This window comes from Triticum urartu, chromosome 2, assembly GCF_003073215.2.
Source record: "Triticum urartu cultivar G1812 chromosome 2, Tu2.1, whole genome shotgun sequence".
Lineage (NCBI taxonomy): Eukaryota > Viridiplantae > Streptophyta > Magnoliopsida > Poales > Poaceae > Triticum > Triticum urartu.
The window spans coordinates 14,570,475-14,642,285 of record NC_053023.1 but is presented as its reverse complement, the minus strand read 5'-3'; the positions used below and the strand labels follow the sequence as shown (position 1 = coordinate 14,642,285).

The 71,811-nt window shown below is 47.3% G+C and overlaps 4 protein-coding genes across 5 annotated transcripts; 2 read left to right on the top strand and 2 right to left on the bottom strand.

Annotated features, from left to right (window-relative positions):
- Nucleotides 1-13,279: 13,279 nt before the first annotated feature.
- On the top strand, nt 13,280-17,456 carry LOC125535157. Its single transcript, XM_048698203.1, has 2 exons — nt 13,280-13,919; nt 15,928-17,456. The coding sequence occupies exons 1-2, from the start codon at nt 13,393-13,395 to the stop codon at nt 16,979-16,981; spliced, it is 1,581 nt and encodes a 526-aa protein (XP_048554160.1). The 5' UTR covers nt 13,280-13,392; the 3' UTR covers nt 16,982-17,456.
- Nucleotides 17,457-26,687: 9,231 nt separating this feature from the next.
- Nucleotides 26,688-28,790, top strand: LOC125535156. The gene is made up of 2 exons (XM_048698202.1): nt 26,688-28,023; nt 28,516-28,790. Exons 1-2 carry the CDS (start codon nt 27,191-27,193, stop codon nt 28,655-28,657), a joined length of 975 nt encoding a protein of 324 aa, XP_048554159.1. The 5' UTR covers nt 26,688-27,190; the 3' UTR covers nt 28,658-28,790.
- A 1,725-nt stretch (nt 28,791-30,515) lies between these two features.
- On the bottom strand, nt 30,516-34,768 carry LOC125535155 (putative disease resistance protein RGA1). Of its 2 annotated transcripts, none has more exons than XM_048698201.1 (2): nt 31,074-34,768; nt 30,516-30,969 (listed from the first exon to the last, which is right to left on the bottom strand). In XM_048698201.1, the coding sequence occupies exon 1, from the start codon at nt 34,523-34,525 to the stop codon at nt 31,184-31,186; it is 3,342 nt and encodes a 1,113-aa protein (XP_048554158.1). In that variant the 5' UTR covers nt 34,526-34,768; the 3' UTR covers nt 30,516-30,969; nt 31,074-31,183. The 2 variants fall into 2 exon arrangements, with proteins under 2 accessions (XP_048554158.1, XP_048554157.1); XM_048698200.1 differs by having other exon boundaries at nt 31,051-34,767.
- A 17,231-nt stretch (nt 34,769-51,999) lies between these two features.
- Nucleotides 52,000-56,265, bottom strand: LOC125535153. Its single transcript, XM_048698199.1, has 2 exons — nt 55,060-56,265; nt 52,000-53,368 (listed from the first exon to the last, which is right to left on the bottom strand). Exons 1-2 carry the CDS (start codon nt 55,584-55,586, stop codon nt 52,294-52,296), a joined length of 1,602 nt encoding a protein of 533 aa, XP_048554156.1. The 5' UTR covers nt 55,587-56,265; the 3' UTR covers nt 52,000-52,293.
- Between the last annotated feature and the right edge of the window lie 15,546 nt (nt 56,266-71,811).

The following is a 71,811-nucleotide window of genomic DNA, read 5'->3' as shown; positions in this document are numbered from 1 at the left end:
TGTTGGGTTGGCGTATTTCGAGATTAGGATTTTTCACTCCGATTGTCGGAGAGGTATCTCAGGGCCCTCTCGGTAATGCACATCACATAAGCCTTGCAAGCATTACAACTAATATGTTAGTTGTGAGATGATGTATTACGGAATGAGTAAATAGACTTGCCGGTAACGAGATTGAACTAGGTATTGGATACCGACGATCGAATCTCAGGCAAGTAACATATCGATGACAAAGGGAACAACGTATGTTGTTATGCGGTCTGACCGATAAAGATCTTCGTAGAATATGTAGGAGCCAATATGGGCATCCAGGTCCCGCTATTGGTTATTGACCGGAGACATGTCTCGGTCATGTCTACATTGTTCTCGAACCGTAGGGTCCGCACGCTTAATGTTACGATGACAGTTATTATGAGTTTATGCATTTTGATGTACCGAAGTTAGTTCGGAGTCCCGGATGTGATCACGAACATGACGAGGAGTCTCGAAATGGTCGAGACATAAAGATTGATATATTGGAAGCCTATGTTTGGATATCGGAAGTGTTCCGGGTGAAATCGGGATTTTACCGGAGTACCGGGAGGTTACCGGAACCCCCCGGGAACTATATGGGCCTTAGTGGGCTTTAGTGGAAAGGAGAAAGGGGCAGCCCAAGGTGTCTGCGCGCCTCCACCCTCCCCTAGTCCTATTAGGACTAGGAGAGGTGGCCGGCCCCCCTCTCTCTCTTTCCCCCCTTGAGGATTCCTATTCCAACTAGGATTGGGGGGGGGGGGAATCCTACTCCCAGAGGGAGTAGGACTCCTCCTGGCGCGCCCCAAGGCTGGCCGCACCTCTCCCCCCTTGCTCCTTTATATACAGGGGCAGGGGGCACCTCTAGACACACAAGTTGATCCTTGAGATCGTTCCTTAGCCGTGTGCGGTGCCCCCTGCCACCATATTCCACCTCGATCATATTGTAGCGGTGCTTAGGCGAAGCCCTGCGACAGTAGGAACATCAAGATCGTCACCACGCCGTCGTGCTGACGGAACTCTTCCCCGACGCTTTGCTGGATCGGAGCCCGGGGATCGTCATCGAGCTGTACGTGTGCTAAGAACTCGGAGGTGCCGGAGTAACGGTGCTTGGATCGGTCGGATCGGGAAGAAGACGTACGACTACTTCCTCTACGTTGTGTCAACGCTTCCGTTGTGATCTACAAGGGTACGTAGATCATACTCTCCCCTCTCGTTGCTATGCATCACCATGATCTTGCGTGTGCGTAGGAAAATTTTGAAATTACTACGTTCCCCAACACATGACACCATGATCTCCATCATCTTGATCTATATCAATGTGTTGTCATGTGGTCGTCTCGCCAACAATTGCTCTTGCAACTATTGCTATCGCATAGCGATAAAGTAAAGCAATTATTTGGCGCTTGCATCTTATGCAATAAAGAGACAACCATAAGGCTTCTGCTAGTTGCCGATAACTTCAACAAAACATGATCATCTTATACATCAACTTATATCTCATCACGTCTTGACCATATCACATCACAACATGCCCTGCAAAAACAAGTTAGACGTCCTCTACTTTGTTGTTGCAAGTTTTACGTGGCTGCTACGGGCTTAAGCAAGAACCAATCTTACCTACGCATCAAAAACCACAACGATAGTTTTTCAAGTTGGTGCTATTTTAACCTTCGCAAGGACCGAGCGTAGCCACACTCGGTTCAACTAAAGTTGGAGAAACTGACACCCGCCAGCCACCTGTGTGCAAAGCACGTCGGTAGAACCAGTCTCGCGTAAGCGTACGCGTAATGTCGGTCCGGGCTGCTTCATACAACAATACCGCCGAACCAAAGTATGACATGCTGGTAAGCAGTATGACTTATATCGCCCACAACTCACTTGTGTTCTACTCGTGCACAATATCAACACATAAAACCTAGGCTCGGATGCCACTGTTGGGGAACGTGGTAATTTCAAAAATTTCCTACGCACACGCAAGATCATGGTGATGCATAGCAACGAGAGGGGAGAGTGTGATCTACGTACCCTCGTAGACCGACAGCGGAAGCGTTATGACAACGCGGTTGATGTAGTCGTACGTCTTCACGGCCCTATCGATCAAGCACCGAAACTATGGCACCTCCGAGTTCTAGCACACGTTCAGCTCGATGACGATCCCCGAACTTCGATCCAACAAAGTGTCGGGGAAGAGTTTCGTCAGCACAACGGCGTGGTGACGATCTTGATGTTCAACTATCGCAGGGCTTCACCTAAGCACCACTACAATATTATCGAGGAGTATGGTGGAAGGGGGCACCGCACACGGCTAAGAAAATGATCACGAGGATCAACTTGTGTGTCTAGAGGTGCCCCCCTGCCCCCGTATATAAAGGAGCAAGGGGGAGGAGGCCGGCCCTAGGAGGGGCGTGCCAGGGAGTAGGATTCCTACTCCTAGTTGGAGTAGGTTTCCTCCTTTCCTAGTCCAACTAGGAGAAGGGGGGAAAGGGGGGAAGAGTGGAATAAAGGGAGAGAGGGACCGCGCCCCAAACCCCTTGTCCAATTCGGACTGGGCTTGGGAGGGGCACGCGCCACCTCCTGGTCCTTCCCACTAAGGCCCATTGCTTCTTCCTCGTATTCCCGTAACTCCCCGGTACCTCCGAAAATACCCGAATCACTCGGAACCTTTCCGATGTCCGAATATAGTCATCCAATATATCGATCTTTACGTCTCGACCATTTCGAGACTCCTCGTCATGTCCCCGATCTCATCCGGTACTCCGAACTCCTTCGGTACATCAAAACTCATAAACTCATAATATAACTGTCATCGAAACCTTAAGCGTGCGGACCCTACGGGTTCGAGAACAATGTAGACATGACCGAGACATGTATCCGGTCAATAACCAATAGCGGAACCTGGATGCTCATATTGGCTCCCACATATTCTACGAAGATCTTTATCGGTCAGACCGCATAACAACATATGTTGTTCCCTTTGTCATCGGTATGTTACTTGCCCGAGATTCGATCGTCGGTATCTCAATACCTAGTTCAATCTCGTTACCGGCAAGTCTCTTTACTCATTTCGTAATACATCATCTCGCAACTAACTCTTTAGTTGCAATGCTTGCAAGGCTTATGTGATGTGCATTACCGAGAGGGCCCAGAGATACCTCTCTGACAATCGGAGTGACAAATCCTAATCTCGAAATACACCAACCCAACACGTACCTTTGGAGAGATCTGTAGAGCTCCTTTATAATCACCCAGTTACGTTGTGACGTTTGGTAGCACACAAAGTGTTCCTCCGGCAAACGGGAGTTGCATAATCTCATAGTCATAGGAACATGTATAAGTCATGAAGAAAGCAATAGCAACATACTAAACGATCGAGTGCTAAGCTAACGGAATGGGTCAAGTCAATCACATCATTCTTCTAATGATGTGATCCCGTTAATCAAATAACAACTCTTTTGTTCATGGTTAGGAAACATAACCATCTTCGATTAACGAGCTAGTCAAGTAGAGGCATACTAGTGACACTCTGTTTGTCTATGTACTCACACATGTATTATGTTTCCGGTTAATACAATTCTACCATGAATAATAAACATTTATCATGATATAAGGAAATAAATAATAACTTTATTATTGCCTCTAGAGCATATTTCCTTCATAACAGACCTAAATTAGGCCCAACACTCTCAAGGGACTTTAACGGGCCTATAGGCAGTTTGGGCTAGAATGTATCCACGAAGAGTACGGGCCGTTAAGAGGCCGAAAGTAACTATGAACCATAATTAGGCCGAGGTGCAACTCGGGCCTTTAAATGGCCGAAAGTGAAACCAGACCGAAAGAGGCTCATATATAGACAGGGCCGCTGACAGGCCGAAACTAGTATCGGGCCGAACTGTTAAACGGGTAATTAAGAGGACGAAGAGCAAATCAGGCCGCCAATGGGCCCAATGGCACAATAGCTGTTAAAAGGGTCATATCTGTTATGGGTCGTAATTTGGCCCAAGAAATAAAAGTCTGTTAACATGCCGAATCAGGGGTGGACCGTAATTTGGCCCAAACTATTGCAGGCTGTTAACGGGCCGGATCTGACATGGGCCGTAAGCTGGTCCCAGAATATTGCAGTCATGTAACAGCCCGTATCTAATGCGGGCTATAATTTGGTCCAGAAAATGTTAGGCTGTTAACGGGCCGGCCCATTAGATCTGACGAAATCTTGTGAGCCTTTTCCTGGGCCGGCTTTTAGACCTATATGGGCCTCTATTGGGCTGTCCAACGTGTCAACGTTTCATTGGCGATTCTTGTCAAATGGACGGTTGACATCTGTCCCAATGCTCAGTCGACACGTGGTTCGTCGGCGAATGAGAATTTTACATGTGGAAAATCGCCATTGGTCGGGGCTGTTAACGGGTTATCGGATCCAAACCGGAACCCGATAGCTTAATGGCGACCCGGTACGGTGGATGCCACGTGTCGGTCATGTCACAACCCTAGAATTTGCTTGTAGCTAATTACCTGAGTGAGCATCATGCATCATGTCTAAATCTGAAAGTTGAATTGAGGTTAGTTGAAACCCTTAGAAATCACTTCAGAAATAACCAACATTAAAATATTTTCAAAGAAGTCCAAGAAAATGTTCCTCTTAGTCTTTGAAAATATTGGCAAGAGGTAAAACTTAAAACAATATTTTTGGAATCTCAGAGATATTTATTTTGGGCCTTTGGATTAAATCAATAACTATTTGCATTAGATATATATTTGTTAATTAATTAATATATGTCCAACAATTCTGATCTTTCGTGAAGGGCTTTGGAATAATCCAACTAGTCCCTACAAGAATTATCAGAAGCAACAAAAATGATTTAGTGTCTAAAACTAAATCAAAACAAATTACACAAAATGCAAAACAAAAGAGAGGGAGAGAGAGAGAGAATTACCTGGCCTCACGTGTGAAGCCCACCAGAGCCCACCTGCGCGGCCCGCTACTGTACCGGCCCAGCCCACCTCCACCTCCCCTGTCGTCTTCCTCCCCAGGCCAGTAGGCAGGGCGTGTGGCCGCCGTGCACGCACACGCGCGCGCCACCTCCACCATGCTCGCCTGCCCCCTCTTCGCCCTGGACGCCTCCCGCGATGCCATGCACTTCCCCTCGACCCCCTGCATCTCTTCCCTCTCTCCCAGGACCCCTTTCCCCTCCTCTGCTCTCTTCCCGATGGAGCTCGTCGACACCGCTCGCCGTTGCCGTGGCCACCGAGCCCCCCTCGCCTAGCTAGTATGCCCAGAAGCTCCTCCACTTTGCGCTACGCCTCTCCACAGAAGGAAGCCAGCCAGAGCGCCCCGTAACGCCGCCATCGCCGTCATCCCCTTCTTCGGCCGCCGAAGATCTGCCTCGCCGTTCCGGCGTCGTCCGGCCTCCTACGACCCCTCTGAGACGCGGCTGCAACCTCTGTGAGCTCCGCTGTCGTTTGCCCCTCCTCCCCATGCCTCTCGATCACCGTAGCCGCCGTTTCGACTGAAGCCAAAGCTCACCGCCGCCCAGCCATGTTGCCGCCGTGGCCACCGTCACCTAGAGCCGCAACTGAGCGCGCCACCGTGCTCAGCACGTTCCCAGGAGTCGACCGCGACCGCTCGCGGCTCCTGTCGTTCCCTGCAACGTCGATTCGCTCGACTCCCGAACACCGGCCGCCGCGCTTGTCGCCGCTGCCATCGCTTTGCTCCACCTCCAGCCGCCTTGATGCCACCACCCGACGCCCCTCGTCGCGCTGCACCCGTAGAGCCCAGCCGCGCACGCTCTCGTCGCCGGAATCGCCCGAACAAGGAGCGCCGCCGCGTCCTGCTTAGCGCCGGTGACTAATCGCCGGTTAGGTGATGTGGCAGGCTCATTAGCACTAATCCCCGCCAGCTGGACCAGCCCTAGACACTGACAACGGGCCCCAAAGGGGGTCAAACTGCAAATCAACGCGGGATTAACCCTAGTCTCACTGACTGGTGGGTCCCGCTGGTCAGTTTTGACCCTGGCTGGCCCGTTGACTCGTTGACGCAGTGCTGCCGTCATGCTGACGCAATTAATCTTTTCCTGGGTTTAAATAATTCAGGAAATAGCAAAACTTCTAAAAATCATAGGATTTAAACCGTAACTCCAAATGAAATAATTTATATATGAAAAGTTATTAGAAAAATCCAAAGAATCTGAATATGGTATTTTCATGCATGTTTGAACAAGTTAACCTCACTAAATAGGGCAATTCATGATTATGGAATAAATGGTAATTGGTTTTGGCGTTGGAATTTGCTATAGGTTTGAATTCCACTTCAATGAATATGACTAACTGTTGCACTAGATCAATTCAGTACCTTAATATGACATATCATTCATATGTATGTGCATTGCATTGATTGCGGTTCCTTTTGTGTTTGCCGGCGGTTGTTCCCCCTGAGTAGACGTGGTTCCGACGATGAGATCGATGACACCGATGAAGAGCTATATTATCTTCAGAAGTGCCAGGCAAGCAAAACCCCCTTGTTCATTCCGATACAATCCCACTCTCTCGCTCCTGCTCTCTTTTACTGCATTAGGACAACAGCGATTCAACTGTTACATGCTGCGGTAGTTGACCCCTTTCCTCTGCATGACCTGTCATTGCCACAGTAAATAGATGAAACCCACTAGCATGAGTAGGAGTTGTTTGAGCCCTGATGTGCCTACTCATTCATGCTTGTTTTTCATGCCTGCTACTGCTTAGAGTTGAGTCAGGTCCGATTCATCAGGGATGAATTGGAATGTGGTGAACATGTCCTACTGTGTGTGAGCTAAGTGTGTGAACACGATTTGGTAAAGGTAGCGGTGAGAGGCCATGTAGGAGTACATGGTGGGTTGTCTCATTGCAGCCGTCCTCAGGAACTAAGTTCTGTGTTTGTGATCCATGAACAGTTACTGCCACACATTGGGCTTCGGGCGCTCCAAGCTCTCTTGACTTATTAATCAACTCGATCTCTGTCCAGGAGTTGCAACTAGTTTCTGGTGTTTGTAGGTAGTGTTAGTAGTCTACCAAGTGTCACCCGGTACAGGTGGGCTTGGGACAGACTAGGCACAGTGGCCCGGTGTACCAAGTGGCACCCGGATGGTGGGCTTGGGAGCCCTGTACACATCGTTTGGGGCCATGAGCGACACCCCGACCGGATCTCCTTGCGGATGGAACCCGAATAGGCGATAAACCTGGACGAGAGACTTGTGTGATTAGTCAGGTCGTGGCCGACTCCCTCACCAGGCTTCCGCTTGAAGGTTGCCGAGATACACGACGTGTACATGGTGGTAAGTGGCGAGAGCATGTGTGAAGAAGTACACCCCTGCAGGGTTATCATTATCTATTCGAATAGCCGGATTCCTCGGATATGGAAACTTGGACCCCTTGTACAATTCATAGACAAGTGAAAGTGGATACTCTAAAATGCGCCAGATAAGCGTGAGTGCTATGGATGGCCTTCTCATAGGGAGATGGGAGCGGATCCATAGTGGTGTATTGATATGGTGAATATGTGGACTCGTGTGCGCCACCCCAAAAGATTTACTCGCAGTCGTGGTATAGGATAGCCACTGAGTCAAAGCTAGCTTGCTGCAGTCAAACTCCACCACCCCTTTATTGATACCGATGCATATGTAGCTAGTTCTGATGTAAGTCTTGCTGGGTACATTTGTACTCACGTTTGCTTATTTTATGTTTTTGCAGAGAGACTTCAGTCTTGCTAGTAGTTCCGCGTGGACTTCGATGTTTAGCTTGTTACCTCAGCTACGATCTTGTACCCTTGGGAGGGTCTTGTAGATAGTCAGGCTCCTCAACCTTCTTCATTTTTAGTTGTCTGTACTCAGACAAGTTAAGCTTCCGTATGTGCTTTGACTTGTATGCTCTGCATGTTGGGTCATGAGACTCATTTTTGTAATATCTCGCTCCTCGAAGCCTAATGAATAAATACTTGAGTCGTAGAGTTATGTTGTGATGCCATGTTGTATTTACACATATCGAGCATATTGTGTGTATGATTGAAATGCTTGGTATGTGTGGGATCCGACAACCTAGTTGTTTATCCTTGGTAGTCTCTCTTATGGGAAAATGTAGTCTTGTGCTTCCATGAGCCATAGTAGTCCGCTACAGCCCGGTTCATCGGAGTCCTGCTAACCCAGCACTACTGCTCTGGAGCACTTGACTGGCCAGCATGTGATTCACTTCGTTCATGTGTCTGTCCCTTCGGGGAAATGTCACGCTGTGACATCCGGAGTCCTGCCTAGCCTGCTACAGCCCGGGTTCCCGGAGTCCTGTTAGCCCAGTGCTACAGCCCGGACTCACACGCTGCTGACCGACATGCTTGATGTTGATTCATGTATGCCTGTCCCCGTAAGTTAGTGCCACTTTGGGTTCACGACTAGTCATGTCGGCCTGGGTTCTCTGTCATATGGATGCTAGTGGCACTATCATATATGTGAGCCAAAAGGCGTAAACGGTCCCGTGCCATGGTAAGGCGACACCCGTGGGAATACCGTGCGTGAGGCCGCAAAGTGATATGAGGTGTTACAGGCTAGATCGGTGTGACTTAGAATCGGGGTCCTGACAGGTCACCCTTGACGAAAGCACTTCTATGACGTGCGATTTATCGTCATGAAAGTGGACACTTCCGTGATGATAATTTTGGTAATGTCATGGAACACTTCTACAACAGCACAAGTATGACTCTCTTGATTCTGTCATTAAATCGTCATGGATGTACATGCATGACAGAAAACGTGACCTACTGTGACAAACACATATCATCACGAAAGTGTATTTTTTTGAGCAACCTCTTCGGGAGGTATTGCAGCTTGGAGAATGAACAAGGCGGAATGATTGAATTGATTGTCCACTTCTTCTCTTGGACTGAAGTTGTTGGGAGCATGCGGGTAGAAGCCTTACTCAATGGTTCTCCAAAGATGTGTTGAGTTGTGATTCAAATGAGACTTGATACGAAAAAACCAATTAGAAAATGAATAAACACAAGCTTAGAAGAAGGACCAAAGTGGTTGGTATGAGTTGAGGGGACCGGTCCTCCATAGACCCGAGGAGGGGCAACCGCGGCATGGGTGCCCGATCCGTTATTTCCTTGAAGCGTAGTAGGCTTATCACTATTAGCCGCCTCCTTGCCGGAGTTGGCATCCGACTCCGAGGTAGTGGGTTTAACCATTTGCATTGGATCAGTAGAGAGTTTGAGGCCCTCAAGAAATTCTTTAAACAAGGACTTGACCTCAGTCATCATGGATGATTTAAGTGAAATCACATTATCTAATGTGAAAATTTCTTACGATAAAAGAATAAGGCGAACGGACTAAATGAGAGGCGTTGGTGGCAGCACCAGAGCAAAAGACGACCAACCATATGAGTACAAGCGATCGTATGAGGTGTTAGGAGGACCGCCTCGTCGACTATTTCCACCCCGTGGAATCGGATCGTGGATCAGACGCACACAGACACCAGAAACTCACCCCGAAGGAGGAACCCTAACCTCCGGAGAGAGCCGAAGGTGGAACTTGGCAAGGAGGAGATCATCGTCTTCACCACCATTCACAAGGAGGGCTTCAACATCATCACCACTGTCATCAGCATCATCCGCATCCTTCTTATTGTAACGCATCAAGAACTCTAGTGGATCAACTTGAGTGTCACATGTGTAATCCATTCATGTTCACCATTAGCACTTGTATGATGCTTGTTGCCTTCATGTGTGAGTAGTTCTCCTAGTCGAACCATAGTGTCTAATAGATCGTTTGATAATAGGACTTAATATTCTCTTTGCATGTTTATTTTAATGGTCTTCTTAATGTTAAGTGAAATTGTCCATCCAATGTATGCCAATTTTGGATGGAAGATTACTACTACTGGCGGACCGGCTAGTTGTGGAAGTAGGTGCGTGATAGGCCCTATCTCCCTTCGTCCTGGACCATTACAACAGGGGGTAAAACCGAGACCACTTTAGGCTGCATTCACAGAACCTTTTTCCTCTTAATCACCGTTTGGTAACCGGAGTGGGGAAGAATGATGATGTATGTGATATGGGGCTGCTGCGTGTATGCACATATCTGTATCGGCTCTGTCCATAAATAGAAATATGTAAAGTGGCTTAGGAATCCGATGTAGCATTGTGCTTAGGCACCGCTATAGATGCACACTAGTGAGGAATCCGGACTCCCTTGGAACGCCTTAATCTTATTGGTTTCAACTCTCTTTTGTGCAACCTTTATTATTTACTTTTTCTTGCAATATTTACTTTTACGCTTGCTACACCATTACCTTTATATCACCATCTCTTTGGATAACTCACAACTTACATGCATATTCTTTAAACTTTTAAAGAGACAAAAGATTTATTCATGTGCTTCTTGTGGGATCAATACTCTTACTTTGAAAAGGCTACAACTAAACTGTGTGCACTTTCAGGACATCACCGACCGCTCCACCCGCGACTGCTGGCGGTACCGCCCCATCAGGCGGAATTGGTGGACGTCTACAGGGAGTTCGACGAGGCGGCGGATGAGGTGTGGGGCAAGAGCGACGAGGAGGAGGACATCGCCAGCTCCGCCTCGGTCGCGGCCCGCCGCCACGACCACGAAGTCGGCATGTCCGCAGGCGCCGCCGACAGCGAGGAAGAGTAATGCATGGTAGGTCGCAGTCGCTCAGGTCCCAGGAAGGCCATCGCTCCCCTCTTGTTGAAGCCAAGCTTGGTGGGCTGACCATGGTCGCCCATTAGCTGCTTGGCGTCGATGTGGAGGCGAACAACTTCACTTCCTGAGGCTTCAGAGGCGGAGCAGGAGAGCGCCGAGGCGGAACTGGAGAATTGGAAGGCAAGAGCCGAAGCTTTAGTTCTCGAGGCTTATGGATGGACATGGGAACGTCCGTCGTTGATAATTTAGATTAGGTTTAGAGTAGGGTTTAGTTAATTTTTTTTCTAAAATGTAATGAATTTTGTCCGGTTTATATGAAATCCTCCGTGTTTGCATGAATTTCCTTAGTAGTTCGAACAATGCTTGAAATTTATGCAGACAACGTTGGATGGCCGGCTCCCGCATCCGTGTCCGCGGACGGATGCCGGGTCAAATTTGTGGGACAACGTTAGAGACGCCCTTACGTACTAGTTGTATATGCATTGTTAATAGATGTTTTGGTTCTATGTATTGTACGTGTTCACATGTTTAAGTTATGGTATAAATTGTGTAATGTGAATGCCGTGTTTACTGCTTACTCATGGATTAGATTAATATGCTAATATATCAACACAAACATGACCGAGAAGTCTAGAACAAATCTTGAAAATTGTGAACACAGGTTTCTAAGGCTACGACTCGGTTTATTAAGTCTGCTTTTGAAACGGCCGTGTTGAGGTTGGTACGGAAAACATCCGTCTCCGTCAACCTTCCTGCATTCCATTCCTAGCTTCAAACGAATCGAATGCACGTACTCTACGCAACAGCTACAGCGGCGGCAACGAAACAAAATGTGGTTAGATGGTTAGAGAAACAGTAATGCTTGTATTTATTTTTGGATTTATTTCAGGATTTTTCGGCGATGCGTATTCAGTGTCTACAATGAGGCGCCTATGATGACTTTGTAAATTTTAAGATGATATGTCGGTTCAGTCTTTCGGACGTGCTCATAGGGATAAAGTGTGCTTGTGTGCGTTGATGAGATGAGTGTATGCGCGTGTATATGAGCGCTCATACGAATATGGTGTGTTTGTATGTGTTTATAGAGATGAGTGTATGCGCATGTATATGAGCGCCTCATACAAATATGATATGCTGGCGTGTGTTTATAAAGATGAGTGTATGCGCGTGTATATAAATGCTTACGTATGTATGGTTTTACTCTGCGCGACCGATCGCTACAGCGCTCAATCCTAATCTTTTCTCCCCCTGATTCTAACGATGGGGGCCCGGGCGCGTGGCACTTTCCCCCCTCAATTAATCAAAACAGAAAGATTTGCGTCTGTCGGAAACCGATCGTTTCAGCGCGCGCGGAATAGCATCGCCCACGTATGTAATATTTAGAAGAGAAATGCAGCGGCGGCAGTGCAGAGTCGGCACAGATTTGTCGGAGAATAATTCGGAGCGCCGTGCTCGGCTTCCCCTCCGATAGATTTGGCGAACCGGCTCTGGCAGATCGTGGCGTTCAGGACTCAGGAGGCGGCCAGCAAGCCAGAAGGCTTTGATGTTTTTGGTCATACTAGCATGAGATGGTCTGATGAGATAAAGTTTGTCGATTCATCAATCAAAAATAAATAAAAACGAGATGCCTTTTTTGGGGGGAAGAATCTGTCTGTGACAGGAGGAAAAGGACGAGATGTTCGTACGGCCCTTTTCAGGGGCTACTACGTGCGCGGCGTTGGTAGGCGGTCGAGTAAACTATAAACTGCTGGTCCATGTGCAAAAAAAGAAAAAGGAAATTAAACCGGTGGACCAACGCCTCGCCGTGGAAAGCGGCCTGGCTGGGCTTGGAATGTGCTCCTTGGAAAGTCCGCGCCTGCGTCTCTGCCGTGTCGGCGCACCATCCTTGGCGCACACTGACGCGACCGGCGCCATATCCGTCGCAGAAATATAATTTCTTTCAGCGGTACCCCTCGCAGAAAGATAGTAGTACTAGTACTCCATTTAACAACAGTGGATTTTTCTAGTGTCGTGGAAAATAACAGTGGATCGAGTATTCGAGTGGAGCTGTCAGGGAGGACGAGAAGATCGGATAGGGGCACGTCCAAGCGGAGCTGAGCTTCTAGATCCTGGTGATAAGCGTATTATTTGATTTTTGATTTTCTTTGTCTTTTTGGAGAATTTTTTATATTTGACCCTTTTTTTTGCCATGTGGAAAAGATTCAGCTGTATGGTGCCAAGATCTAGCCATTGTCTTAGCTAAAAATTGAGTTTTTTTTAATTTGGTGCACAATATCTGATTGAAACTGAACTGGGAACCAATCGACTATCAAATAGTACTGGAATCAAATTACTGGCATAGAATTTGAATCCTTCGTAAATGAAAACGGCCGGGACAACGCCGAACCAAGACAATGGTGGAAAGTTCGGAGCAAATTACTCCCTCCGTTCCGAATTATTTGTTTCGGATATGGATATATGTAAAACTAAAATACGTCTAGATACATTCATTTCTGTGACAAGTAATTCCGAACGGCACCACCCGCTGTTGACAATTTGACCCGCGACGCAACCTGGCGCCGAGCGGGAGAAACAAAAGCAGGGGCAGGCAGGCAGAGCGGCGTCTCCCTCCACAGACCACAGCTCCAGTCCAAGCCGCGCAGCGCACCACCGTCTTTTCCCCCCAACCCCAATCCCCTCCGCCGCCGCCGCCTCCTCCCTCGTCGGCATGGCGGATTACGCCCCTCCCCCGGAGGACCAGGCGCTGGAGCTGGGCCAGAGGGAGCCCTTCCACGCCGCGCTCTACCTCGCGCTCGCTCTGCCCGGAGGCCTCGTCGCCTGGGTTCCCGCCAAGGCGCGCGCCGTCGCCAGGTGGCTATCCGGGGGCCGGCGCGCTGCTCCGGTGGCGGACGGAGCCGATCCGATCCGGGGGAACCCTCCCCGCCGCACCGCGAGCCTCCTCGACCTCGACCTCGCCGAGGTGGCCGCGGTGAGCGCCGCACTCTGCGTCGCCGTCGTCGCCGGGATCCACGCGATCCCCTCTCTCGTGCAGCGCCGAGCGGACTCGTCGGACTCCGACTCGAGCGGCGGCGACGACGACGAGGACGTGCAGAGCGGACACCCCAGCGATCGGCACGCCTGGTACCCACCCATACAGTCGTTAGAAGCAGGGGATCGCCGTCTCTTCGTCTCCGGCTTGACTGCCTCGGCCCGACAGCTTCCCGACGCTCGACAAGGCAACGACCCGCTGCACAGGTATATATATCCTTCCTTTGATTTGATTCCGCACGCACTCATCAGTCAATAGGGCGACCTAGTCCAGTCATTATTCCTGTCGGTGTGTTTGATCCGTTTCCATACGCGCACTCATCAGTCAATCAAGAGTTCAATTCGCGATCAAGTCCGTTGTTGTAGGATTGCAGTGCTCAATTCGAACAGCACCGCTTTTGGCCTTTTGGGTGGTGCCGCAGATGACTTCTTTTCACTGCCTTTTCCCCTTTTCCCACGAAACAGGGGTCCTTTCTCTTTCTGAATGTGCCTTTCTATTTGCGATTTCGCGCTTGTGCATGCTTTTTCTTTGTGCAGGGAACTAGCTAGATGTTCTTATATAAGCCGATTAAAGTCAACTGATTGCAATTCTAGTTGAAGAGATTGCAATTCTATGGTTAACATCATACTTCCTGAACCATAAATCGAGTATGCAATTCTATGGTTCAGGAAGTATGATGTACACACACGAATTGCAATCTCTTCAACTACTGAAATGCTTATTTCCTAATGTGGGAACGGTTTCACTTGCCCAACTGCACTTACATATCTGTCTTCCAACTGTGGATATTCAAACCAGGGTAAACTGCCATCCCAGCTTGCGCATGCTTAGGGGACACCGCAGGATGTGCATCCGTGGACCATGGGCTTATTTCAGTTTAACCCCCACTCTAACCATCCTGCTTTGTGCTCTCAAAACTATTCAAAGTGAACAAATGTTTGAATGCCTTCATTTCCTGTCAATGTTTGGCTGTGCGACCATGCCATTCCTGGTTGCCTAATGTATCTTCTCTTATATGGTGATTGTCTACCGCTCCTCTTAAGCGTATAGTTCTAGCTGTTGTGCTGAATCTTTGTCTTCTTGCTTAATGCAAATATGGGCAGCCCTCCTTCGTGTTCTCTACAAACAAAAAATTCTTGCTCGATACTGAGACTGGAAATATGACCTCCTCACTCTCATCACAGTTCACAGGTTACCCTTGTACATAACACAGTCAGAGCTTTTGCTTGTTATTCCCTACACAAAGTTCGCAGGTTACCAGTGTACCTACGCCGAGTCTAGCTTGTTATTCCATACACGAAGTTCACTTCGTATAGTAACATGCATTTCTGAAAGGTAAACTGCGTAGCAAGTCTTTCCTAAAACCAAGTTTTTTTGCTGACACCCTTATCTTGCGTACACCAGCTATTTTTGTTTCAACTGGGTCGGAGGTTTTGACTCGCTGCTATTATGGCACACACATAATATCACTTGGAAGATCTGTACAAGACGTATTTGAGGAAAAAAAATTGGCTTATTGTGCCCCGTTCTGACATTCTCCTGCCATACCGAGTTTCTAGCTAGCCCACTATCGATTTCTACTTCCATAGGGCAATGCCATTTTTTTGCACAATTTTTAGTTCACAGTGAATAGTACTGTAGGTTGTTTAAATTAGTGCATGTGCTCCATAATCTTTACATTGGTTTCGTAGGAAGTCAAAGTTAGTAGGTACGCAAAGAAGATAAGAACCATTGTTAGTTCAAGCCTTTCAGTAGGCGATAATACTTTCATTCTCAACACCAGTCATACTAAATAAAGAAAAAGGAAAGGATACATATAATCACACTGATGCATTGCAAACAAGACAACCACGAGTTATCAGTGTCAGGTTATCCAAGCCACATGTCACTAAAAAGCGTAGCAGTTGTCCAAATTGAGCCATTTCAAACCAAAAGGCAGAGTTTTAATTATTTACGCAAGTTCCTGCTTTAAGCCAGGAACATTATGGAAACATATGTATTTCATATCCAGAGTACCTGAAGCTAATCAATCCTGTTAAGTTTTTCTTTACATTATGAGGTTTCTTCTTGGGATATATCATGTAATGTGTGGTTGAGTTGATGTTCTTGGTGAGGACAATAGTGTTCCCGATGCTTTATGATTTGTAGAAACTTCCAGAAACCTCGTGTATGCATTTTGTAGTACGTACATTCTGAATCTTTTCCATATTGCAGACTGTCAGATGTAGAGAACCCGTTGATCCTCACGCCAAGCACAGAACGGTTTTCAGGTCCTTGTGAGTTGACCAATGAAACAACAAGGACTTGGGTCTTGAGGCTCAAAATTACTACCAAACTTGTTTGTTTAAGTAAGCAGCAATTACATGAGCAGAATCAGGAATTGGCTGAAGAATGCTTTGCAGTGGTAGCCAAGCAATCTGTAGAGCAGATCCTTGAGGTTGCATGTTCATTCACCGATGCAACTTGGTCTGATGCCCACATGTCGCAACAACTGACTGTTTTTGACACACTTGTTGATGTCCTATTCAATGTACGAGGCCTGCGTTTCAGCGGATCTGGTGAGGTTGCTGGTATTATCAATAAGATGGTGAATGCTTTCAAAGGAGTAATTCAGAGGACTTCAAATGATATTCGTAGCAACAAGGAATCTATTATTCATCCTGCAACTTTTATTCTCATACAAGTCCTGGAATTTTTCCACCGTAACAGAGATATGATTCAGTCAATACTTGAAACCGGAGGTTACAACACTGGCCCATGCTCTGACATGTTAGATTGTTTGGTATCTAAGCTCAAGTGCGCAGAAAAAAGTTTCCAAAAAAAGGGGCAAAGGTGCATGTTCTTCTTGAATAACATAAATTATGTTTTGCAAAAGAATTGCCATTCAGGATTACTCCCTCCCAATGTAGAGAGTAATTTAGTTTCACTGATTGACCAGTACATCGTGAGCTACCTTGAGAAATACTGGGTTCCACTCCTGAGATATTTGGATGGGGATTCTCTGAGGAAGCCACGCCGTTTGTCCTTGGATAAATTTACTGGAGAGTTCTTTACTATCTGTTATAGCCAGATGACTTGGAAGGTTCAGACTGTGCTCAAGGGGAGACTGCGTCAAGAGATAGTGGATTTGATTGTTCCAAAATATGTGAACTTCTTGAGAGCACTAGAGGAAAATCCAAGATCTTGGTTCGACAGGATCAGCCGAGAGAAACCAATGTGTACTGCGGCGGAGCTGGAACAGGTGATCAGAGGATTATTTGAAAGATAGCAGGAAGCTAGCAGGGATAGTAGGGCTCCAAATCTATACATGGTCGGTGCAGTTATCGTGTACTCCCTCCGTTCGGAATTACTTGTCTTGATAATGGATGTATCTAGAAATAAAATACGTCTAGATACATCCATTTCTGCGGCAAGTAATTCCGAACGGAGGGAGTACATAGGAGAGCATTTTTATTTGTTGATCCGGCCGTGATGCCAAAGGGGTCCATGTATGTAGTAGTATTAGTAAGATTCAGACTACGACGGTTGGTGTGGCGTATAGTTTCTTTTTGTTACGTGTATGTAGTGCTATAGAGAAGCCTAGAGTTTTGTTTGTTCCATGTATAGTTGTAATTAGAAATATATGCGCGGTTTGGTGTGCCTGTGCCATCGGGGGATATATGGTTCAGTCTTTGTCCTCATTCTACCTTGTCTTCCATGTATAGTTGTAACTAGAGAAATATATTATACGCTTTGCTGCGCCATCGGAGGTATTTAATTCCCGTCATTGTTTCTCTTGCTACCTTGTGTTCCATTCTGTTTTAGTATTGGCAAAACTGTGGATGGTGTTGGCCTGAAGCTCACTCTCAATTGCCGTCTATAGACTCTCGCACCACCATGAACATAGTACATCTGCCTGAGATTGTCAAGAGTATCGCCTTGCCGACGACCTGACCTGATATGCCCTGTTTCACTCAGGAATAAGGATGGCAATGGATAGGGTATGGGCAGGATAGAGCAATACCATACCCATACCCGTATAGTTAGTGGGTACAAAATTTTACCCGTACCCATGGATATGAAACTTTACCCATATCCATACCCAACGGGTAGAACATATAGTAGACAAGTTGTTCACAATTTTACGCTCATTGATAACACATTTGACAAAAAGAAATCAATTATCTCAACTCAATAATAAATAGTTGAGTAAATGACCAATATCAAAATTTAGAAACCATGACATACTCTTAAGTCAATAGGAGTAGACAAGTCAAAGTAAATTAATGACTAATTGATGACAAATTAATATGAGTCCACAAACAGGCAGGGTATGGGTATACCCGCGGGTACAAGACTATACCCGTACTCTACCCATGACTTAACAGATAGGATATGGGTACTATCCATGATATAAAAGTGTGCCCATACCCTACCCATGCGGATAAGGTACACGCGGGAACGCGTACCTGTGGGTAAAATTGCCATCCTTAACTAGAAACATTTAAGTTTCCTGTGTTGGTTATGGGCTAATAACAACCTACTCGCTCGTGACACTTTGTAGTAAATGTCAGAATATAATCCATAGAATTTCAAGAATTTTCTGTGCTGGGCCTCAAAACTGGAGTCCATCTTTTCCTTCAATTTGCACTAAACATGATCTTGACGTTGGCGTCCGAAATTCAACAGTAATCTGGGCTCATATTTTGAAACGAACGATTGCCCCGATGCGAAGGAACCCCCAAACCGACTGGATTCATATGTATGCTCATAAGCGCCCCCTCCACTTTTGAATGGTTTGGCCATCCCCAATCAGTTATAACAACACTTGCCCCCCTAATACAAAATTTCTGGCTCCGCCACTGAATAAAGAAAATAGCCCCCCCCCCTCCCTCTCCCGGTCACTCCTACGAGCGACGCGGAGGGGAAACCCTAGCCGCTGGCCGTAGGCCCCTTCCTCATCCCCACCTCCTCCCTAGCTGTCGTCGGCTCACGCTGACGTGTGAAGTTCGGTCAGCCTCAGGGGTGGCGGGGCCTTTCTTCCCCTGCTCGGCGGCGGGGCCTTTCTTACGCGGGTCGGGTAAGCGAGCGGCGGCGTGGCACTGGCAGAGGCGCGTCAGTGGGTTGCGAGGTCGGTGCTTGGCGGCGGCGTGTTGGGCTCTGTACTGTCCCGCGCGGGTGCACCACTGTCGTGGAGCGCATCGCCCCCCTTTGGCGGGTGGCTGATGCGGATGCGGGGAGCGCCGCTCCTGGCGGATCTGCGGCCAGCGTGGCTGGCTCCCGGGGCTTTCCTGTTTGCCCTTGGAGCGGATCTGACGATGATGGCTCCTCTCGTATGCTTCTTCCTTCCTCGTCAGTCGGCACTGCCGGCGTCGCTGTTGGCCAGATCTGCCGGTTGGTGGGGCTAGAGGGTCTGGTAGGGCGGGATTGCGGGAAACCCTTGTCTGGTCACTGCGGCCACGATGTTGGCGAAGCTCCGGTCGAGTTCCCCTTCTTGAAGGTGGATTCACGATCCCTCCCTCGGCCTCCCCTCTCAGTCCTGGGCGAAAGCCCAAAATCTCTGGATTGAGTGGTGACGGCGCTCCGACGTTGTTTTTCTTCTTGAAGACACCACCTTGGGACAGCGGGGTGTGTTGGAAATATGCCCTAGAGGCAATAATAAATTGATTATTATTATATTTCCTTGTTCATGATAATCATTTATTATCCATGCTAGAATTGTATTGATAGGAAACTCAGATACATGTGTGGATACATAGACAACACCATGTCCCTAGTAAGCCTCTAGTTGACTAGCTCGTTGATCAATAGATGGTCACGGTTTCCTGACCATGGACATTGGATGTCGTTGATAACGGGATCACATCATTAGGAGAATGATGTGATGGACAAGACCCAATCATAAGCCTAGCACAAGATCATGTAGTTCGTATGCTAAAGCTTTTCTAATGTCAAGTATCATTTCCTTAGACCATGAGATTGTGCAACTCCCGGATACCGTAGGAATACTTTGGGTGTGCCAAACGTCACAACGTAACTGGGTGACTATAAAGGTGCACTACGGGTATCTCCGAAAGTGTCTGTTGGGTTGGCGCGAATCGAGACTGGGATTTGTCACTCCGTGTGACGGAGAGATATCTCTGGGACCACTCGGTAGGACATCATCATAATGTGCACAATGTGACCAAGGAGTTGATCACGGGATGATGTGTTACGGAAGAGTAAAGAGACTTGCCGGTAACGAGATTGAACAAGGTATCGGGATACCGACGATCGAATCTCGGGCAAGTATCGTACCGATGGACAAAGGGAATTGCATACGGGATTGATTAAGTCCTTGACATCGTGGTTCATCCGATGAGATCATCGTGGAGCATGTGGGAGCCAACATGGGTATCCAGATCCCGCTGTTGGTTATTGATCGAAGAACGTCTCGGTCATGTCTGCATGGTTCCCGAACCCATAGGGTCTACACACTTAAGGTTCGATGACGCTAGGGTTATAAAGGAAGTTTGTATGTGGTTACCAAATGTTGTTCGGAGTCCCGGATGAGATCCCGGATGTCACGAGGAGTTCCGGAATGGTCCGGAGGTAAAGATTTATATATGGGAAGTCCTGTTTTGGTCACCGGAAAAGTTTCGGGTTTTATCGGTAACGTACCGGGACCACCGGGAGGGTCCCGGGGGTCCACCAAGTGGGGCCACAAGCCCCGGAGGGCTGCATGGGCAAAGTGTGGGAGGGGACCAGCCCCAGGTGGGCTGGTGCGCCCCCCCACCAAGGCCCAAGGCGCAAGGGAAGAGGAAAGGGGGCAAACCCTAAGGGCAGATGGGCCCTAAGGCCCATGCTCCCTGCGCCTCCCTCTCCTCCCCCCTTGGCCGCCTCCCTCAGATGGGATCTGGGTTGCCGCACCCCTTGGGGTGGGAACCCTAGAGGGGGCGCAGCCCCCTCCCCTTCCCCTATATATACTTGAGGCCTAGGGGCTGCCAAACACGCGATTCGATCCCTCTTTCTTGGCGCAGCCCTATCCCTCTCTTCCTCCTCATATCTCGCAGTACTTGGCGAAGCCCTGCTGGATCACCACGCTCCTCCATCACCACCACGCCGTTGTGCTGCTGCTGGATGGAGTCTTCCTCAACCTCTCCCTCTCTCCTTGCTGGATCAAGGCATGGGAGGCGTCACCGGGCTGTACGTGTGTTGAACGCGGAGGTGCCGTCCGTTCGGCACTAGGATCTCCGGTGATTTGGATCACGATGAGTACGACTCCTTCAACCCCGTTCTCTTGAACGCTTCCGCATAGCGATCTACAAGGGTATGTAGATGCACTCTCCTTCCCCTCGTTGCTGGTTTCTCCATAGATAGATCTTGGTGACACGTAGGAAAATTTTGAATTTCTGCTACGTTCCCCAACAGGGTGGTGGTCAACGCTTCGGCGTGGGAGGTGGTCTGCTGGATATCTTAAGTGGTGTTCATGTTCGGCTGCTTGAGGTTGAAGTTGGGCCTGTGAGCGGCTTTGGCGATGTTGGGGTGTGCCGCTGCGTGGGTGGTTGTGCTTGTCGTCCTCTCCTTGGCAACCAGTTGGTCCTGGTCATGCGAGCTCAGGGGTGAGCAACTCTGCCTGTCGACGGTGTAGTGTCCTCCAAGCCAAGACTAGAGGCAGGGGCCTCTTCGAAGGTAGAAAAGGATGGCGGACCAGCAATGGCTCGCCTCAATGGAGATAACTGAGCGTCACAATCCTCCTGCAGCAGGCTACTACCTCGGCTTAGTCACGTCGTGTGCTCTGAGAGCCTCGATGATCAAGCTTACGTTTGGTGCATCCGATGCTTGTTAGTGGCTCTTTTGGTGCATCCATTTATGGTTTTTTTTGGACCCTGATAAATTCCGAACATTCGGATTTTAAGCATTTTCATCCTGAATGTTTTTTCATGGCAACTTTGTCCTAGTTCGTTCTTTTGTCAGAAAATTGCCATGTTTGCCAACCTCGCGTGAACTAATATTGCCATGAAAAACGTTCGGGTTGCCATGTTTAAAATCCGAACATTCAGGATTTGTCATTTTCATTTTTTAATCTTTTGTTGTTCTGGCATGTTGGTGCGGTGGTTGGTTTATAATATATAGAGCGGAGGAAAACCTTTTCGTCAATACAGAAGATAGCCAACAATCCCAATGCTCATCTGAAAAAAAAATCATTCCAATAGTAGTACGCATACGAGGCGCTGGAACGGTTTCCTCTCTCAAGTCTTTTTTAAGAATACGCCAAAGGCGTACCATATTTTTATAGAAGGCAGAAGACAATTACAAGAAACTACTTCTCGCTGCGAACAACAAGTGTAGCACGAACTCCACACCCGAGCTTATCCGAAGACAAGCAAACACAAACGCTACAACCACAACACAAAGGAACTTGCCCTAAACAGAACAACTAAGCCGCGTCTCGACCAACACCGGTCACCTCGAAGAGCAACAGCTTCAACCGGACTTCCCTTGCCAACGCACCAACCACCCTTGAATGCCTAAAATAAGATGGCGAGTGGGTGGTGGGACTCAGTCGATCCTGAAAAAAACCACCGTCTTGGACTCACCGGCGCTGGCGTACATTGCGCCAAAGTAGCTCCACTCGGACCAGCGGTAGGCACCGAAGAACCACAACACAGAACCTCGAGGCCAAGTCTCCACACACGATGCTCCCATCAGAGGAACGACACTAAGACACCACCATCGTCGGTCCGAGAACGAACTAGGCTTTCACCCGGAGACAGCAACACAAGCTAGGAGGAAGAGATGCCGGCACACCTTAGCGACGCCTCCAAGGAGGGGACCGACACCCGTAGGCGCCGTCGCCGCCAACACCGTCCAAAGACGGGCAAGATTTTCATCTATGTCGCACATCTCCAACCCTCCCCACCGGAAAGAGGCACACGGATCTGTGATGGGTCACTCCGCCGCCGCTGCAGCACCTCAGCCATCGTGACCAGACGTTGCAGCACACCGATCCAGCACGACCGAGGGCAAGCAACCCGACCTCCATCTCCCGCTTGACCAAGAAAAGATCGCAACTTTGGTCCATCTCCCGCTCGGCCAAGAGAAGATCGCAGCTTTGGTCCATCTCCATGGCAGCACGCCAAGGGCAGCCTTGTGACGCCCTCGATTCAATCGTACACTAATCATACACGCAAATGTGTACGATCAAGATCAAGGACTCACGGGAAGATATCACAACACAACTCTAGACACAAATTAAAATAATACAAGCTTTATATTACAAGCCAGGGGCCTCGAGGGCTCGAATACACAAGAGTTAGCGGAAACAACAATATCTGAGTACAGACATAAGTTAGACAAGTTTGCCTTAATAAGGCTAGCACAAAAGCAACAACGGTCGAAAAGGCAAGGCCTCCTGCCTGGGAGCCTCCTAACTACTCCTGGTCATCGTCGGTCTCCACATAGTAGTAGGCATTGGGGGTGGCATCTGGCTCCTGGGTTCTGACATCTGGTTGCATCAACTGGAAAGAAGAAGAAAGGGGGAAAAGGGGGAGCAAAGCAACCGTGAGTACTCATCCAAAGTCCTCGCAAGCAAGGATCTACACTAAATATGCAACATTATCAAAGGAAGGCTGTATATGTGGACTGGGCTGCAGAAATGCCAGAATAGAGAGAAGGCCTAGTCCTATCGAAGACTAGCATCTTCTGGAAACCACCATCTTGCAGCAACAGGAGGGAGTAGAGTAGCATAAAGTAAAGTAGTAGTAATGTTATCAACCTCGGCCATAGATCCTCTCTCGACTCCCTGCGAGAAAGCAATCCCAGAGCCATACTATCCAGTTATCATCACAATCCATTCCTCATATCCAAGTCTCATCTCAAGTCTCCAGTTCTAGTTGTATCGATCGGGATACAACTCCAAGTGTCCGTTACCGTAGGACAGGCTATCGATAGATGTTTTCTTCCCTGCAGGGGTGCACCAACTTACCCACCACGCTCGATTAACTCCGGCCGGACACACTTTGCTGGGTCATGCCCGGCCTCGGCCAAACAATACGCCGCAACCCGACCTAGGCTTAATAGAGAGGTCAAGCACGCCGGACTAAACCTATGCCCCCAGGGGTCATGGGCCATCTCCCCGGGAACTCCTGCACGTTGCGAGGGCGGCCGGTGAGCAGACCTAGCTACCTCCCTAAAAAGGCAGTAGCTTACCAGTCCAACCCGGCGCGCGCCGCTCAGTCGCTGACGTCTATTAAGCTTCGGCTGATGTATACGACGCATAACGCCCATACTATGCCCACGTGATGGTTAGTGCTATCAGGCCAGAGGCCCCTCGGATCAAATATCCAAATCGTAGTGGATTAGGAACGCGCGGTAACAAGCAGAGACTCATGAAAGATGTGACCCCGTTGCCCCGTCTCGAGGACTCGCGGCAAGGGCTAGGAATGCCCGGCCACGCCTCGTAATTATCTCGCGGGCACCCTCCAGGTCAACCCGTCTCCACATCACTCGCAATCAAGCTCGCGCGGGTACCCCTCAGGGTCGACCCGTCTTTCCAAGTAACAAGGGTAAAGTCCAAGTATCCGTGTGTCCAAACATCAAGGGGAAAACCCGAGGAATCACCCCGGTGAATTCCACTCGATGTAATCATCAAGGTGAACGTAAGAGGAACCACCCTCGAGGTTCACACTTGAGGGGTTGCACGACAGAGTCGTATCATAAGTGGTTAAGGAGGAAATCACCCTCGATGACCACGACCGAATAGCTACTCTACAGAGATCTCATCAGGAGTGATGTATGAGGTTCCACCCTCGGCACTCGATGGTACTCTGCAGAGTCGAGCAACAAAGGGGTGTGATGTGACGTGAGGTGTCGGGGCCTGGTCTTCGATCCCGTTGATCGGGTCTTCTGATAATCCAGCGGGGCAGTCGGGTCAAGTGGGGGGTCACTGATGGGTCTCTAACCAACCTATACTAAGCAGTTTAGGATAAGCAGGTAGGTAACAATAGCAGGTTACAATAAACAGGCTATGCAGCAGAATAGGAGCAAACAATTACAGTAGCAAAATCTAGTGCAAGCATGAGAGAATGGAATGGGCGATATCGGGATGATCAAAGGGGGGGCTTGCCTGGTTGCTCTGGCAAGGAGGGGTCGTCGTCGACGTAGTCGATCACTGGGGCGGCATCGGTCTCGGGGTCTACCGGAGAGAAGAGGGGGAAGAAACAGTAAATATAAAGCAAACATAGCATCACAAAGCATAACATGGCAATATGTTGTGCCGGTTGTGACCTAACGTATGGCTACACGATATAGGTGAAGGGGGAATTGAACCGGGAATGTTTTCCCGGTTCCGGACCTGTATCAAACAGATGACCGGAGGGGGAATTTTCCATGTTCAGCATGCTAGGGGCATGTGACAGATGAACGGACCGCGTATTCGGATTCGTTGGATTTTTCTGAGCAACTTTCATATAGAAAACATTTTCATCCGAGCTACGGTTTATTTTCTATGAATTCTCAAAGATTAAAGCATTTTCAAAAATTATTTAAATTAACAAAAAAGGAATTATGACGTCAGCAGAGTGTCAGCATGACATCAGCAGGTCAACAGACCCGCTGACTAGTCAAACTGACCGTTCGGTCCCACATGTCATAGAGAGAGGGCTAACAGTGGGTTATTTTAAATGAACAGGGGTTAATTTGCAGTTGGGCCCCACAGGTCAGTGACTAATTAGTCTAACAAGTTAATTTTATTTATAAAAACGTTTAGTTAGCCTAATTAACAGACGGGGCCCACTTGTCATGTACAGTAACTGCGTTGACCAGAGTCAACGTGGTCAACTGGGACGCTGGGGCCCCCTGGCAGCCTCACTGGTGTGGCCCCCAAAGGGCCACGTCGGCGCCAGGTCAGCACGGCGGCCGGAGCAACGCCGGCGACCACAGGAGACGCGCGGCGACACGCTGGATTCGCCCACAGGCCACCAAAACGAAAGCGGGCGGTCGCGTTCGAACGCGGAGACGAAGCCGCGTCGCGTGGTGTGGTCGGTTGGACGCGGAGATGGCCAGAGCAACGCCGACGACGACGGGTGGCGACGGAGCTCTCGGGTGCGAATCGGGCACGCGGTTGCGGTGGGCATTTGCGCGCGCATTCGGGCTCATTCGAGCGAGTGCGAAGCGCGGCGTCGATCTAACCCAACGACGCGGGATACGGCAGTCGAAAACGGCAGCTACGGCGAGCTCAGGCGGCGGACAGAACATAGCGCGGCGGCAAGCTAACTACGGCGATGTACACGGCGCGAGAAGAGGGATGTAGGGAGGGAGGAGCTCACCGAGTGGCTCACACGATGGCCCGTGGTGGTTTAGGAGCTGCAGAGACGTCGCCGGAGCCGAGGATGAGCGGCGGCAACCGAAGATGTGGACGAAGGCGAACGGAGGCAGCGGGGCTCCACGTCTCCACCTAGTGGCACTAGGAGAGGTTGCCGACGGCGGCGAGGCCCGTGGACAAGGCCAGCAGGCACGGGGCCGCCGGTGGCCGCGGCAACGACGGAGGACGGCGGCGAGGGCGCTCGGGCCGCGGATCTGGAGGAGAGGAGGGGCGGAGCGAGCGATGGAGAGGGAGGAAAAGGATGAGGACGCCAGAGGGAGCGGGGAAGAAAAAATCTCGGGGGCGGCCGCGGTGGAGGCCTTATCCTCATCGTCCTCGACGGCGAGGTGGTGCAGCGGGGCGCGGCACTGTCGCGGCGCGGTCGGAGGAGCAGTGGAGGGGAAGGCGACCCGGTGGGGGGGGGGGGTGTGGGCCACATGGCCTATTGGGATGCCATGTGGGCTGAGGCCCATGGGGGGGCGCGGTGGCCAGCTGGGCCAGTCGGCCTAGTTGAGGGGGGGCCTTTTCCTTTTCTTTTTTTTAAGCTTTTGCTTTTGCTTTTAACAACTTTCTATTATAGCTATTTTAGGCCATTTAGACATTTTGTAAAAATATCGGTTCACCACCAATATTACCAGAAGAATTCTTTTCACATGATGAATATTTTGAATTTCACACAGAATTTGAATTTGAATTCAACTGGAATTTGAAAGAACATGAGACAATAATAATCAGGCACATGTTTAGCAAAAAGATCAACTTAACCCGAGGGGTTACTGTAGCATCATTACACTGGGGCGTTACAAGCCTGCACAACACGCAGCCACCAGCCACACCAATCCAGGCAGGCGGGCACGCAGCAGATGGCCCAAGGACCTGGAACGGCCAGATTCGGATCGCACGCCATCTCCCAACTCCGGCGCCAATCGAGGGCGCTCAACGCCGCTGCTACACCCGACCGCTGCCGAAGCAGCATCTCCTGGCCGGGCTCGCAGCGCCGCGACCACCTCGAGTACCCTCGCCGGCGCCGCCTTGACCGAGCCGCGCACCCGCCTCCAGGACCCTTCCCGACGCCGCTCGAAGCCCGAACCCGTGCGCCAAGGCCTCCGCTGCTACTTCCTTGCCGAGCTCCGCCCCTCCATTGCGCCCCCCGCCATGCGCCGCCACACCAGAAGAAACCTCCCGCGCCGCCTGCTTGGCGTCCCACCCCCGCGCGAGGGGAGCCCGCCGGGGCGCGCCAACCCCGCCCGTCGCCTTCGGCGGCCGGGCGTCGCCGCCACAGCCGCCGTCGGCGGCGGCAGCGGCTGGGGGAGCACGAGGAGGCTTGCGGGGCTAGGGATTTGGCCTCCGGAGGCGCCCGCGCGAGCGGCCCGGGAGGAAGGGGAAAGTGTCCTGTCTATGTTTTGCTTTCCTCTCTCAAGTCAGCCAGCTTGGAAGAAATCAAATACTGGCGGGGCGTCGGCCACATCAGCAGCGGTGAGGAAGAGACAGAGAGATAAACCCAGCAGGGAGGAGCAGAAGCAGGGTCTTCCCCCCGCGAACGAACCACCTTTCCGATCCCCTCCTCTTCTCCCCTCTCCCAGAGAAAGCGTCGCTCGTCGCCATGGCGGAGTACGCTCCTCCTCCCGAGGACCACGCACCCCCTCTACTCTACGGCCCGCTCGCTCTCTGCCCGGAGGCCTCGTCGCCTGCCTGGGTCCCCACCAAGCAGGGTGCGCGCCGTCCTCCGGTGGGGGATGGAGCCGATCCGATCCGATCCAGGGGATTCCTCACCTCCTGGAACTGGACCCGGCACAGGTGGCCGCGGTGAAGGGCGCCATCGACGACGGGGCCTGCCCGCTCGATCCCCTCTCCGACGCCTCCGACTCCGACTCCGACTCCAGCGGCGGCGGCGACGACGAGGAGAGCGACCACCCTCCAAAGCAGGGGAAGGCCGTCTCTTCTTCCCCGGTTCGACAGCTTCGACAAGGCAACGACCTGCTGCACAGGTACAACAAAACAAAGCACACGACACGATCATGAATTCACGATGAGTGCGTACGGAATCGGATGGAACACACAGCACTGCAGGATGTGTATTCCCTACACAAAGTTCACAGCCTGTGTACCTAACACAGAGCTTTGCCTGCTATTCCCTACACAAAGTTCACTTCGTATAGCAACATGTATTCCTCGGTGGTAAACTGCCTAGCAAATCTTTCCTAAAGGAAACTACCTAGTGAATCCCCTGTCTGATGCAAACAATAAAGTTTTTTTTGCTGACAATCTTATCTTGTGCACACCCGCTATTTTTGTTTCAACTGGGTCGGAGGTTTTGACTCCTGCTATTATGGCACACACATATAATATCACTTGGATCCCATGTCACTTCGAACATCTGTACAAAGACGTATTTGAGGATTTTTTTCTGATAGAAAAATAGCCTGCCTGAACTCACCACTCCATTGAAAAACGTATTGATTCGGCCCATCTGAACCCAGGCTGCTTTGGAAGGAAAGGAACAAACACATGTTCAGTAGCGAAAGGAGAATGGCACAAGACGTTATCTTTGCCATCCTGAAGAAGGGAGGCTGTGAGGAGCCATTAAGTACTATAGATAACGTCATGTGCCATAATTTGTAGTTCACAGTGAATAGTACTATATGTTGTTCCTTTCTTTGCCATCCTAAAGCAGGGAGTCAAAGATATTATCCTGGGCCATAATTTTGTAGTTCACAGTGAATATTCCTGTAGGTTGTTCCTTTCTTTGCCATCCTGTAGGTTGTTCAATCGCGAAAGGAGAATGGCCCTATGTTTGCCATCCTCAAGAAAGAAGAATGAGTAGCGAATCAATGTTAGTTCAAGCCTTTCAGTAGGCAATAATACTTTCATTCTCAACAGCAGTCATATACTAATTAAAGAAAAAAGAAAGGACACATATACATCACCCTGTTGCATTTTAAAACATTGCATCAGTGTCAGGTTATCCAAGCCACATGGCATTAGTGTAGCAATTGTCCAAATTGAGCCTTTTCAAACTTAAAGGCATAGTTGTACCTGCTTTAAGCCAGGTACATTATGAAAATGTATATATATTTCAAACTGGAAACCTACAGTTTTGTTTTTGTTCCATGTTTAGTTGTAGCTAAGGAAATATATGCGCGCTTTGCTGCGCCGTCGGGGGATATTCTGTTCCATGTTCGGTCATTGTTTTCTTGCTACCTTGTGTTCCGTTCTGTTTTAATATTGGCAAAACTGTGGATGGTGTTGGCCTGAAGCTCACTCTCGATGGCCGTCTATAGACCCTCGCACCACCATGAACACATTACATAGCTCCATCGGTCTGAGATTGTCAAGAGTATCGCCTTGCTGACAAACCTGACCTGGTCTGCCCTGTTTCACTCACCAGGAACATTCAAGTTTCCTGTGGTGGTTATTGGCTAATACAGTAACAAGCTGCTTGCTCGTGACAGTCTTAGTAAATGTCAGAATATAATCCATAAAACTTCAAGTATTTTCTGTGCTAGGCCTGAAACGATACTCCACCTTTTCCTTCGATGCACCCGCTAGCTAGCATGCACACACGCACACATGGTCAAGCCACTAACGAACGAACGGCTTGATCCACTAATCACTCTGTGTCTCTGTTAGCTAGCTACACACGCACACAGTAGCTTTAGCACTTATGCATATTTATCTATCCTCACAGGCTCACAGCTAGCCAGCTACGTTTACTTATTGCTAGCTAAACCAAGCCATCGACTTACATGCATGCATGATAATAATTCAAAGACATGAACAAATTCTCACGTACGTGTGCATTGCATGCATGACTCATCTAATGCATGGCATGACTAAATATATAGTGGAGTAATGCAACAAGATTAACCTGACAAGCGTCGTGCTTAGGACCCAACCATATACAGTAGTAGAGGAAATGCATGCACCTGCACATAGGTGCCTGCCGGGCTCTTTACAGGGTGCTCAGCTCTGTCTTGCGGCCACGCTTCGCCGCATTCCTTGCCAACTTTCAGTACAACTTGTACAACAGTGAATATATTATCCCTTTAAACTTCACATTTAGGCCGAGCTGATAGATGCTTCAAACTTGCGCCCTACAACAGTGAGTATATTATCCCTTTGAACGTAGTTTACCATCAGACATTTCTATATTCCCGCAAAAAAAATAAACAATATATTTCTAGTAACACTGTTGACGTGGTTTTTGCAAAAGGACTGCAGATTAAAGATGGTAGCCACAACACTGAAGTGGCTTTTGGACTGAGCTGCATGTTCATGTTCTTCCAAACTTTGCCATCTCTTCGTGGTTTTCTTAATCATTACGTGCTGCTGAATTAACACCTCTGTTAAAACGCAAATCAGACAAGGACATACTTGACTGGAATGGACATTTGATATGAGCTGCAAAAGAACCATTGGTTTGACAGGGCCCAGGATTTCATCAAGGCACGCACAATCCAAGGTGCTCAACTCCAACAGATCCCTTAAAACTGCATCTCCTACATTCCTCCCTTTCAATTTATCTTCTCTGCATACATATTCAACTCCAATTTACATAACAAGAATTCAAACTTATATGTTACAATGCCATAACTTCGAATTTTTCAATATACAACATCCAAATGCACAACATAAATCGAAATACTTCATCCTGATAGGAGGGCATCTTTGCATTGCGATGATTTTCCTCCATAATGTCCTTCCAATAGTTGGCGCCGGTTTGATTATTTCCCATGACCGCATCAAGTGTCACATTCTCCCATGCCATCACCGATGCCTCATCCTCACACATCGTGTAATTGGCTGGTCTTCGCCCCTTATCAAACGGAGTGCCAAGCAACTCCACGACATCTTCTACTTAAGAATTTGGCATCGAGCAGTTGATCTCGTCTATGCACACACAATCACTCATCATGCTCATGAAATAATTGGCACTAGCAATGAACGGAACAATCAATTAGTGACAATTCAACAGCATTTAGTGTTAAAATAAGAAAAAAAGGAGATAAACTCACATTGCGGGCATTTGGTCGAATACCTCAGAGGCGTCGCCCATGCCGTGCTTGCTGACATCAATAACGGGCGGAGGAGGGGCTTCGAGGGGTGGGTGGGAAGCATGGGTGTTAGAGGGCCCTCCCGCCGACTTCCTCACTGCACTCTCTTCCTTGGCTTGGACAACTCCGGGTGGCACCCAATAATATCAAGTGTTTCCAATGAGGATGGCAGACCACACACTGGTAAAGATTGGAGCTCTGGGCAGTATGATATTCTCAGCACTCTGAGAGACGAAAGGCTCCTAAATTTCAACGGAAATGATGTTGTAGTGACTTTAGGACATCTCTCGATCACCAGAACTTTTAGTGAATAAAAGAACTGCAGTGAGGATAGAGAGTGCAAAAACTGGCAGTTGCGTACGGACAACTCAGTGAGCATGGTGCTGAAACTAAGTGTTTCTGATGCTGGAAGAGATGTTACGTTAGGCAGGTCTATCATCTCCAACAAGGACAAATGAGGCAGAGCCTGGAGAAAACTACTAAAATTCTGGTCAGTAAAGTTGCAGCGACTAAGTTGCAACCTTTGTAGAGAAACAAGCAACCCTATTTCTTCAGTAGCAATGACTTGTTCAGCACCACTTATGTTTAAAGCTACAAGAGCCTCTACATGCTGCTTATGGAACAACCCGTTGAAGTGGACAGAAGTTGTGCAAACATCCAGCTGGAGCTTCTCTGAACTTGAAGAAAAAGGGGCAAGCCTCATGTATGGCATGAAGCCTGTACGCTCAATGGTAACTTCACGAGTAGTTGTGGAGAAGGGAGGAATTTCGACCAATTGTGGACAATCCACTATAATTAATCTTTCAAGGCATGGAAATGAATTCTTGTCCTCTATTCTAGCCCACTCACGCAACTTTGGGAAATCATCAAATTCAAGGACACTTAGAGATGGAAATGCCACATCACCGTTGCCATAAAACTCATGTCCAATTCGGTCAACTGCACACAGCTCCTTCATGTGTAAATATCTGAGTGATCCCAAATTTCCCAATGGAGGAAGGCTGCCCAAACTCCTGCAATTGATAAGGTGCAAAGAACGCACTTGCTGCAATGACTGTAGCCAACTGGGAGCTTTGGTGCCACAATACCTTCTTATATGAAGTACCTTTATATCTTGGTGCGGCTTTAAGCCTTCAAGTACCTCTTCGTCAGCAGGAGGGGGGTTATTTCTACTAGCGGAGCTCCATTCTAAATTCAGAGAATTAAGATGCGTTTTCTTATTCAACTCAGCTTTGCAGGCTTCTTCATAGCTTGAAACATTGTCTAGACCTTTTACTTTTAGTAACCCACGGAGACCATTGATGTTTCTCAACTCTTCTGATCTATGCCCTTCCTTCTTTTCAATGTGGAACTCAAGTGATCCCTGAAGCTTAGCTAGCCGACCAATGCCCGCCAATCCTGCAGTACACTTTGTTTCAACAAGAAGGTGCCGCAAATTGACCAGCATAGTAACACTTTCAGGAAGCTTATCAAACGAACATTTCCCAGTGAAGCACAATACTTGCAGATTCAGGAGCTTGCCAATCGACTCAGGAAGCCTCTGGATGGAGCCATGGATAGATAGGTAACGGAGGTGCAATAAGTCATCAATGCATTGGGGCAACTCTTTGGAGTTAAAGCAACTGACATCAAGAACACGCAACTGTTTTGAATTCTCCAGGATACTTTTTAAATTCACAGAAAAATCCTCTTGGGAGCAGCTGGAGTTGGACGGAAGTGACGGTCGGATTAACAAGGTGCGCAGCTCTTTTAGAGTGCAGAAGCTTGTGAGACGAGGTAGACTGTTCATGGTGACAGACAGATGGCGCACTGTTGACGGGATGTCACAGTTCATGCCATCATCAACATGGAAGCAGTCCTCCGCAGCAACAGACCTTGCAAGATCATGCAGTAAGCCGTGTACCAAGTAGTACGTCTTGGTTCCAAGCTTGATTTCCTGGAAGAATGAGCGTGAAAGGAGCTGATCAAAATATTCTCTAGCTATGTCTTCCATCCTTTTGTCAGCCATGCCTTGTGGTTGAACAAAACCCTCGGCAATCCAAAGGCGGGACAAGTGTGCTGGATCAAACTTATGGTCCTTTGCAAACAAACTGCAATATGCGAAGCACCGCTTGAGGTGTACTGGTAGGTACTTATAGCTCAAGCGTAGGGCAGAGGAAACATTATTATCTTTTAATCCTGTTTCCATGATATTCATCCAGTGAATTTCGCTCCTTGTATCACCCAGCAAACCTCCCACCAGCTTGGCAGCCAAAGGTGAGCCATTGATTTTTTCAGCAATCTGTTTCCCGATCGGGTGAAGATTTGGATAGACATTCCCAAGATCACTTGGAAAAGCATGTTCCTTGAGTAGGGCCCAGCAATCATCGCTATTGAGCGGATTCACGGTGTACATCTGCGATGCTCCGAGGATGTGAGGCACGGTGTTCATGCGAGAAGTCGCCATAATTCTGCTCCCAATATCTGCTGACTGTAGAGGAGCGAGCATGTCCAGCCAGGTTTCATCCTTGCTGTTCCATACATCGTCAAGAACAATCAGATACCTCTTTGATGTAAGAGATTGACGGAGCTCAGACTGAAGCATTTGAAAATCCACCATCTTGTCAGCAGAGCCATCCCAAGCTGGCTTGACCGACCTTAGGATCTGTGCTGCGAGGTCCATCTTGTTGGAGCTACTTGAAACTGACACCCAACATTTGACATCAAAATGCTCCCCAACCGCTGCATCGTTGAACACCGTCCGAGCAAGAGTTGTCTTCCCGATTCCTCCAGCACCAACAACGGAGATAACAGCAGACTTGGCACATGGCTGGATGAGCAATTGCCCGATATCATCCTTCTCCTTGTCGCGCCCAACAAATACCCTAGTCTGAAGAATTTCCCTGCCTGAATCAGGCATCCGCGGTGGCAGCGAAGTGGACGATGAGCCGCCGGCGGCCTTGTCAAGCAGATGAACAATCTTTTGAGTTTCTTGATTCACAGCTTTGATGTCCTTGATGATCTTTTTGGGTGGTTTGGACGCAACTATTCCAAAAGGGAGGCAGTTGGAAGCACACCACCTGAGAGCGGGGAGGGGCTTGGACTGACGACGGCTACGAACCCGAGGCGGGTTGTGGCAGTCGATGGTGTCTTGAAGGTCTTGGGCGAAGTAAAAGGCGTCCCTGGCCTGCAGAGCCAGCGCCTTATATCCGGCGGCGGCGGAGATGCCCCAGATCTGGAGCAAATAGGCCACGAGAAGCTCCAGGGTGGGGGCGGCGGCCTTCCCCCCGCACTTGCTGGCCCCAGGCGCACATCTCCGGCGGCTCCCGCCGCAGGACTGGATGTCGGAGGCCAGCCCCTCCATGGCCTGAGAGGCCGAGCGCAGCAGCCGCGGCGCCTCCGCCAGTGCCGCGGGATCCAGGCCGCCGGAGCACGCCGCTGCCTCCATGGGCTTCATTCTCGCAGCTTGCTTCCTTTCAGCGTGTGTAGGCGTGCGATTTGGTCTTTGGTGGGAGATGTGGAGCGTAGGGAGACACGGAGGCTGCGAGTTGCCATCCTATCGAACCCACCACCACCTACCGACGGCGAATATATAGGCACAATAATCCCCACTGGCCAAGCAATTCCAAGTCAATGTGGAACAGCTTTCCGCGTAATTTATTTATGCCGGGTGGATGCCGTCCCATACTTTTCCTCCTCATATAAAACACGCCGTCTCATTTTCTTTTTTTGAACGTAGCCAACCAATTTTTATTTGTGAGTGGAACCTGACCAGCAACTACTACCATTTTTTAAATTGGAACCTAACCACCTCGCCATTGCTTCCAAAATCCAATCACGCGTCCGATGCTTGGCAGCAAAATGACAAAATGACCCTTGGGCCGCTCCGAGCACTTGGCCATTTGACCTGTTTTTCTACTTGTTTTTGTTTTACCTTTTGTTTTTCTATGTCCTTTTACAGCTTTTCTGGTTTCCATTGTTTTTTTCATTTTATTTTTCGCACATGTCAACATTTTCAATACACGTTATACATTTTTGCTATACACGTGTAATATCTTTTTTGATACATGTTGAACCTTTCATAAATACATGATGTATATCTTTTGAAATACATGTTTTTGAAAATGTTTATGAATACTTGTTAATTTCTTTAAATGCATGTTGAATTTTTTTCCAATTGACAATAACCTTTTTTTTACATTGTATAGACAATTTTTTTTCTAAAATGTCATGATCATATTTTTGCAACACGTGAACATTTTCTATAGGTCATTACAATTTTTTGAATGCCATCAGAATTTATTTTAATTACATGATTTAATATATTGTGCATTTTTTCAAGACCCATGGACATATTTTTAAATGTCACACATGTTTTTTTAATGCCATCAACATTTTTCCTGAATTACACAAACATTTTTTTACACAGTATCAAGATTTTTGGAAAATGTCGTCAACATTTTTAAATGTCACATTCATTTTTTGAATGCTAACAACATTTTCTAAAAGTTGTGCAAACATTTTTTGAACATGCCATTAACATTTTTAACTTGCGATAAGCATTTTTAAAATTAAATGTACTGTTTTTTCCATTTCATAAGTATAAATAAAGTAATAAAACAAAAAAGGAAGTAGAAAAGGATAAAAACATGTAGAACAGTAAGTGGGCCGGCCCATTTACCAAGAGCCATAGGCGAGACTGATGGACACATTTGATATAGATATTTGTGCTCATTAATTCACCCATTATTGATTAATGTCCATGCATTATTACTGAGATTTATTGAATATTTGAATGATAATCATATAAAGAGCATGTTGGCTAGTCATTTGTTTCTTTCCAGAAAAGTGTGCAAAGGCACTATAAACTTCAAGATTCTCATTAAGAGGCTAAAGAAAATGAGACAAGGGCAGGAAAAAAAGGAGGGTTCGAAATGATGAAAGACTTAGGCTTTTTCTCTGTGTGTGTGTGTGTGTGGGGGGGGGGGGGGGACTAAAGAAGAGAAGGATCACCTTGTGCTTAAAGAAGAAAAGAGAAGGGGCAAAATGGAATATGGAAAATCAGACTGGGAGGGGTAAAATCCATAGTGCAGCCATCGGTCCCATCTAGGCTTGGCACATCTCTCTTATGTCCCCACACCTCTTTCTCCACCTCTAGCCGTCGGCCGTGGCGGTGCCACCATGCCATTAGTAGCACCACAATTCCTCACCAGCTCGCGCCTCCAGCCACCGATCTGCCACCACAAGTCGCTCCTCCATCCATCCAACATCCTCTCTCCTCCTGCACCCCTACCGCCGCTCTTTTTCCCACTTAGATAAAAACATACTACATCATAAATTTCATGAAGTTATATTTTTTCTCAGCAAAGATAGAAGCCATTATTTTGTTTTTCTTCTCAAAGAGAAAGGAAATAGACGCAACTTGAAAGCGTCAGGTTCACAATCTTTAATACATGCCATATCACAAAGCTTTGTGAAAGAATGCAAATGCATATTTGTGGTAAAAACATGTGTCCCTTTTCTTCCATTTATATGTGTTCATCAGTTCATGTCTTGTAGCTTCCTTTATCATTGATACTTTTTTAACGTAAAACGACAATACCAAAGTATAGTGAGGATAATCTTCCAATATTTTTCATATCCAATGCACTCAAGATAGTCCAACCAAGTTGCACTTCACCCCCGCCGTGTTGTTCTTGGCCATGATTAAAGGTGTTGCAGTTGTCCCCGCTCTCCATTAAGTGTTGACTTTGGCTACTCCAGTCATCGACCTTGCTTGCATGGATTCTTTTTAAATTGTCACCAGTGTGGCCCCCGCTCTCCTTGGTCGTGTTGGTGCTCTAAGTGCTCAAGGAAGACACAAGGAAAGCAAATGGCTGGGGTTCCAAGTGCAAGGGTTTGTAGCAACCGATAAGTCTTCCATAAGTGAGAAACCAAGGTATCAATTTGTGAAGGTATGTGTGTCCTACACCAATGATAAGTTATGCGACACAGATAACACTTCACTTTTGTCTGCAATAGTGATAACAAGGGTATCAACCCTACTAGTTTTGCTAGATGTAAAAGATATTAATGTATAATGTGACCTGAATTATTTTTTGTATATTCAAAATACTAATAACCAAACGTAAAAGTGTGTGAATAAAATGTTGAAAGGTGTTTCTTATATAGGAAACTACACCATGGCTTATAGTTTCACGAATAGTAACTCTCCATAAGATAAAAGTGGGATAAATGTAACAAAGACATGTGAAAGTGAAATATGTCGTGTTCATGCTAGAATATGTATGATGTGATTGGATTACATAGGCAATACATTCATGAATCCATAGACACGATACCTTCACTACATCCATGGTTCATACTCCACTCTTTGATCGAGATGCCTCCACGTCATCCAAGGTGGCATACTTTTTATAAACATGGTTTCAGTAGAGGTCTCATGCCATCACTTATCCTCAGTGGCAATAATGCAATGTGAGTCTTTTCCTCTTACTACCATCGGTGTAGATTATTGATAATCCCAAGTGCTAGAAATTGTTGCAACACTTTTCACTGTGGAGGTGGAAGTATGGAGTGTCGATATTTCAAGGGAGCTAAACGTAGGAATCCTACTTCCTCGATACTCTATCTGCCACTGATACAACCATGTGTACACCATGCAAGGGCTTTCCGACTCTCTAACAAAATATAATTTGCAAGTATAAAAGAGGTTATGTGCAAGCATGTAAAAGTGCATGTAAATAAAAGTAAGGTACTAAAATTTAAAGTTGCAATAAAGTAAAAGAGAGCAAGTGTGGAACCAGTGGTGATAGGTGTTGTAGAATTTTCCCTAGGCCATTGGCTACAATACTATTAGATGACCCGTTGCACCCTTGGCGTAAAGACCAACTACAACCAGGAAGTTAGGCAAGCTATGGGCAACACGTATAATAAATGATTGTTTTATGAATTATCCGCAAAAGGAGTTACCATGAATAAGAATACATATGAGAACACCAAGAAGCAATGGAGAAGCTAACAAATAGGGGTAACTACCCCTAGATCATGGCAAGTGCTTGTTAATTTGTACTCGCGAGGGGGTGTGAACGTTGGTTTCGCTGGCGAGGGGAGAGCTGTGTGGAGCGACTAAGGCAATAAACGCCAGCATTGCTCTGTCGAAGCATGTCCCTTTGCGTCAAGTCCGCTACACATATGGGCCAATGCAACCGAGAAATTGGGTAGGTCCAAGCCTTCTCAGGTTTCGGTCTTTATCACACAAGGACCCAGACCCGATTGCCATTACCTATTTTTCTCTACTACTATAGTACATGAATATTTGAATCTACCATGGCCTCACCTATTTTACCCACCACTAGCATAATCAATTCACTTGTAGCCGTAGGATCTATTAGATCGAACGGCTCATGTTACAAGGATTCGCTACTCACAGTGTTCCTGACAATCCAAAAACAGTACTAGCTCCTTCTAGAAAACTCCACAAACCACAGAAAATCCAGCCTCCGGCAAATCGATGCTTGCCAACCTCCTTTTGCCTAGATGGGTGGATGTGTGGAGCAAATAGATTGGTGGTCCCCATCACGGTGGAGCCTTGGAGGCGTGGCGCGTGGCACCTGCCAACGTCTGTTGCGCGGCCGGATGCGAGCGTCGCCGTGCCTGCTGAGGGCATCTCTAACCGCGCCCCCAACAGGCCCTCTCCAGACGATTTTGCTGCACCGGCATCAAAAAAGGCCCCAGTCGTGTCCTCAGAAACCCGCTTTTCGCCAGCTCGGGCCAAAACTGGTGCTGGCAGACTCAGGCCGAACCCGGCGCCCTGGAGGGCGCTTGGGGAGCCGGCACAAGCGAAAAAGGCACGTGGGCCCGCCCTGGAGGCAACCCGAGGACCTTTTCCCGCCGTTTCTTGACGTTTTTCCCTCGCATCTCTCCCGCTCGCTCGCCTTCCTCCCGCCATTCTCTCCCTTTCTCCCGCCAAACCCCCTCCCGCTCGCCTTCCAGTCGCCGCCATGCCGCCGAAGAAGTACGCCATGCCGCGCGCGGCGGTAACCGCGACTGGCGCCGTAGCCCAGCCGAAGCAGAGGAAGCCGAGGGCGCCGCCATCGAAGCCACCGGGCCTGTCGAACGCCGAGTGGAGGGTGGAAGTTCAGCGGCGCGAAGCAGTCACCGCCGACAGACGGAACAGGGCCATAGCCAAGAAGGCCCGCGACAACGCGGCGCGCGCGGCGGCGTCTTCCTCATCGGTCGACCAGGCGGGGATGAATCCACCCGTCGTCAGCCACGCCCAGTACGCGCCCTGGGGACAGCAAGGCGTCGGATCTCCATGGGGTTCATCGTCGCCCGGCTACGCCGACGGCGACGCGCACGGTGGGTTCAACCCAAACATGACCTTCCCTCATGGTCACCCCGCTACGCGCACGCCCTCGCCCGCCTTCGTCGGCGTGCAGTACCCTCCATACAACTACTCGCCGCCCGCCGCCTACGCGTCCATGCCGACGCCCCAGCTCTACCGTGGACCGCTGCCCTTCTCGCACCTCGGCGAGGCCGACGACACGGGAGCCGACATGGACGACATCATCGTGACAGGATCGACCGCGGCCGCCGCGTCTCCCGGGTTCGCCACCCAGGACGAGGTAGTGGATCTCAGCGGCGACATGGAGGCCGAGCTCGGCTACGTCTACGGCAAGGACGCGCAGGAACCCGAGGACGAGGACGAGGAGGAGGAGGAGCCAGCTCCTGTTCCGACGAAGGGGCGCCAGAAGAAGAAGAAGCGGGCGGCTAGGTCAGGCGAACCGCGCATCAAGTGGACATCCAAGGAGGAGGAATGCCTCGCCGAAGCATGGAAAGTCGTCTGCCTCGACCCGACCACCGGCCGCCGAACCAGAGCTTGGAGACGTACTGGGACCGCATCAAGGCCGAGTTCGACGAGCGGAAGCTCGTCGACCCCTACTTCAAAGGCGTCTACATGCAGCGCGGCTCCAAGGCGATGGCGACCATTGGGGGCGTATCCAGTTGGCGTGCAACAAATGGCATGGAATCGTCGAGGAGGTTGCGGCTCGCCCGGAGAGCGGCGCCAGCGTTGAGGATCAGGTACGCACGCCGTTCGCCCGCATATCTTCGTCGTCTACGCCCGCCGCCCGCCAACTGTTCGTCCCTCCGCGCAGCTGCTGCGTATGTTCGCCATGTATCGGGGCGACAACCAAGACGCCGACTTCAAGCACCTCCACGTCTACAAGCGCATTGACAAGTGCGAGAAGTGGGCGAAAGTCCGACGTGCCCTCGACAAGGCCAAGGAGACATACAAGCCGGACGCGACGACTCCGGGCGCGTCAGAGGGGCGGCCGGACGGCCACAAATTGGCAAAGAAGGGGAAAAACGCCGACGCGGCAACCGCGCGAGTGCAGTAATCCATCGAGCATTGCCTCGCCGACGCCCAGGCCCGGGCCATCCTACGCGAAGAGAAGACCGAGGCGCGGTGGTCGTCGCTGATGAAGAACAACGCCATCAAGCTCGACCTGCTCCGGACGAACGTCGCCGCGAAGAAGAGAAACACCGACATGGCTTTTCTGATGGGCGGGGCGGACATGCTCCAGAGTAACGACGAGAAGCTCAAGGCGTGGTACCTGGTGCAGCGCGGCCTCATCCTGAGCGAGCTGCCGACGGCGCCCACGACCACACAGACGCCAAACCCGAACGACGCCTCTACATCGCCGCTCAGCAGTGCCGAAGCCGCGCCGACACAGCCCAGCACCGAAGCAGCTCCGGCACCGCCGAGCCCGCGCACGCCGACTCCGCCAACGCCTGGAGCCGACCCCGCCGAGTGAATCATTGCGCACGCGAACTTGCGACGGCGGCGCTCTGTTTTTTGTAACGCCAGACTACGTCCGATCGCCGGATTTGCGGCGTTTTTTGAGAGCGGGAACGACCAAGTTTAAATTTCCCGCATTCTAAGACCGGCGCGTGAAGGCATGACTGGGAGCTAGGTCGCCCCCAGAGGCCGAACTAGCGCCGGCACGCTTCTAAACCGCTTTATTTAGACACCCGGGGGACCGAACTGCTGGAGATGCCCTGAGAAACCCTGCGAAACCCTGCTAGATGCGCGAGGTCGTGCGCTACGCAGGAGCCATGGCTGCCCTTGAGTAGGGGTTCGGGGGGTCAGGTGCTGGGACGGGATCTGATTGATGTGAAAGGGTGTGGCACTGTGGCTGCAAGCAGGTGCTCTGCTCGACGGCAGAGGAAGCGTGATGTAACCTGTTTTTTCTTTTTCTTTTTGCGAGCAGCGTGATGTGGCCTGGTGTTAGCGATTTTCTTTCGAGAACATGGTGTTAGCATTTTTAAAACTGGGTGGAGTGGCTATAGCTGGCCCAATGTCAGGCTTCATGGCCCGTATGACTGAGTAATAGCCAAAAATCGTATTTCAGATGAGACAGGAAGGCAGAAGGCAAGATTTTCTCAAAAAAAAGAGAGAGAGGCAAGATTTTTCACGGTTCACACACGTAAAAATATGCTACCATGCATATACATGTATATGTGAACATACATACATTTTTTGGCAATTGTTTTTGGATATGCGACCTTTAATAATTCTTGCCTGGTTGCGGTGTGCGTCCAGGGCCCGGCAGCACGGCTGCTGTTGGTCGGGCGGGCGCACGGGACGGCCTTGGCAGGGGCGGGCGCTGACGGGAAGCTCCCCTTGGTGCTCTGCGGTGCTGGTTTGGTGTAGGTTTGGTGGAGGTCTGTGGCTGGCCGGTACGAGCTGGTGGTGGTCGAGCATCTCAGGGAGAAATCCTTCTTCCGGCCTTTGCCGTAGCTGGCGACGGCGGTGCCTACGGGCGTCGCGCTCTTTCTTGGAAGCGTCGCTGATGTATGGTGCTCTATCCCTCACCCTGCGGCCTTGGCTCCAGAGGAAAACCTCTGATCCGCGGGGTCGGGCGATGAAGGCGTCTTCACGTCTTCTTTCTCCTTGGGGGCATCGTCTTGGAGCCAGCTACAACCTGAGACCTGGTGGATGGCGGCATCTTCGCCGCGTGGAAGGGCGGCATCTTCGCCGCGTGGGATGGCGGCATCTTTGCCGCGTGGAAGGGCGGCATCTTTGCCGCGTGGTTTGCTGAGGCGGCCGTCTCGGGGGCGCCGATTTCTGTTTGGCAACGATGATGGCGTCAAGAGGAGCTTGGGTCGCAGCTCGGGCTTCGGTAGTCGGATCTTCCCAGCGTGCCTGAGGTGCTCTTTAGGGCACGTCGGCGCAAGTCCTGCATATTTCCCTTGTGAGGCTCGTCGTCAAAGTCGGAGTTGTCGGTTGTTGGCGCGTGTGGCCATCTGTTGGCATGTGCCGTCATTGCTTCTATGTAGCTGTTTGTGGGGGCGGCTTCGTTGGTGGAGCTCTATGGTGAAGTCGGAGTCGCCCGTTCGGAGGTAGCCGGTGATGACGATGACGCTTGCGACTCCCCGGCGGATGTCTTTTCTTCTTTGCAACTCATGTTTCATGTCGATGGCCAGGTTGGCCGGTGGTGCCCATGTTATATGGGTTGGGTTGTATCGGTTTTAGCCTGATTTTCTGTCAATTAACCGGGTAATTCTCGCTTCTTCTTAATCAATGAAAATGGCAAGTCTTTTGCCTCGTTTCAAAAAAAAAACTACATCTACGTCCAAGTGATGTACTGCCACCGTTCCGTTTCTAAATGTAAGTCTTTGCAGAGACTCCACTACGTCCAAGTGATATATATGTTTTTTAGAGTGTAGATTCACTTATTTTGTTCGTACATATAGATATAGTCCATAGTGGAATCACTAAAAAGACATATACTCCCTCCATCCTTAAATACAAGTCTTTTTTTAGAGATTCCACTATAGAGACTACATTCAGATGTATATAAAGCCTTTTTAGAGTATATGTTCACTCATTTTGCTTCGTGTGTAGTCTATACTGTGATCTCTTAAAAGACTTATTTTTTTTCAAAATGAGGGACTTAAAAGACTTATATTTAGGAACGGAGGGAGTAAAATGCATGGATGTGATCATTTTCTTTCTCTTTTGTTTTTCCAGGGAAGTGGTGATCATTTTCTAAACATAATATGATCCCATGATGTGAACTGCCACTTTGTGAATATTGACTGCAAGTCTGCAGGTTTGTAAAACCACTAACCAAAACTATGTGAGATATTTTTCGCAATTTAAGAAAGTGGTAATATGTCTGAACATTGTAAAGTTTGTAAAGTAACTAACAACCCAAATTATATGACATATTTTTGGCAATTTAAGAAAGTGGGGATTTGTTAGGACGTTGTAACTCGGCACGAGGTTGCAAAGATAAAAGAATTGATGTAGAAAGTGCTCAGTTTGTATTGAATTGTTTCTTGTAAACCTGAAGATATTTAATTAATAATGCGCTTTGCCTTCGACTAGTACACTTAATGTCCAAATGATGCAGCTCTTTTCAGGTCCAGAATTCCAACTGCAAGCTATCTCCCTCTTGTGATAGAACTTGCAATTTAAGAGAGAAAATGCGTCAAAATGACACCTAAAGTAAAATATAACTTTAAAAATATGCAAATAACAGTAGGAGAACATGATGCAAAATGGACGTATCGGCCCCCTTGTGTTACCTTCGTTCTGGCACTTTCGACCATGTTTGCCACTCTATCGAGGGTAGCGACGGGTTTTCGTACCGTCACCCTTTGGGGGCAAAAAAAGTGATACGCTTAGTTTCCACCTCGAAGATGGTGGCGTAAAAATCCCATAAAATATAACTAGGGTTTGGGGGTATTATAGGACCACGTGTGCCAGAGAGCGGTCGGGGGTGCCCTATGGGCCCCAGCGCCCCATTGGCGCGGGCAGAAGCCAGGTAGCATGGTTTAGGCTGGCAATGGGGATTACCCAGGCGGGTATTGGACTCCCATCCCCGTCCCAGTGACAGCCTTACCATGCCCGTCCCCATCCCCGTCTACAGGGATAAAAATATTCCCATCCCCGTACCTGTCAGGTTTTTTATACCCGTGGGGAAACCCATACATTCAATCAACATCAACCTTAGATAGCATTTCAGTAGAAAAAATAGCATTTTAGCACAATAAATAATATGTTGTGGCTAGGTTATGGTTTTCTTTGGGATTTTTGGCCAAATGTGTGGGCTGGGTGAAAATTTGGGTGGGCAAGGGCGGGAATTACATGGGATCTACTAATTTTAGAACCCGCATGTAAGGCCTTCATGGGTAAGGCGGGTAACGGGCACATATAAAGCTATCCCGTCCCCATCCCCGTCATGCGTGCTGGGATAAGGTATTTGACCCACCAACTTCCGTGTGGGTATAAAGTTGGCACATCCCCGTCCCTTGATAGAGTAATTACCCACGGGGACGCGGGTAACGGTTAACCATTGCCAGCTTGAAGCATGGTAGGCTCTACCCCTGATTCTCTTGCCGTATGAAAATAACTTTTGTATTTTTTGGATATTTTTGGTCTTTGGAAAATTATTTTCTTCAGTGATCCTTGTATTGGTGCTTTTCTATGGTTTTTTTGGCAATTTTCCCTCCTCCGGTACAAGATGTAAATTAAGCGGGAAGAGACATTAGGTTGACGTTACAATGTGTAAAATATCATTAATAACGAGCAATTTATACCAAGAAATAGATATTCAAAATGTACGTATCATCCCATAGCTCCCTCTTCCGCATGGTTTCGTGAACGGGAAATTATGATCGTCTATTTGTTTTACGTAATTTTCTAGGTTATGAAAGTTCCTAAAATCACAACCATGCAAAAAGAGAATATGCCTTCTCAAATTATATTAGTAGGTTTGTAAAATAAATAAACATTAAATAAAAAAATTAAAATACACAATTAAGAGCCTCTTTGATTCAAAGGTTTGCACATGAAAAATTTGGAGGATCCCGATAGTTTGGATATTTTTTCTGTGTGTATTGTTTGATTTGTAGGATTGCCATCCATAGTAAAAAAATCCGTAGGATTTTTTGTACTAGATTTCAGAGGAAAAATTTCATCCACTCCAACCTCTTATGAAGAATCTACGTTTTTTTATCAGCAAGGGAAAAAAAGTCAATTCTACATTCTTCGTGCGCACAATCATACAACCATACAATCATATAGTATTCAATATGACATAACACTATATCCGTGTGTTTCACGCGTTTTAGAAATCATGTGAATCTAAGAGTCCAAAACTTCAAAAGGAATCATTATGTTTCGTAAGATCATTTATTATCGCATATACCATACATATATTATAATCTCACCTAGCTGCTTGAAGGCCCAAACATAATTGGATGGTTCAAAAGCCTGAAAGTGTGATGGGTCTCCTAGGAGGTCAATTTTATTGTTAGAAAAACAAAAAAACAAGCTGCCACGGAAACCTGTAGGGAATAAGTGGCTGTCGACCGGCCAACGACTAGCTTGAAGCTCGAATGAAGTTGGCTACCCATTATCGAAAAAGTGGCATTTTCCTTTCTTTTCTTATTGTGCTTTCTTTTCCTCTGTTTCCTTTTATATTGTATTGAATTATTTTACAGATATTATTGTATGTTTATTATATTATTATTTCATCATAAATACATTACATATTTAAAGTACGTGATTTTTTTTATGTTTAAGTCATGAACATTTACATTCATACATATGAACATTATATTGTGTAATACATAAATACGTTATGAGGTACTCCCTCCTTCCATATATATAGGGCCCAATGCGTCTTTCGAGATAGCCTTTGACCAATGATAAAATTATTAATATATGAGATGTATGACATAAAAATTATATCATTAGAAACCTCTTTCACATACGACTTCAATAGCATGCTTTGTGTATGATTCATGTCATTTATCATTATGCTAACCCGTGGTCAAAAGTGACCTCGAAAAATGTATTAGGCCATATATAAGTGGAAGGAGGGAGTACATGAACATTATGCATGAATATTTTATTTAGTGTCCATGAAACAAATCTCAGAAACTGTTTGCATGGAATTAGAAAGCAAAATAAAAAAATTGTGGACTTGATAAAATGATTTTTAATGTATCATTTATTTTCGGATACTAAAAAATTATTTTTCGTAGATGGATGATTTTCTTCTTGAAAAACAGAAAAGCAAACTCCCTCCATTTTTATTTAATCTACATATTAGTTTTTTTCTTAAGCCACACTTTGTAAATATTTATGAACTTTTTGAAGAAAAATAACATTTACAATTTAGTTTAATAATTTTAGATGTTTATATTGTTTTCTTTAAACTTGGTCAATGTTGATAAGATTTCACTTAGGATAAATCCAATATTTCAAAGTAAGAAAAAAAAACAGAGGGAGGACGACGTTGTAATGGGCTGGCAAATCAGCATGGCCCATTTATATCTTCTATCAAAGCCTCTCTCCAACCAGAGCAACTTTCTGCCACCCAATCGCCTGAAGGCATCTATATGGGCTAGCCATGGTACAACCCAAATAAAATTCATAATATGTAATTTTTTATATTTTAAAAAATAAGTATTCATTTAAAGTTAAAAAAAGTTTTCAAAAGTGGCTTAAATAACAGAAATTTAGTATTTGTGTGAGAAAAAAATGTTCTTATCTATACTTCTATACTACTATATAGTATACGAGTAACTCCTCAATATGAATCATTGGATAATTTCAATCGAATGGCTCACTTTTGTTTGCTCGGATTCGAGTGCAATATATACCGTTGGATATGAAAATCCTATGGCCGTTATTGCAGGGATTCGCCTGGGTGCAGACTGGCTCCTGCATGCGCGCATGGCAGCCTCCACACTCGTACTAAGCATGTGACTATGGGACCCATCCTACATCGTTCGAGTAAACTCCAGGGGATTCTTTCTATATAAAAAATGACATCTACTCTGCCCGGTTCTCACCACAACCTGCAAAGGGAAGAAAAGGCCAGCTCGGGAGAAAAATCAACCTCAAAATGCGAAGTGTCCAGGATTTGAGTGTATAATCTTTATCTTTACTTAATAATAATAATAATAATAATAATAATAATAATAATAAAGCACGGATCGCTTCTTACCACCGTAATTTCGTCCGTTTTTTGTTCGTCCATCCAATTTTCAAGTCATTATTTTTAAAAAAAATCGTACTATCCAAGGTGGTGTTAATTTTGTGCGCAAACTCGCCTGAAATAATAATGACTACGTCGCGCGCCTGGGCCTCACTCTGCCACGTCCTGACTACAGTGCGCCTGGGCCTCACCCTGCCACGACCCGACTACAGTGGCGGCCCTGGCAAACGGTGAGAAGAGGAAAAACAAACAATTCCTCACTCAGGGGAATCAAACTCGCCCGACCTACAAAGGTTTGTTCCGCTTAACCTGGTCACTCAGGGGATCGGACGGTAGAGGACGCCGAGCTCCAAGGCTGCTCCCGGACGAGCTCCTGGCGAAGAAACACAGCGGCAGCGACGATTAGCACGGGCGCACGCAGGGAGGAAAAGAATGGAGAGAGAGAGGCGGAGCGGTGAAGCACGGTCGTCCATGGCCGGCGGCTCTTGCCTGAAGAAAGAAAGACAGAGAGATAATTTAGAGAGTATACAGGTGAAGGGAAGAATAGAGAGACTAGTGAGGAGGAGATGCAAGGGGCGAAGGGCGGCGGCGCTTCGTATGCAGCCGTTGTACACCACTTCCGCCAGGAAACGGCGGCGGCATCCCGGAGAGCGGCCACCGAGGTCCCCGAGGCATCTCCACGCCATCAGTCGTCATGGCCGCCGTCCGCCCAGCGTGGCAGAGCAGAAGTATTAGACGTGGACGGCAAGCGGGGCTGCCTGCATGTGCTCGCTATCGCTAGAGGAGCCTACCGGTCACTACATCGTCCTGTGTTGCTGCTGTTTCTGGTTAGATCGAACTCAACAGATCAATCTTTTGATACGTGTGTTTGTATGCATCAGCCGCTGCTGAGTTGGTCATGTGCGCCACGCATATAGCCCGATCTGAAGTCACCGCACCGCTCGCCGACATCACGGCTGCCAGTGCCCCTTTGTATGTGGCCATTGTGTTCCTGGGCAGCAGTGCTGTGGTGGAGCGGCTGATCAACAACATTGTGTGATGCGGTGCCACGCAAGCAAACTGCATGGGCGCTCGCGAACCTGCTGGCTAACCCACTGTTGTACTCGGTGGCAGGGGCGGAGCTACGTGCAAACAAAACTGTGGCGTGGCCCGCCCATGCCCAACAGAAACAGTGAAGAGTGAAGGTGAATCTGGACTTTGAGAGCAATTTTTTTATGATTTCCTTCAGCTTGGTTCCCTTTGGCCCGCCCACTAAACTTTCGCTACAATTCTACCAGCCAAAGCGTCTCAAAAAGGCGATTGTTTTGGATTGTTAGCCATGCTGCACGTCGACTTTTGTGCCCTGCCTCCTTCCGTTTAGTATTAGATCTTGCCTGTTGAGCTGCCCCTACTGGTATAAGCCCCTTATTCAACACCAACATGTCCGTATTTCTCTGTTTATCTTGCTTTGCTCATTTTTATAGCTGCTCTGAGAATATTTGATATGTTGGATTTTAGTTTTTTTAATGAAATTAATCTCCAAATGCTGTAGGAAACCGTCAAATACTATTCCATTATTTCATAATTTTGATATTCCTAAAACCTATTATGACTTAGCAACTCTTCCGAAAAAAAGAATGTAGGATTTAGCAACTCTTCCGAAAATAAAACACCTATCTATGTTAATGTGTTCGTGCAAAAAAAGAGAAGAAAACGTCCTACTGGTCCACCTGCCAATACAATTTTTTGTTTCTTAGTTTTTGGATTATGAACTTCTCTAATGTCAATATAATTTAAAGAAATATGTGCACATAATTAAATATGTATTATTACCACCAAAATATATTTACGTTTCAAACCTTCCAAAGTGCGTACATCATATAGACATAATATGATAGAAGACTTTTTGTATTATATAAATCAATAATTGAACAGATATATGTTGATGATACAATTATTTCATAAAGGAAAACACGTGTCTTAGATAAAAAACGAATCACATATTTGAGAACGTCCCAAAATAATTTTATCATCGTTTTCGTGTTTAGATTCAAGATGAGTGTGTTGTTATTATTTTGATATTTAAGAAAATTTCTCTAAACATTGTTAATACTTTGTTATGTTGCACCTGTGTACCTTTGCATAGTTCGCTATATGGTCCTGACATAAGGATCAACTTTACATGTTGGAAATATTTTTGAAAGGGTAATCAAAATAATATAACACAAGTATAGGATAAAGAGATGAATGATTTATTTTGAGTTTTAGTGACAATGTGTGCTCCGCTAAATGGGTAGAGGGCATGTGAAAAAAATCTCTATATAAAATGACAAGCAAAAAGAAATTTAACAACTCCCTTAAATGTTGAATTAAGGGGCCACTTACATGCCACGTGCCTAAAACAATTTATTATAGTAAGTTATGTCTGCGATCCGATTCAGGTCCAGTGGCCACAATTTCATAATCCTCCTCATTTTGGTGGTGGTGTTCTTATTTCTGGAACCATCGCCCAACACCGGCCCAACAGCACACCGCCACGCTCTCTACCCTACTCGACTCCACCTCCTTTGCCCCCTCGGCCTTCCTCTAAACCTTGCCAGATTTCATCTCCGGCGAGCTCCCCGCGCCCCCATTCCACCCGAACCAATCAACCTATTGTCTCCCCTCCACCGATAATGATGTTGTTGCGTAGTCCCGGGCTCTAGGTCACTCCTAGCTCAGAATCACCGGCACACCCGTCTCGGCATCAGACGCTAGGTGAAATCGATTGGTTTGTTTTGCAATTTCATGGAACTAATAAATACCAAAATATTTGAATTAATTATTTATCAATTTCACCTAAATAATGTAATTTGTCTATGGTATCATCACTCCTATGTTATGCTTTATTTATAACACTCATGGACCTTTTTTTTGCAATACTCATTGAAAAATGAAAATGTTGTGTGAGTAGTGCCCTGCTGAGTTATTCATTACTTTTGTGCATGATTAAGGTTTTTTTGAGGAACACACGATTAAGTACTGACGTGCAAAGCACGTGCAACTAACTAGTACCTTTAATATAAATGTTCACACATTTGAAGATAAATTGTTCAACTCATGTTTAAAAGATGCTCATGCATATAAAGTATGCACTGATTGTGTATTTAGAAGATTAATTTAAATGATAAAGAAGATTTTATGTTCAAAAGGTCTTCGATACACATATTTAAAAAGATGATCATGTATGTAAAGTATGTATGTTACACTTACAATAATGTTCACGCGTTTCCCACAAAATGATTGTTATATATTTGAAAAATGTATATCCAATGTAAAGAAGGCCCGCACAGATATTTTTAAATGTTTTGTATTGTACAAAGAATGATTCAATGTAATTTTCAAAAATGTACGTTACATTTAGAAAAATGTTCACATGTTTCAAACAAAATGTTTGTGATTTAAAAAATTGTCAATCCAATGTAAATAACTTTTTCTGAGTTTCTTTTTAAATGTTTCATATTTTACAAAAAATGCTTCAAGGTATGCTTGAAACATATTGACAAAAATTTCGAACCTGTATTTAAAAAATATTAGTAATGTATTCTAATGTTAAATGTATATAAATATTGTTTAGATGTATACAAAAAATTTATAATGTGTATAAAAATGTAGAGAATAAAAAATATATTTAGAAAATGTTTAATCATGCATTTAAAAAATGATAAATGTGTATAAAACGGGTTCCTGGTGTATACTAGAAATGTACAATGTATATAAATACAAATAAAACTAAATAAAAAGGTTGAAATCCAAATAAAGAAAGAAAGTGGAATAAAAAATAAAAACAAAAAAAATCAAAGAAATCACTGAGAGAGTGCAAAACAGTGAAAAAACTGATAGAAAAACATGGAAAAAAACTCGCATGCCTCTACAGTATTAGGCCGGCCGAAAAACTCCAGCTCGTAGGCGAACAGTATTGAAATCAGTATAAGGCAAGATACAACTCCCGCGTCCCCAATAAAAATTTGACAACATTGCTTTGAAGGCTTCATATCCGATGTTTTAAGCAACGCTCTGAAGGCTTCTATATGGGTTGGCCACTACAACCCCAATAAATTTATAATATGCAACTTTTTATATTTTGAAAAATATATTATATTTAAACTCAAAATGTTGTCAAAAGTGGTTTAAATAACAGAAAAAATAAATGTATTATATTGTGAAAAAGTTCTTATACCTTCATATAAATGTGAACATTTGGAAAAAAAAATGTTCAACTCATGTTTAAAAGATGCTCATGTATATAATATATGTGCTCATGTATTTTTAGAAAATTAATAATTTGATAGAAAAGAGTTTATGTGTTTGAAAAAGTTATCCCTACCTGACTATATATGTTCATACAATTTTTAAAAATGTGTTCAAATATTCACCCAAAAATTCAAATAGAAATAAAAACTTCACCGAATTTTTTTAGGGTATCTTCATCGAATAAGTAAAATCATAAATAAAGACGGAGCAGAAAACGAAAATAAAAATCAATAGAAAACAAGAGCGAAAGAAATGGGAAATGGTCCACGAAAAAAAATAAAAGGGAGAAACCCAAACGATGGGCTGAACACATTGGGAACCTTGAGCCGATTGGCTGGCAAAACGGTGCTCACAGCGTAGAATGGATAGAGTTTGACAATATTGACCCAACACTGAGAGGAGGCACCAGGTTGTGTACGAGAGTTCTGGTGACGAGTTGCATGGACAACAAGTGACCCTGCAGCAAATGGAGGCCACTGTGGAAGGTGCGGCTCATCAGGAGATTGACTGACTGAGACTGACCCTGAAGACGCTATCATATTCATATTCATATCAGGAGGGAGTGAGAAAGGGGGTGTTTGTCAGATGTGAACTTCTCACTCATAAACTGAACACAAGCGCATTACAGCCATATATGGAAGCTGAAACAGAACTGGTGAGTTTCTGTTTACTCAATGTAGGGTACTGTTACAATTCTATATAACTGAACATACATATACATACATCAAAGAAGAATCAAGATATTATATGCACTTCGTGAACTCTTCGAACGCAATGTTGTGTACACTCAGCATTGTCTCTGTTAGAGAATAGACTTCCTGTGCCGCTATCGCCTAATGGGGCATACACACAAAAACAACAAAAACACCCATCCAAGGGTGATACACAGTATACAGGTAAAATAACTATGCATTGTAGTTTAGGTGTCTTTTCAGCTTTCAAAAAACTCACCAATCTTGTTTTCCAACTGCTCAGCAGTATACTCATTCTGACTCCTCCTTCGTGACATCAATCGCTTCAATGAAAGTCCTCTCCGATTCCCCTGCAGTGCATGCAGGAAGGCCTTGTATGGTGTAACAACTAGATTCTTTATCTCGTCTCGCAGTTCGTACTTAAGACTAGGTACAACCTTCCAGGTCATCTGGCGTTGGCAGATACTGACAAATCCTTGAGTAAATTCAGCCAAGGATGAACTGCGCGGGTTCTTCGGATAATCTTCCTTCAGTAATGACAGCACAAGTGGAACCCAACATTCCTCAAAGTAGCCCCTTCTGTATCTCTGGATCATACAAATGAGCCTGCTCACCAGTTCTACATTCCAAAAGGATGCTCCTGGATGGCGCATCATCTGCCAAACATCACACGCATTATTCAAGAGGATTATGTATTCTCGATCCTTTTCAGCTTGGCACATCTTTTTTGCATCTTCCTCCAGCTTGGATACCCAGCAATCAAACACGTGAGAGTAAGGATCAACGGTGCAATCTCCAGTAGCAAGTATTAACTGCACCATATCTGTGTTGCTGTCGAGAAACTCCAGGACTTGATTGAAAACAACAGTTGCTGGATGAATGGTAGATTCTTCACTGTTATCGATGCCACTTGCAGCCTGATCAAGTAATCCGCTTAAATTAGCCACCATCTTACACGACATAACAGCAATCTCACCAGATCTGTTCAAAGGTAAGCCCTGTAAATTGTACAGGACATCAACGAGTGCGTCAACGGTAGTCAGCACTTCCTTAACATGGCAAGCGCACCAACTTGCCTCGCTGAATGAACGTGCTACCTCAAGGAGCTTCTCAACAGATTGCCCAGCAACCAATGAAAAGCACTCTTCTTTTACTTCTTGACATAATTGCTGACTTTGCCCATTCAATTCTCGCCATATGAAGCAGACAAGTGCAGTAGCAACTTTTAGCTTGATAACAATATCAGTTGATTCTGTGGCCAACACACAAGGATCTCCCTGGAAAACTGATGGGTTTCCATCGAGATTGGACAATCTGTTTCATGGAAAAGATTCAAACATTAGAATCTACTGCAAAGTGCATAGAAACTTCCAAAAAGCTCCGCAGAAATTGTAAAAATCAAATGCCATTACAAGTAAAAGTAGAAATGTGTAGCAATTGGTAGGAAAGCAGGGCATAATATGCTACTCCCTCCGTTCCAAATTACTCGTCGTAGAAATGGGTGTATCTAGAACTAAAATACATCTAGATGCATCCATACCTGCGACAAGTAATTCGGAACGGAGGGAGTACATGGCAGGTGTATGTGTTTCCCTTTTTATGGAAAAAGCTAAGATTCCGAAACTCGGAAGTGGTATTAAAAATGTTCTGTAACTGGGTCTAACAGAGAAAGTGTGTGGTGAGGAGGACTGGATAGTCCAGCATACATATAGAGAGACTTTGAAACATTGCACATTGCAGAAAAGTATGGAGAAACTACCATATCAAAGCACATTGCACAGATAGTGCTCCGGTGATTCCCTTGGGGGCAAGAACTGTTGCACATTTAAAAAAATATCCCGATGAAAACACCATATTCACATAATAGATTCTAGTAAAATCTACTGCCTACACAGAAAATACCAAACTGTATTCTAGAGAAGAAAATACCAAACTGCTCCTACTAGAGCCGTGCCAGGCAGTGAGAAAATGTTGCCCATTTCATAGAAAATAGTCTTTAAAGAGAAGTATCCGATAAAAAATAGGTGCATGCATACATCCTCTCTGGAGTTGAAAATTAAAGAGTGCTCCAGGGAGCTACGCCAACATAGAAACAGAGAGGTTTGCTGATACGAAATAAGGAGTGCCTAGATGGGGTTTCGAGTGCTTTTTTTTATCAACATTTGCTAGTACTCAGATTTACTGCAACATTGACAATTACATGGCATGATATCGACTAACAAAGCATGCAGCATGAAACCCAGATAACATCTGAATGCAACATTTTGGACTACAGACTACAACATTAGCCATTGGATCCATTCAACGGTGTAACGTTAATCAAGTAAAAAAACTCGAATCAGGCAACCCCTTTGCCATTTCATCGACGGAACAGCAGTTCACAGCCAAACATACAGTGCGTGTGTGTGTAGAAAATGAAGAGCAGAAACCCAGTGGTGCAAAGGAGAAGTGCAGCTTGAGCTTTGTGTTTCAAACTTGTATGAGTATGGCTTATTGAACTTGTATATTCCAGCGGTTAACTGAACCTTGGGAACAACTTGTGGCTATAAATCTATGCTAAACCACTGGCTGTCTGCATCTTTAGCCGGGATAAATACTACTCCCTTCGTTCCAAAATAGATGACTCAACTTTATACTAATTTTGTACAAAATTAGTACAAAGTTGGGTCATCTATTTTGGAACGGAGGGAGTACCTGTATACTACTACCTTAAAATGGAAACCCACTGTTCGTTGAATCCCACTGGAAAAATTAATATGCTGAACGTTTCAGAGAGCAGTGAATGAAGACTGCAACGCATCAGCAACGTTATTGTTAGCCCTCGAAATGAAAATTTGGAGAGAATCGAAAATGTTTCCTAACTGAACCTGACAGGGCAACAGGGACAGATACATGATACAGAATGAAATTTCCGTGGAAAAAAAATCGTACAGACTGAAACAAGAAAGAAAGAAAGAAAAAGAAAGAAAGAAAGAGATGGATGAGGAATTGGTAGAGTGCAACACCTGCGGATGGGGTCGTGGTAGTGGATCGCGGCTTGCCTGAGCATGCCGACGGCGTGACGCCGCCCCCGCGTCATCTCCTCCATGAATTCGGCATCGATGAGGCGGACTTGAGGAACTGCTTCGAGGCAGTGGATTTGCGGGTACCGGAAGTATCCGTCGGCGCCGGCGTGGGGCGCCCTGCGACGGAGGAGGATCGGACGGGTGGTCTCTTCCTCTTCGAAGAAGCCGCGGGCGGTAGCGGCGGCGACAGCCACGCGGTCCGCGTCCACCACGGTGCGGGTGCGGGGCGGCTGGTCCTCCGGGAGGCGGCGGCCGTCTCTACCGCCCGCGAACCCGTCCAGAGGCAGAGGCAGACGCAGAAGCAGGAGGTTCCTCCAGAGCCACCAGACGACGGCGACGGCCACGGGCGCGGCGAGGTGGAGGGCAAGATACGCCGCCGCGGAGGCGCACAAAGGGCGCGGCGGCGGGGCCGAGGCGCAATGGAGATTCGGAATGCAAGACAGGTTGGCGTACACAAATTCAGGCATGGCCGCCGCCGGCGACGCTGCTTGGGCTCGGAGAAGTTCCGGGGAAGGGGGCGAATTGCCACTGTGAAGGAACGCGGGGACGGACGGAGAAGCCTTCGGCCGTTTTTGCAAAGGTGTTGGTTGGGCTTGCTTTTGGCTGAAATTTGAGGACGGTGGCGATGAGAGCAACAACTGATGTGAACCTACTTATCTTTCTAGCTGCTCGCCGAATTAAAATCTCCTCCGAGGTTTAAAAACGTTTTTTTGCAGGGCTAAAAAGGTTTGATTTCATCTATGTATGACTTGTATACAAATGCCTCCTTGGCAAATTCTCAATACTCCCTCCGTTCATTTTTATAAGACGTTTCAGACAGCCCACATTGCACTGTTTTGGATGATGTGTGAGTTGTCTACAAGGTGTTATAAAAGTGAACAGGAAGAGTAGATTTGATTTAGTATAACTTTTCGAATAATTTAAATTGCTTACCACACATGTCGCATGGTGATTTTGTACTGAAGTTGAACTAAAACTGTGACAAGTAATATAGATCAAAGGAAATACCTATCTTGTACTTCCTCCATCTCAAAATAAGTATATTAATTTTAGTACAACTTTATACTAGAATTAATACAAAGTTAAGACACTTATTTTGAGACGGAGAGAGTATATACTATAGATAAACTTTTTAACTGATTGCGGGATTTTTGATTGGAGTAGTAATACTAGTTTTACTGGCAGCGAGGGAGGGGGGCTACTTTTATATCAGTATATGAGCAAGCAGCATTTGATTAGATATTAAATACTACTCCCTTCGCCCGAAAATACTTATCTTCAAAATAGATAAAAGGGGATGTATTTAGATGTATTTTAGTTTTAGATATATATCTTTTTATCCATTTGATGACAAGTATTTTCAGACGAAGAAAGTAGTACAATAGATCGGAGACTAGGAGAGAGAACACGTCGATTTTCCTGTTTTTTCACTACTCGTACGACGGACAGCGATTGTTACTGGTCAGTTTTAATATGTTATTATCCACGTTATTACTGGCGGTGGTGGCTTTCTGTAGGCATATCTATCTTTTCTTTTCTTTTCTATATCTTTCCTACTAGTACATACCCTCTTCGTTCGAAATTACTTGTCTTAAATATGAATGTATCTAGAATTAAAATATGTCTAGATACATTCATTTTCGTGACAAGTAATTCTAGACGAAGGAAGTACTACGTTGAACCGATCGAAATTTCGTTGATTTCGCTGTCGTTGGAGAAGAAGCCTGCTCCTGTTCCGGTTGATGCCGAAGTCGCCGGAGTATCGTGGCCTCTCGCGCCTCAGCAAAGGACAGAATATGGCTCCATAAACTACGTGACGTGAGATTGCACGGCTCGTCGCCGTAGCCTCTGATGACATGAACCAATAGGCAAAGCTTCCGAACCCAACTCATGGAGACACAAAGATTGCGTGTCTGTTCTATGTGCCGCCGGGTGCGAGTGGGTCTGAGGGCACCTGAGTTGTCCTATTCGGAATCTTGTGAAGACTAGTAAATGCGCACGTGCGATGTTAATATTTAAACAATATATTAATTGCATGTGGATATTAGATATGTTATTACTTGTGTGTTAAGCATGTAATTAGTGCAATATTTGGTATTCCCTTCGTCCGGAAATACTTGTCATTAAAATGGATAAAAAGGGATGTATATAGATATATTTTAATTCTAGATGCATCTCCTTTTATCCATTTTGATGACAAGTATTTTTGGACGGAGGAAGTATGATATTAATTGCACGTCGTCATTGAAGCAGTCTAGGTCTTTGGATTGACTTAGTTCGATAACCGAGATTAGTTGGATCTGCCTTTTAAGTCTTTTTATATTAATATAGATGAGTTTGCATTCACCCATGGATCCTTGAATAAATAGCAAGGCAAGCCGCAAGAGCGGTACACTTCGAGGGTGCGCCTGATCTTCGCAGACCAATGGCATGCATCTTAATCTTGTCGATGAATTAGAAAAGGTAGCAGGATTTTGTATATCGAAGCGGGCCGTCGGACTACAACCTGACAATTTGCTGGAGTTTCGATCTGCTAGTTTCTTTTAACACAGTACAGACAGACACAGACGCTCATACATTCACCCTTATGAAATAACAAGAGCATTCCCTGCCCTATGAGCACTTTCGTGAAAATGAGCCCGCATGTCATCTTGAGATTGACGAATTTGTTGCAGACGGCTTCGTAGTCAACGAGACGTCTCCTTTCACCAGAAGGTCTGAAATAAATACAGAAAAATATGAGCACTGACATCTCTCTCGAAACAGGCTTTCATCCTGCTTTATATATAAAGCATCAACCACAAATACACAGCCGGACGATACATGATGGTCAGTAAGCCCTCAAACAAAGCATAACTTAAAAAAAAGGACAACATACATTGGTTGAGACATGACTATGCCGCCGAACAAAAGTACAGGAGAACCTAAGGACTAGACGATGACGACACGATCCCAGGGCATCCTCGGCAACGCCCTCAAGAGGGGAAACGGCGCAACGCGTCGCCATTGCCGCGTCCGACGAAATGGACCAAGGTTTTCACCCGAAACACTGACAGGGGAAGCCGACCTGCGACGGCATCCTCAAGAGGAGAGTGGCACCCACAGGCGGCGTCGAAGCGCAGAGCTTTTGCCCAGACGCAACCAACAGTCATAGAGGAACTAAGTCGGACGCCGACACACATCCATGAACATCCTGGGCATTTCCTCAGCCGCGCTGGAGAAGATGCCAGAGCCTCCCAATGCCGCACTCCGCGCCGCCCACACGACCGAGACACGCGGCCACCACCGCTACCCGGTGACCCGCCAGAGAGCCAACCGAGTAGCCCGCCACCGAGTCCCGTCGCGCATCCCTCTCCGAACCATTCCCTGACGCCACAACACGCACAAGCCGCCACCAGAAGAGGAAGCAGACACCTCCCCTGCCAACCCACAAAGTCCCACTACACAGCCAGCCAGAGGGGGGCGATAGCCGGTCAGCACCGCGGCCACAGCTACCTAGCGACCAAGCCCTAGACCGTCGGAATGGAGAAAGCCCGGCCTGGGCAGGGGTGCCTCTCACCCTCGCATCAGGGCGCGTGCCGCCGGCCCTCCGCCAATAGTTCGGGAGGGGGGCATCAATATCAAGTCTAGAATTTGAACTCTGGTGAGTTAGAGATACCACTATCTTTCTAACCATCCAATCATAGTTCGGTTTGCAATTTGGTAGGGTCTAGACTGATGGTATCGTGGGTAATTGTTGTCGTAGCAACAGCACGTTTGATTTGGATCCATTCAAGTTCATCTTTAATGAATTCTCGGTTGTATGGGGATGTTTTGTTTACATGGCCTCCTTTACGAGTATTCAAGATGAATTGCGTATCTGAAAAGAGAAAATGCCATCACCTATAGATCGGGTTTGTTTAAAATTTCTGTTGCTTTCAGCCGGACCGCTGGATTAAAATACAAATCCAACGGTGCGGCACCACGTTCTCGTTTTACCCCTCTCGCTGCCCCTCACCTCAACCAATCCAATCCTCGAGTTTTTATGAGAGAGTGAAAACAACAAGTCTAGCTGGACGAAAGCGAACAAGGGAAACAGAAGAGCACATGAGGCCGCCCATCGGCGCCACCACCAACGACCAGACAGCAAGATTTTTCTCCTACAAGTGGCTGCTTTATACTGTATATTCATGGTCAGAAACGAAGGAATGGCATCTCCATTCCCATTCAGATCGGATTTTCGTCAATTCCACTCTCGCTGTAACCCGACGCCTGCTGGCCGGCTCGCCGCTCGCCGCTCCGGAAAGAGGCCTACCGTGGCCACTCGTCCGCCCCGCCAGATCGCTGCATAAACTAGTTACTCCTAGTATGTGCCTGGGCTGGCTGGCTCGTCGCCGTAGCCTCTGATGACTGACTAGGGAACCAATAGGCGAGGGAGTAGCTAGGCAAAGCCGCCGCCGACCCCAACTGATGATGGAGACGCCAATGTATATCTGACGGTTCTATTCTTTCCTTTTTCTTGCCCCAGTCAGAACTTTCTTCGCTTCTTTCTTTATTAGGGGACTCTTCTATTCTTTCCTTTTTCTTTTCTTTTCTGCCGAGCAGTGGTATGTACTCCTCTATTTGAAGTCTGACGTTTTTTTTGTTGCCCTTTCATGTTTATAGGTGATGCGCCAGAGAGAGCCGAGCAGTGGTATATACTAAGTTCAAGACACTTATTTTGGGATGAAGGGTGTACTACAGTAGTACATCCTTCATCCCAAAATAAGTGTCTTGAACTTAGTATAAATTTATACTAGAGCTAATATAAAGTTGAGACACTTATGTTGGAATGGATGGAGTATCGTAGTATACACAACTTAGTCTGGGCGGGACGCTCCGTGTACTGTAGTACCCCAAATGTATCTCGTTTCTAGTACCGGAAAGCACGTGCCTATAAACAAGTTTGTGGCCAGTCTAGAAAGAACAAGAGCTAGAAAGGAGACTAGCTAGCACCATAAAGCACACGCCTATAAAGAGGCAAACAATTCTGAGATATTACTACTGTAGTAGGAGTATATGGCAGCGAGGATTCGAGCCGTCGACATCTTAAGGCTACTTGTCAATACTACTGTATGCGGTGCTATTAATTGTTGCTGCAGCGAGCAACATGATGGTGACAGGGAATTGGAGCTCTCCCATGCCGTCAAACCAGCGTCAAGTCACCGGCAGGCGATGCAAACTGTATGATGCACCCAAATTGTAGAATCACAGAAGCTTGGCTCGAGTAGGCCTAATTCAGGAGCATCATAAATATTAAAGGAGAAATAAACGTGGCTTCCCTTGATCCCTGAATTAGAGTTATTAGGTTCATTCACACCACACCAGCGATGGTTCCGTTCAGTCCGGCGTGCTTTCTTGTCGTCGTCGTCGCAGAAGCAGTTCCCGTCCAAGTGGTGTCTCCCGGATCGCCGGCGGGAAGGAGCTCCAGAGTGCAGACGGCGGCAACGGCGACCTTTGTCAACAGCCTCTTGGATCCCAACGGTAAACGTCATGCCACACTGCTACTTCGGAGTTGTTTCCTTTACTTTCTAATAACGGTCGCGGCGTCGCCGTCGTGGACTTCTTTCGTCGGCCAAATTAGTCCCAAATCTCGGCCGGCAGCCTTCGTTGGTCAAGTCACCGGATGCCCTTTGTGCTGCGTGGCACGGGTGGTCACTTTCTTCTCCCACTCAGCTTAGTACAAAAAAAAAATCCCAACTTAATAAAGAGAAGAAAAGGCCTGCTGGTACAAATCCAGATTTTTTTTTCTTTTTATGTATGGCAGCCGGTTAGTACTGTTGTTCTACGTACTCGTTTGTGAATCAAAAACCAAATTTCTTTACAGAAGAGGCTATGCAGACCAGCTTCCTATAGAAAGCTTGCAAGCATTCTAATGGAGCACTACCGAATTAAGTTCATTGATTACATTTGGTCCGAGGCAACTTGTTAATTATGAGAGACGATGAAGCGGCGTTTGCAGCTCCGCTCGGACGACTCGTCGCCGTAGCATCTGACGCGGCAACCATTAGGGGAGGGACTAGGCAAAGCCTCTCTGATCGAAGACGGAATCGGTCGAGATGACAAGAGTCGACGTCGACGAACGCACGGCACGGGCCTCAAGCTTTGTTTATTTCCCGGGAACTCTCGTCTGTTTGTTCTGACGATTACATTTCACATATCAGACCCATCTAGGATTGATTTTGAAACCTGAAGCTTTATCTTTTGTTTATGTGTGAGAAGAACAATCTGACGATTTAACTGGGAGGAGGTAGCCTTCATCGGTAAGCAAGGGTGACAAGCCAACTCAAAAAAAAAAGAGCAAACTTGAGAAGCTAGCACGTACGTGTAGAGGGCTGCGGATTGCTTACGACATATTAGCAGCATCTACAGCCGGACGTCTCAAACCCTCCTCATCCGAGCGGCCCATCCAGTCACTGACCAATCACGAAATTTCAATCCAGACAGACGCTTCAAACGAGCGTCAAATGACCGGGCTGACCGGCACCCCTCATATTTAGCCCAAATATGAGGCGGATATGGCCGCCCAGGTGAGCCCGGGCACGCTCGCCACGTCGGACCCGGCCCACTTTGGCCCACCCGACCAAACATATATCCGTTCTCATCCGCTCGCTGGACCAAACCCTAGCTAGCCACTTCACACTCCTCTCCCCTCCACTCCCTCCGCCACCTGAGCTCACCTCCAACAATTTCTGGTCGAGATCACAGATCGGGGGACCCTCAAAAACTATGACTTGGATCCTTCCACACCGCCAGGCTCATCGCCCGCGAGTATGATATTTGGTCGATCCCGATGCACGGCTCCGAGGGCCGCCGTAATTTTGTGTGGGGGAGCTCTCGCTGCTCGATCCGGTTGAGCTGGGGGTGGTGAACGCACGGGTGGCAAGGGTGGGCCGGGAGGCGAGTGAAAGACTCGCGGTGGAGGCCGCTGACGAGGCGTACATGGCAGAGCTCCGCTGCCAGTACGCCGAGCTAGTGGAGGCGGAGCGCCATCTGTAAGAGCAACAAGCGGCGGGGGGGGGGGGGGGGGGGGGGGGGGGGGGGGGGGGGGGGGGGGGGGGGAGGAGGAAGGTCATCATCCTGTCAAGCGACGAGGAGGACAACGACGGCAACAGAGGCGACGGAGTAGGCAGCGGAAGTGGAGGCGGCAACGATGCCGGCTTCCTCAATGAATGGCGAAAAATCTTTGGCGATGACGATGAAGATGACGGCACAGGCCCTGACCTCGTGGTTGGTGGCCTCGACATGAAGACGTGGATGTCGCTCACGCATTCGGATAGCGACTAATTTTAGTAAGTTTTAGCTACTAGTTTTAGTTCCTATTTTTAGTAGTAGACTATGTTTCGGTTGATGGCAATGTGAACTATTATGACTATGTGTCGAATTTCGGTTCAGTTTAGTTTGTTTCAATTGAATTTGTATTGAACATGGGCGAATTTGATTTTCACTCCACTAAAGTTACGAGATTGGCTAGAAACGGTCGAAATTTAGAGAAGTAAAATTACTCCCGTATAATTTACTCGGCCGGATACTACTCTATTTTTTAGGGATCGGTTAGAGATGCTCTAAGGAGGTAAGAGTTGGTAAGGAGAATCATGGATCTAGAAAAAGGGTAGCTGCGCAAGGCTAATTTTTTGTAATGCATTTGGGCCAATACAGATGACAGAACTACATATTGTTTAAAATGAAATTGCTGGCATAATTTAGATCATACTCCTATGTTTACCAATCGAGCTTTGTAGGTAATTTTGTTGTATTCTTTTGCCTGACTTTGAATGACAATCTATATAGTACACAATTATTGATTTTCCCTAAGTTTCGTTACATTTTTATGTGAAATAAAATTTGTTTTGTAATAGCAAAACTACCTTTTTTTCTTGGATAGTAAAGTTATTGGTATATACTGAGATCATATTTTTTATATTATTGGTTTATTAAAAAAATAGAACGGATATAGCAATAAGGAAGAGCTTCATTCACAATAATGAAAGATAAAACGGGCCGCAAAGCACGCTTTACTTCTCGTACTTGGTAGGAAGCTCAGCTCAGCGGAGTGCAGGGAAGCTTGTGACGAGGTCGCTAGAGGTTGAGTACAGGCACACAGGCGTCCACATGACTAATTGTGCGTGTGTTGCTGTTAGAGCAACTCCAATGGGCCGACTCAAACAGACGACGATTTTGTTCATTTTTTGTGTGTTTGGATCAGCTGCCCGCCCGGCGTCCGTTCTGTTTTTAATATGGATTGGCAGCGCGCTTAACGCGTCGACCCATATGTGTAGGCGTGGCCGGCTGGTCGCTCAATTTTATATTGATTTTGCATTTAACATATTGGAAAATGAAAATGTTTAACAAGCTAAATAGTCTGGCCACCTAAATAAATAATATTGTTTTACAAGCCAAATATAAATAAAAATGTTTCATATAGTTTTGCAAACAAATAAAAGAAGATACGTCTATTGATTGCCTTGAGTCCATATATACCCAACCAAATTATTTTGCAGTTGCACGTGAGTTTCTCAATCATGCATGTCTTTATAAAACCGAGTGAACTGCTCAAATGTTGCCGCTACTCTATACTCAGGCATAACATTCTCACCCTAAAACTAAAAGCCTTGATCGTACAGACGTTTCGGGCGCTCGTCTTCTACGATCATATTGTGCATGATCACGCAAGCAGTCATCACCTCCCATAGTTTCTGCGTGCTCCAAGTATTAGCAGGATACTGAACGATGCCCCATCAAGATTGCAAAACACCAAAGACACGCTCGACATCCTTCATAGCACTCTCTTGCTCTTGGCAAATCTTTTCCTTTTTTTCTCAATAGTGATCCACCGGTGGGTTGACAGTAAAGTTCACCGGTGGGTTGTTGCCTTCGGCAAGCCTAGCAAACACCGGCGAGCACTGAAGCACGTCGATATCATTGTGTGATCCAGCCATGCCAAAGAAAGAGTGCCAGATCCAGAGATCTTGAGACGCCACGGCCTCTAGTATGACAGTGCAATCCCTGACATGTCCCTTATACCGCCCTTGCCAAGAAGAAGGGCCATTCTTCCACTCCCAGTGCATGCAGTCTATACTGCCGAGCATCCCCGGGAAGCCCCTGCTGGCATTCATCGCTAACAAACGGGCTGTATCTTGAGCTGTCGGCTCTCTCAAGTACTCAGGGCCAAACACAGCAATCACAGCCTTGCAGAACTTATACAGGGACTCTAGGCATTTAGACTCGCTCATGCGGACGTACTCGTCAATGAGATCACCGGGCACTCCGTATGCAAGCATTCAGATGGCAACAATGCATTTCTAATAAGAGGAGAAACCAATCTTGCCGACGGCATCCTCTTTGCACTCGAAGTAGTCATCATAGCCGACCACACTCTCTCTAATACGGTTGAAAACATGCCTACTCATACGGAACCGGCGGCGGAATTTGTGATGTTCGAACAACGGGTTTGTTGTATCAAAGTAGTCCTTCCAGAGAAGAAAATGCCCGCTCTCTCGGTTGCGATTCAACGCCGGAAGGTGGCCCGGAATGGAGCCATGAAACAACGGCCGCTGGCTGTTGAGGTGGTGATGGACCAACACGGCAGCCAATATCTCATGCTCGTCGTCGGACGATGAATCGTCAGAGTCGCAAAGAAAATTGTGGAAAAAGAACTCGTCGGCGGAGTCCATTTCGTACCTTGGCAAACTGTCGAACAGCTTGCGGGCGTCGACGAAGGAGACGGCCGGCAAGGGGAGTTGCGGCACCCACAGACCAGCTAGCTGCCCTGCCGGCGTCCGACGAGTGTGCCGGCGTCCGACGAGCATGCCGGTCGGATGTGGAAGGGGCGGCGAGGCAGCTTCTTGGAGACGGGCGGTTGTGCGGTGGGGGAAGCGGCGGTGGGAAGCAGTTTGCTCCCCGGCGGCGGAGGGCGACAGGGGGGGGAGGGGGCGGCGTTGCTGGGCGGATGTGGAGGCGGCGGCAGCTGGAAGAGTCATCGGAAAAAATGGGCGGCGGCGTCGGCGACGGAGGAGGCAGGAGAGTTGCTTTGTTGGCCGCAGGGTGAGATGGAAGGCCAATGTGCCACAGACTAGCGGGCCTGGAGACAGGAGTAGGCGAGCGCGCGCGCGTCTGTCGCGTGTCCGCGCCGACGCAAATCAGGCTGAAAAATGGGCCGAAAATGGGTCGCCCGCGGACGAAAAACAGACGCGCGTCCGTTTGGGTCGGCGCGTTGGGCCGCCTTTTGTGTCTGTGCCGACCCAAACGGACGACCGTGGACGAAATGGGTCGCCCCATTAGAGTTGCTCCTATTTATTTTATTTTTTATTTTTGCAGGAAACTGTCGATCTATTCATCTTTAATCATGGCAGTACAATGAACACCAGAAATAATAAAAATTAGATTCAGATTCATAGACCACTAGTGATGACTACAAGAACTGAAGCGAGCCGAAGGCGCGCCGCCGTCATGTAACGACCAAACCTCGAAGGATTTGAGTCTCTGTGCTTACCGTGCTAGTCCCTGGATCGAACTCGCTAGCACACACAGTATAGATGAATACCAGAATAGCAAGTGCATCATTTATTACAACGTATGATCTAGAGTATATAAAATAAAACAATCTACATAGCACTTGGCTAGCTTTATTCAATCAAACAGCGGAAAGTAGCAGAAAATAACGATGAGTCCCATCATAGCCCACTGGCGATGCTGAGTGCAGACTCGCGACCCTAACGGTACCTTACTCTTCGTCTGAATATCCTGCAACATGAGACGTTGCAGCCATATAGGTCAATACTTTGAATGTATTGGCAAGTTACACATGAGTAATAATATAGCAGACCTACATGTATATGCATAGTATATCAAAAGGAAGGCTTGAGGGTTTATTTTTGCAGAAAGCTGATTTTGTCCTCATAACTACCTAATAGTCATATTTTTATTTAGTTCTTTTATTACTACAATAAAATACACAAGGTTGAGTTGACAAAATCAACTCCAACCTACCCTTTATTAAATTGCCCAACAAATTTATTAAGTGTCACATCTGTCAAGATCATCCAACAACTGTAATGGCATAGTGGCTCAAAGTTACCCATAACCGAGGGCACGGCTAATCATGATTAGTTTTAATACTCTGCAGAGTTTTGTACGCTTTACCCACTGGACCCAATCCGAAGATTGAGACAAAGTCTTTCAGAAGAGGTTCCCTTAACCACCTGACGGCCACATCCCACCTACATATGCTACATCTGTCGACACTGTCTGGGCAAGGGTTCCAACAACTGATCAACTAAGCCAGAGCCCATATAGCCAGTGGCCGCACATGGAAGCTACTAGTCACTAAGTCTGTCTGATCTTTTTGAACCTGGGCGGCATTCCACTTAGGGTGCACTCTCATGAGCGCATGGCCTTAGAAAAGGTGCAAGACCCCATGATGCCTTCCCTCAACACCAAGCAATACCACTTCCGCCCAGAGGTGAGTTAAATCCTGAGTTACTACTCAATTTGTTAAATATATATAATCCTCACATAAACTCAATGAATACACGAACCACCCCCGTCTACAAGCATAGCAACCTACAACTACCACGATTTGCAAAGACGGGAAGATAGCTCAACAGCATAGCCAACATATATAACACTCCTATACATGCATATATTCATAGTGTGATATAACTACATGCATAGAAAACAATAGGTAAAGGATGATCAACATGTAACTTGCCTTGGTTCTGGTTCAGAAAGTCACACTCCTGACAATAGCTCGCGTCGCACTCCGGACAATCTACACGTTTCACACAATTCAACAAATCAGTCACCAGAACACGAAAAGAACCAAAATAAAAACAACAGCAAGAAAACCATTTTTAAAACTCAACAACAGAAGCTTAACCTATGGTCACAATGCAAAAGGAAACAATTGATTCCGATAAACGGTTTGAAAGTTACGACCTCCGGAAGATTTAATTTGAATTTGAACGAATTCAAATTCAAACAGTGCAAACATGAGAAATTTTGGTACTGTCATAATGTACTGATTTTTGTGAGTGCATACGAAAAAGAATCAACAAATTTGGATTTATGGATTAGGAGTTATAGCTACTGGAAGTTTTGAGTGAAAAACTGAAAAATAAATAAAACAGCAACAGAATTCTCCTGGTCCTGTAGCCAACTCCTGTGCTGTCCCTGTAGCGGAGTGCCACGTGGCAGTGCGTGATTGGCCTAGGCCGTGCTGTGCGCGTGTGCTCACCAGAGAACAGGGGAACAGCGGCGGTGGCTTCGGGCGTCGGCGGTGGTGGCTCTCCGGCGAGTCTCCGGCGAAGGTGAGGTGACGGACGGGTGCGGAGGTGAGTGGCGGAGGCGGTGGTGGTGTCGGACGGCGGCGAGGTGGACTGTGCCGGCGGCGGTGAAGACCTGAACGCGGCAACTCCGGCGGCGGCGGTCGAGCTCGTCCCAGTCGCGCTGCTGCGTTTTCGTCCAAGCAAGAATGTCAGGCGGCGGCGGCTTCGAGTGGGGAATCCAAAGGAACGAACTGCGGCGGCAGGGCTTACTAACGGTGACGAAATCAACCGGCGAACGACGGTGAACTCCGAGCTCGATGGCGAGATCCGTTTTCGCCCTACAGCGCGTGCGGCAACGAAGAGGATCGGGAGAAGGGGGTGCGGCTTCCCTGGGGTCTTCTGCTTGCGCACGGCAGCTCGGGCTCGCTCGAGGTGGACCAGGGGCGCGGGGTGGACTGGCTCGGCCTCGGCGTGCGTGTGTGCGTACGGCGTGCGGTGTCCGGCTCGGTGGAGACGAAACAGGGGCGCGTGGGGTCCGGGGGTCAGTGACAGAGGCGGGTGCGGATCGGGCGCGGGTCGGGCACGGGCGGATGCAGCGTACCGCTTCGGCAGCGGCGGTTGGGCTGCGGCTGTGTGCTGCTGCTGCTGCGCTGGCTGGGCCGCGGCGATGGGAGCTGGGCCGTGGCTGGCTTGCTGGGCCGCGGTGCGGCGCCATGCTTCGCTACTTTTTTTTAAACAGAAACAACAGAAGTAAAACAAAATAAATAAAATAAAATACACAGTATAAAATATAAAAAAATACCTAGACACACAGTAAAAACAGACCTATAGCTATAAACTACAGGAGCACTAGTTCCAATACTAATGCAATTTTGGAAATTCATTTTGATGCAATAGACCACTCAAACAGCAATAAAACAGTCAAATAAAATATTTTGAAGATTGCAAAAATTACCAGAACATATCAGATGAACTGGAAATAATATTATGCACATTATGAACATTTTTAAAATAGGGGAGAAGTCATGTTATCTCCACTCCAAATAAATTGCCTTTTGTTGCATAATGATTTGAATATTCTGAAAAAGCAAATAATGCAATAAAAATATGATATGCATATGAATGATCTATTAACATCCTAGGGACTAGCTAGCTGCCCTGCCGGCGTCCGACGAGTGTGCCGGCGTCCGACGAGTGTGCCGGCGTCCGACGAGCATGCCGGTCGGATGTGGAAACCGGCGAGGCAGCTTCTTGGAGACGGGCGGTTGTGCGGTGGGGGAAGCGGCGATGGGAAGCAGTTTGCTCCCCGGCGGCGGAGGGCGACAGGGGGGGAGGGGGCGGCGTTGCTGGGCGGATGTGGAGGCGGCGTCAGCTGGAAGAGTCATCGGAAAAAATGGGCGGCGGCGTCGGCGACGGAGGAGGCAGGAGGGTTGCTTTGTTGGCAGCAGGGTGAGATGGAAGGCCAATGTGCCACAGACTAGCGGGCCCGGGGACAGGAGTAGGCGAGCGTGCGCGCGTTCGTCGCGTGTCCGCGCCGACGCAAATCAGGCTGAAAAATGGGCCGGAAATGGGTCGCCCGCGGACGAAAAACAGACGCGCGTCCATTTGGGTCGGCGCGTTGGGCCGCCTTTTGTGTCTGTGCCGACCCAAACTGATGAACGTGGACGAAATGGGTCGCCCCATTGGAGTTTCTCTTATTTATTTTATTTTTTATTTTTGCAGGAAACTGTCGATCTATTCATCTTTAATCATGGCAGTACAATGAACACCAGAAATAATAAAAATTAGATTCAGATTCATAGACCACTAGCGATGACTACAAGAACTGAAGCGAGCCGAAGGCGCGCCGCCGTCATCATCCCTCCCTCCCAGAGCCGGGCACAACTTGTTGTAGTAGACAGTCGGGAAGTCGTCGTGCTAAGGTCCCATAGGACCAACGCCCAGAACAACAACCGCCGGCGATGAAGAGTTCAACCTAAAGACACATGAACAAAGACGAACAAAGACTGGATCTGAGCGCATCCACCAAAGACAACCACCGACCAAATCTCACGAGATCCACCGGAGACACACCTCCACACGCCCTCCGACGATGCTAGACACATCATTGGGACTGGGGCTAGGCGGGGAGAACCTTATTCCATCTTCAAGAAGCCGCCACCGTCTCGTCTTCTTAAGCAGGACACAGACCCTAATAAAACTTGAAGAAGCACCTGGAAACGAAGTCCTCCCACCTGCAAGGGCCAGGATCCACCGCGCACACATGGCCCTAAGGCCACATGAGATGTTGAAAATATGAGCAATTTACCAAATAATTTTGCTAGCGGAAATACTAGATAAAGCATGACTAATATAGCAAATATAAAACAAGTCATGTAATCTGACAGAGAGAAGGTAAACATCGTCTGCATATATGAACTTGAGCTAAAGACATCTAGAACAGACACTAGATGAAGTTGCGTAAACGACATAGAACCTAACATACGTAGGGCAGAAACTAGAGCCAAGAACTATAGCAGGACTTCTAACAGAAAGGAGAAGAGCACATACGGCACAGCAGCTGCAGAAGCGCTGGACTTGGGGTCGGTGTCCTCGCTTGCCATGTCGTCGAGGAGGTCGTGGACGTCGGGGAAGAAGTCGTCGTCGGGGAAGTAGTCGTCGGCGACCGGATCGTCCGTGATGAAGCAGCCAGTAGTCGCGCTGAGCGCTCCCCAAAAACCTTATCACCCTTCTCCCGTACAGGACTCAAAAGGTGCGGTCTCGGAGGCCTACTGTCCCGACGTGCGGTGCACGCTGCAAGCCGGGATGAGGAAGACAACAGGAGCTCAGAGATGGAACCGATGGCGAGGGAAGGAGTAGTTCTGATGTCTCTTTCTGGGAGGAGTGACCTCCCTTTTATAGGCGCAAGAGAAGTTGGCGAGAGGGCAGCGATGGGAGGCGAAACGAAGAGACGGAGATGAAGCGAACAGCCAGCAGCTGAAGGGCTGCACCATTCGCATTCGAACTCCACTTTCGCAAAAATCTTTTCAGCTTCCGTGTGACCTTTCATATACCCGTAATGCGTGGCAAAAATTTAGATATCGGCTCGGCTCATTCCTGCAACCCGCAACCCGCGGCGCATCGTGACGAGGCGTGGCGTGGCGAGGCGGGCGGCGGAGGAGGAGCGCGCATGGATATCCCTCTTGTTCTCATGCTCATACAAGTGGGGAAAGAACCTCCCTTATAAGGAGGTCCAACTCCCACTAAACTAGCAATGTGGGACTAAACTTTAGTAGTATCCCTTGCCTTGCACAAATGGGCTAAGTGGGCCTCTAGGATTTATTAGGAATTTCTGAAATAGTTATTGGGCTGCCCAAAATAGACTAAATTCCAGCAATCCCCCACCAGATCCCAGAGGCACACAGGAATTTGCCTTTGGTTCTAAAACACTGTTTTATATACTGGTACTGCAGTGGAGACTGTTAAGTTGAACTTCCACCTAGAACTCTATACTATACTAGTAAGCAACTTGAACAGTGGACTGGGCCTTGAACTGCAAGTTTTCTGCGAATCTAGCTTCACATAAAGCCTTGACCGATACGTGGCTACCGTGGGTCTTCCCCGCGGGTGGAGCTTATGCGTCATACTCTGTGACCTTTCATGAGTTTACTAGAGAGAATCCTACTCTCATAGATTGCGACGTTTGACAATCAGACTCATATAGGTGTGTTCTTCAAAAGATGTTCTGCAGGATAACATCTCTGCTTAAATGAGCCACTTAGACCACATTAAGATATACATCAACCTGCCATGCAGATTAGGAGAATATTGCATCTTCATGGAGTGGTATTGTGAATAGTAAGGATGCTCTCCTCTCAGTTGACCAACAGCTTGTCTTCCACATCTAATTCATGGGATCTCCGATCACAAAGAATAGGTTACCACTGTGAACAACTCATATTGTGGGTCTCATACCCATCTCCCTCGATGCATTATCTATCACATTACGTGATAGACCCTTAGTAAAAGGATCTGCCAGATTTTTAGACGTTTGGATATAATCCAATGCAATAACTCCGGAGTTTCTCATTTTCCTGACAGACTTTAACCTTCTCTGAACGTGTCTTGATGACTTCATGTTATCCTTTGAGCTGCTCACTTTCGTGATCACAGTTTGACTGTCGCAGTTCATAAGGATACCCGGTACAGGTTTCTCAACAACCGACAAGTCATTCAAGAGCCAACGAAGCCAATCTACTTCGACCGTAGCTGTATCTAGTGCCGTGAGTTCTGCTTCCATTGTTGACCTCGTTAAGATGGTCTGCTTGTAAGACTTCCAAGAAACAGCGGCACCTCCATAAGTGAATACATATCCGCTCATGGCCTTTATCTCATCAGCATCTGAGATCCAGTTTGAGTCACTATACCC

Coding starts and splice junctions, on each gene's coding strand:
- LOC125535157 (XM_048698203.1), top strand. CDS start 13,393: ATGGCGGATTACGCCCCTCCCCCGGAGGACCAGGCGCTGGAGCTGGGC. Junction 13,920..15,927: donor GGCAACGACCCGCTGCACAG/GTATATATATCC, acceptor TCCATATTGCAG/ACTGTCAGATGTAGAGAACC.
- LOC125535156 (XM_048698202.1), top strand. CDS start 27,191: ATGCGCCGCCACACCAGAAGAAACCTCCCGCGCCGCCTGCTTGGCGTC. Junction 28,024..28,515: donor GGCAACGACCTGCTGCACAG/GTACAACAAAAC, acceptor ATCTGAACCCAG/GCTGCTTTGGAAGGAAAGGA.
- LOC125535155 (XM_048698201.1), bottom strand. CDS start 34,525: ATGAAGCCCATGGAGGCAGCGGCGTGCTCCGGCGGCCTGGATCCCGCG.
- LOC125535153 (XM_048698199.1), bottom strand. CDS start 55,586: ATGCCTGAATTTGTGTACGCCAACCTGTCTTGCATTCCGAATCTCCAT. Junction 53,369..55,059: donor TACCACGACCCCATCCGCAG/GTGTTGCACTCT, acceptor TCCATGAAACAG/ATTGTCCAATCTCGATGGAA.